Here is a 72,089-nt window from a genome sequence, read left to right on the forward strand (position 1 = left end):
ATGTCGAAATTAAATGTTGATATACAAAACTGTATGGCTTTGTTCATTGTGCGTATACCATACAGTATAAACAGCGACTTGAGATACTTGATTCTCAGAGATTTCAATCCTTCACATATAAACATAAAATGTGACAGCTCCACAAATTGGACAGCATGTGCCTGGCATATTCGCACAATGGCTCGTAAATGTCTGTGGGCCTCATTACGACCCTGGCGGAGAACCATGGTGCAATTTGCACCATGGTCCATGGCGCTAAGCTGCCAACTCCGCCATGGTGGTTGGCGGACTTACCGCCCCATTCCGACCTTGGCGGGGCGGTAAGTCCCCAATCCCCATTTACCCTTCCCCATTCCCATTTTTGCCCCATAGGGTATAATGGGAGTGGGGAAGGCGTTAATTACGCGACCGTAAATTACGGTGGCGTAATTAACAACAAGTCCCGTAGCGCCATGGATTTTTCCGCCTGCAAAAAGCAGGCGTAAAAATCACCATGGCGCTACAGGAACTCGTAGTCAGGTGGAAAGGGGCGCCATGGTTTACGCCGGCGTAAACCCCTTTCCGCCAGGGTCGTAATGAGGGTGTCTTTAAGCATCCAAATCAAAATTCCAAATACAAAGCATGTGCAAAATATGTAGTTATAATGTCAAGGTAACCTTAATATCCAAAGCTGCCTTTATGCATTAGATAGTTAGAACCCTGAGCTAGAGCAGAGCAAGAACGTTCCATGTTACTCCTCTTATAGAGGGAGATAGCCAGCCTCACTCTGGACCTGGTTTCCTTGGTAATCAATAGCTGGTCATCCCAAAAGGAGCTCATATTCAGGGTGAAACGACTACACCTAACATCGGTAAACCGTGGAATACTGCAACCCCCCTCTAATGACATCACGTGCACCATGGTATCGCAATATTTGGTCAGCAGTGGATTTCCCCCAAATCCTTAGCCAATAAAACCCTGACCTGAACCCTGCCTCCTCATTAATTGGGCTCAGATCACATTCTGCTCGAACTAATGCATTGGGAGCATTTTGGGGGAGAAGAAGGATACATTTCAAAAATGTGTTCTCAGCCGTGCACAACGATTTTGTGTTAGTATAGCCCCAGATAGCAGAACCATAAAGGGCTGATGCCTTTGCCTGCAGCCTGAAAAATTCAAGAATAGATATGATATGATATTTTATTTATATCGCGTCCATATACAAGTGTTTCAAGGAGCGACAAGGCAAGGGAGGGGATACAAAGAGGACAAAACAATTATTGTACTAGGCCCAGTGACATTGAGAATGTGCAAGTGCAGGGGAGAAGGGAAGGGGAACGTGCAAGGGGCAGGGGAGGAGTGGAAAGTGCACAACACAGGATCCAAATAACAAAAGGTATTACTGCCATCTGGTGACAAGTGCATTACTAAAGCACAGAAACGTGTGTCAAATAAGTGCAGGTGAGGGGACTGTCGGGTTGCAGATACAGACCCAAGTGCAAGGATTGCCAGAGGCAGTGCAGGTACGATGCACAGTGGGCAAGGGACCTGGGCCCAAAATCATTGGGTAGCCAGATGCCCAATGCAGGCACAGACAGAGGTCAGCAGGGTAGAGGAAGAGAGAAGGCTGAAGCAGAGAGGACCTTCTTGAGGTGCTTCCGGAACCGGAGATGGTTCTCCTCAAGTTTCAGAGAGGCAGGGAGGCTGTTCCAGAGGGAGGCCCCAAAGAAAGAGATCTACCGCCAACTCGTTGCCTGATGAAGCCACTGACCCTGAGGGAGTTGAAGGTGGAGGAGCGAAGAGCTTGAGTAGGAAGGTATTACAAAGAGAGAGTTGGAGGTATTGAGGACCCTGGCCCCAGAACGCCTTGTGGACAATGCATAGGGTCTTGAACTTAATCCTTGCAGCCACTGGGAGCAATGCAGAGATTTTAGTGCTGGAGACATACGATCCCTGGGCTTGAGGCTGAGAAAAAGTCTTGCAGTCCTGGTCTGGATGAGTTGCAGAGGTCGGAGAATAGAAGCAAGCAGATTTAGAAATAGGCTGTTGCAGTAGTCCAGTCTAGAGACCACCACAGCTCTGGAGACGGTGAGCTTCTGGGGGCAGGAGAGGAAAGAAAGAATACATCTGAGGAGGTGCAATTGGTAGTTTTACTTCTTAGATACCTCAGAGTTGTGAGGAGAAAAGGAGAGTGTGGAGTCAGAGATGACCCCGAGGTTCTCAGCCTCACACGTGGGAGCAGAAAGATGGCCAAAGGGGGCTGGCCAGTTAGTGACAGGAAAAGAACGTGCAGGTCTGCCAATTAAGTTAATCTCTGTCTTACTGGCATTAAGGCAGATATCGTTGACGTCACACCACACCTGGATAGCAGACAGACAGTCAGAGATGAGATAAGAAAAGGAGGTGGCATTTGAATATATGGTTCATTCTATCATATTATTATGATTAGTAAAATGATCAAACAAAAAACGTTTGTATTGTTTATTTGTATGTTGTTGGACAGTTTTTGAACAAATGAAAACTGTTGACAAATAAAACATTGAGAAATAGGAACACATTTGTATAGACTTTCCTTATATCAAACACAAACAGTATAATAGACCAAGTAGATTAAAAGTGTACAATATTTTGCCAATGATGCATGATCCTAAAATATATTTAATAAAGTGCAATGCAGCAAGAGTTAAGGGAGTGTGGTTTCCTGAAATGATTCTGCTCCAATAAGATATAGTTGATAGCATAAAAGTGGTGTGTAAGATTTGTGCAAAGACATATTGATGCTGTACCTGGAGCATGGGACAATTGACGAATAGAGGTTCTAATGACTTTGATGTGGTTTCGGCAGTATCTGCATAAGCTGTGCTCTCTAGGAATTTGATATCTTGCACCGAGAGCTTCATTAGACAGCAGTGGGATGAATTGTAATCTCATGAAATATTGTTTCCACTGGTGGTGTGGGAATTGAATTAGATATTTCACATGGCAATTTAAAGGTTTGGGTCCTTTATTGAATAAGAGAAACGTGTATGATTACTCATGCAATCCAATCAGCCAACAACCTTTCTTTTGTGCCAAATAAGGATTGGGGATGCGATCCTTTACATCCAAATTTAGCTAGGTTAAAAGTTCCTTTGTAAGATTCAGCTAGTCACTTAAGACAGAGCATGAATGATTGAGTATTAATTCTTGGAGCATTGTAAATGAAGAATGGGCAAGTGGATGTAGAATATTCCCAGAAGAGTTAGATATTGCAATGAGCTAAGACCAAATTTGTATCTGATTACAGGCAATGGGACACCGTTTGATAGAATTAGACAGAACAATTTGCCTTCGATCCTAGACCAGTCAATCTGGGTGTTGTGAAATTCAGATCCGTATAGTAAGCATGGAATGTTTTTGCTTTTTAATATCTGATCAAAGGTATGATGGAGTAACACAGAAATTTCATTTTTTTTCAATTGAGCTGAATATGTCACGATGGCCAAGTCTAAGAGCTTACATGCATTCAGGCAAATATTGTTTTGTCGAAATACTGAGCCCGGATGTTTCCAACTAGCCACAATTTCCAAAATAATATTATCATTGAAACTTCATTTTGTTAGCTTTTATTGCATTAACAATGAATACATTAGTTGTAGGAACATGGACACAGGATCTGAAAACAAGGAAAAATACAGTGGGGATGAGATGGGGGAGCAGTACCGATCACAGTCCATGGGAATGGGGAAAGACAAGCGGGTGTCATGGGAGTTCAGGACACATACACAGGGAGAAGATGGAGGTGGCGCAGAAGAGCAGAAACAACAGATGGATGACTTTTGCACCTCACACAGCACCTATGTTAACAGACTAAAGGATCACCCAGGATGAAGGAGGGGGGAGACAGCCAGAGCTTGCTCGAGAGGACGGGTGTCTAGAGTATATGACAACAACAGGAGAGTGCCTATATTGGAACCAGTAGATGTATGCACAGACATTGAGGATGAGAGAGGGCCTCGACAAATTAGTCTGACCAGAAAGACAACTGAGGAACATGGAGCATACACACACATCCTTTATTGGAGAGAGGAGGGGTGAGACTTCAGTACGTGCCATGAAAGCACACAGACAAGGAGAATACAAAATGTAGGTTACCATCATTGAGCGTGGAGCGTGGGAGCGTGGGAGTGGGAAAATAGATTTATGAGATGGAAAAGTTGACAGCTGGCCAGAGGATAGCAGTGGGTGACGTAAAAGGACTGTTAGTATCCATATTAGGAGATGCAGCTGATGACCTATGGAAGAGAGTGGAGTCCCAGGGGTGACGACACAGAACACAGAACATGACGGGGTCCCATTTGCAAATTGCAGGGCAGCAGTATGGCAAGCATTAAGGACACAATACCCAGATACGTCAGACATTGGGGCAATTACGTCATGAAGGAAGACGCAGATCCTGTGCAGTACAGTCAGGAGATTCAAGAGCTTTGGCGCCTCCAAACTCGTGAGCCTTGGTACAAAACATTAGCAATATTTTATCATATATTAGTGCAGGGGCAATCAGAGCCAGTACAAAGAGTTTGAAGAAATTGGTGGGGATGGAATCGAAAGGATGTCCAGAGATACAGCTCACAATAGTGTATTATTGTAGACTGTGGCAGGAGAAGGTTGAGCAAAAAGCATAAGACACAAAGGCATGTGAGGCGAAGTTAGTGCAGAGAAAGCTATCAAAGTAATCAATGGAAAGGGCCGTTGTAACCAGCCCCACCCCACAGACACAGCAGCAGATGCAGTATCAAGAGCCTGTGGGATGTTTTAACCCACTTTTGCTCTGCTTTGTAGCATCACTGTGTTATGATGGTGCCAGACACATCAAAATGGCCGCAAAACCCTTGTTCACGCCAAAACCCCTCAAAATTGCGCTTTGCAACACACAAAAGGAGGGTTGCCCAATCTGCAACGCATGTTGTCAGTGGTGGAACACGGATCTCACTCCTGGAATATGTCACTGGGCTCCACAACCTGTGAAAATGGAGTACAGAAGGAAAAAGCTGTGTTTTGCTAATGAAACCCCTAAATCTTGCTTTAAATCCCTTTTTTTTTTGTTGATGAAACTGCAAAATGCCGGTACAGAACATCCTCAAACATCCAAAATTCTTGCTGGGTGCTACAATTTACTTAGTCTAAGAAATCATTGTGACTTTCAAGGTCCTGAAAAGCGGAAAGCATAAAGAAATTTCCACAGCAAAGTGGCCTGTCTGTGGAAGTAAATAAATCTCTGTGCAGCAGTGGACTGCAGGGATGACAGCTGTCAGGAGCCTGCCTGATTAAACTTTAAACATGTATAAACTGAAATCAAACGTTTGCAATCTAAGAGGCCTGTACTGATGGTAACCTATGTTGTAATTGTTTTGATCCCATGGTTTAAAATCTTGGATCAGAATTCTGCTATTTGAAATCACAAGTTTATTTTAAGCTAAGGAAAAATGCAACAGAATTAACAATTAAATCAAGCCTGGCTAAAAGCTACCAAACTGGAATATCATGTTTCTCCACAGAAGGATGGCCTTTCCTTCCAGCAGGAAATCACACCAAAGCGATAATTATAGGGTTTGGAAAGAACCTGGTCTACAGAGGCAAAAGGGAACAATGAACAGCTGCTGATAAGGAAATACGAGGTGTGAGGGCAGTCGTAAATGGCCTCTGCGAAGAGCAAACATGGGGGATGGCTCCTGGGCTTCCATGGAGAGACCAAGGGGTAGAGCTAAAACAACCATTTGTTGCTTAACAAGGACAAAGAACACATCTTAAAAAGACGGATAACTTACTGTTTAAAATTGTGAAAAATAGGAAAATAACAGATTTGTGAATCTAAATTTTGGCTTTCAAGAGGCGGAAAAATCGTGTGACATGTTCTGGGGAGAAAGGGCAAGTAATGTGATTTTACACAAAGTGTATTTCTGCTAGAAGTATGAAACTGTATACACCTATGCACATGTTAAACACGCACACTTGTAGAGATTTGCTTATAAATTGGACATTGTGTTCCTGATGAAAAGGGCAGAATTCTATGAAAAGCCAAGACAAGATCCCACATTTACAGGGTTTTGAGGGATAGCTGCTATTTGAAATATGTAATCTGTATATGTGATTCTTATAGAGGTTGCACATGTGGAAATATGTATGGTTCCAAAAGTAGATTTTGTGTTCAAGATGCTAGGGGTGGATTCTCAGCCTCATAAAATCCCACCATAAAGGTGACACACTGTTTCTCTCCTCCTATCAAGGCAGAGGGGAGACTCTGACCCAATCACCTGTCGAAGGGGTGAGCTTAGGATAAACTGGCCCACACACCCCTTTATCATAGCATAAATAGAGACAGCTCACCACTCAAAAGACAGACAGATTCACTCACTATCTGATGCTGGCGGAGCACCCTGCTGCTGAACTCTACATCTTCCTTGCTCCAGACTCCAGAAACTTGGCAAAGCAGAAACCCATTGCATAGTGTTGTGGTTAACTTTGCATGCATCTGGTGCAAGTGACTAGAATCTTGAGATGGAATGCAGAGCTTAGAATGTTTATCTATGAGTGTGTTCCAGGTTTCTCAGTTGCAAGGATGTAAGCCCTGAGAGAGGATGCCAGTGGGTGTCCTGTGTCCCCTTTTACTTACCTGACTCTAAGAACTGTATTTGATGTACCTGAACTTAAGTAAATGAGTTAACAATTCACTGGAGTGTCAGTCATTTATGGCCAGACGCTGAATTCAACACATAGCTTGACCATTTTCAGCTAGGACTCAAATTCCAGAACCAGAACCCCACAAACCTAAGGGGAAGCATAAAAATACAGCCAGCCTGTGCTGTACTGCTTACCTGCCAAAAGAATTATCATCAGAACCAAAAAGGGCAGATCCAATCCAGTCCTTTGCTGTGCTGTGAACAGAGTGCATTGCAGATCCAGTCCAGTCCTGTGCTGTGCTGTGACCAGAGCGCATTGCTGATTGCAGATCCAATCCGATGTGCCCAGCTGTCTGACCTAGAACCAGGTCCACTTCCCTGACCTGAATCTTGACGGACCAGAATCCTAACGGTTCCGTTTAAAAACATATCTAGTGAGTATCTGTAGAAAGAACTGTGTCACTAGCATATGTACCTTGCTTAGTTAATCCCTATCTTGAAACCAGTGTATCAGGTAGTCAGAACCTGTGTTGTTAGGAGTAGTTTGAATTGTCTGAACCCTCTATCCAATCCCTCCTATCTTCATCTATACTAGTATTCCTAAAACTATCTTTACGCTGATCTTTTCTCATCTGAAGAAAGTGAGTCCTTAGCAGTCATTCTGATCAAGTGGCTGTGTTCCTGTCGGGCATTCATTTTGTTCATAGTCATCCTCTAGTGTAAGAAATCCATTTGTCATTTTAAAAGTGCATTCCTGTTTTCCATTCTTGCGCCTGTCTCGAAAAAAGACCTCCACTAAAACGTCCATAACTCCCTCAGTTTTTGGGCTAGAAACAAAATTCCAGCTTCTGCTTGTAGCTAACATCCACAGCTTTAAATCGCCTTCCAAATTCACACGGTTCTCCCGTTATCGCGGTTATCACGCAGTGAACAGTTTGCCGCAAATTTTCGCTTAGGGAAATTCTTAAACGTGTAAAATAGCTTTTAATTGCTTATGACTTGAATTTTAAGATTTCAAATTGTTTCTTGGTATTAAATCATTGCTTGTGTTTGTGTGCAACTATCCAAAGTGGCTCCTATAAGAATCTATAGTAATTTCAGCAATTTTGACCATATTTAGGGGCTGATTCATGGAACAAACGTGCGCCGAAAATCTTGGCGCAAGCAGGCACAAGCATGAAAAAACAGGCGCACGAGCACGCGTGTGATTCATGGAAGTCCCTGTGCATGTTTTCCTTGGGATGTGCGCCAAACCCGAGTGTGGCGCACACGGGCGCACACGTCATTGCAACAGCTCAAACGGTGTGCGTGACACGCACAGGGAAAGCGCACAACATCCGCGCACACACCAAAAAGGGGGCAGGACACAGGGCATAACATGTGAAATGGGGAACAACGCGTGAAAAAGAAGGCGTAACTGGGGAAGTACTGCTGGGAAGTACACGGGACGCCCACATGCACGCGAACCACACGTATTCATGGAATCAAATAGGGCAAACCCGCACACGGGCAAAGACACGCACAGGCCTAAACACGTCCGCCACACGAAGGCAGGCAGTAGCGTCCCTGCGCATTACAAAGTGTGGCACGTATATACAGCTATGATGAATGTCCCATACTGTGGCCCTCTAGGATAAATGACGTGCATGCAACACACAAGTACCCCATAAAAAGAAGAAAAAGAGACAAGCGCCCCCCAGTAGCCCACGTGTGTGCAAAAATGACACACGTAGTACGGTGTGGCAGCCAGGAGCCCAAAAAAAACGTACGCGATCAAAAGGCAGGCCAGTATGGCCGTAAAAAAAAGGGGTACACGACAAACACGGACACCCGTGTGTGTGTGTATTTCGGGGGTGCACGGGAAGTTTTACATGCGAAAGGGCCCTGTGCGAGTGGGGTACGTGTATTACTGGGGTTTGTGGGAAGTTTTACATGCGAAAGGGCCCTGTGCGAGTGGGGTACGTGTATTACTGGGGTTTGCGGGAAGTTTTACATGCGATTGGCCCTGTGCGAGTGGGGTACATGTATTACTGGGGTGCGTGGGAAGTTTTACACGCGATTGGCCCTGTGCGAGTGGGGTACGTGTATTACTGGGGTTCGCAGGAAGTTTTACACGCGATTGGCCCTGTGCGAGTGGGGTATGTGTATTACTGGGGTGCGCGGGAAGTTTTACATGCGATTGGCCCTGTGCGAGCAGGATACCACTCACCGTCTGCCTTGTGTGTAGAAGAACGCGTAGCCAACACCCACCCGCTGTGAAGTAATAGCGTGTGAACCCCAACAGCTGGAAAACACACACCCGCACCCCACGAAAAGCACGTACAGAGCAATGGAAAGCCACGTGGGATCTTCAACCCTTGCCAGGGCAACGCCCGTGCACGATATGTCACAGACGTGCTTACGCGCTAAGGGATTTTGGTCCAATGAAATCGCGTACGTGTGCTGACGCGTTTACGCGCTAAGGGCCTTTCCTCAGATTTCACACTGACATGCAATTTTTTCACGTGCCAATTCACTCCGTATCAAGCTGGCCACGCGTACACACATGGAAGACCACGCCCCTGCCCTGAAGGCGATTTTCCTGCCCCCCAGAGCCCCGAGCACGCTCCCACATGCCATCTGCTGCTGCCTGACTGCCTGCTGCCCACATGCCCTGCTATTTGGTGCCTGCACGTCAGCCAGGGTTCCAGTTGCTGTGTCCACCCCTGCTGGAACAGAAGACTCCCGACTGGGATACCATCTCTCCACAGCCCAGCCCCAGGACCCAGTTGCCCACCCACGCCTGCCTCCGGGGTCGCCTTGTCGGGGCAAACACCATCTGAGACCACTGGCGACCCCCAGCCAGAGAGGCAGAGGGCCACCAGCTTCAGTGTGAAGGAAGTTGGTGTCCTGGTGGAGCATGTCCTGGGGCATTATGATGCCCTCTTCGGAACATCACGCGCCAACAAGGAAGGACGGGAGAGGATCTGGGACGACGTAGTGGTTGCCATCAACACGGAGGGGGTGGCAACCCGCGACATCAAGCACGTCAAGAAGCGCTGGGAGGACTTCAGGTCCAGGACCCTCCACAAGGCCCGGTGCCTCACGGAGGGGGGTCGGGTCAGCATGAGTGACACCCAGATGAGGGTCCTGGAACACATATGCCCAGCGCTCCACGCCCAGATCCTTCAGAGGAAGACCGCCTGGAGTTGAGCGGTAAGTGGCAAAGCATTGGTGTGCGAAACAGGGCATGTTGCAGTGTGCTGGTAGTCTGATACTTGCATGTATGTGTGACATGGGCCATGTATGGATATGTGTGTGCAGGGACATCATGGTCATGCATGTGAGACCAGTAATGTGCGAACCACATGGTTGGTGCATGAGTTCCAATGCTACATGGGGAGCTGTATGGCAAATGCACACATGAAAGCATGCCAGTGTCTGTTCTTGCACATGGTGAGGGTGTGAGGGATGGGTGCTGCTGTCATGTACATGTATGGTGCACATGTGTGTGTGTCTGAGAAGTGTGTCTGTGACTTCGATACGCAATGGATTCATGACACATGTCCGTGATGATGTGTAGATTCACTCATGCAGTGCGGTCATGTTGTATGCACTGTGTCTATCCACTGTGTCTGTGGTGTACAAGGCATGATGCATGAACCTTCGGTTATGTGTGTGCATGGGATCAGTGTGAGCCAGGATGCATGTGAGTTTGAAGGTAACATTTTGATTAATAGAGGCCCCTGTACATGGATGCTGATGTTGATTGCAGGCGCCATGCCTGTTTATGCATGTGTGTTGCGAGCATTCACCCATGTGTTGTGGAGGGACAGGATGGAAGTGACGTTAGACACTGCCACTCATGTGTTATTGCTTCCTGTCTAAGGAAATATTGTACTGTACCCTGATGCTTGTGTTCTATGTCTCCCTCTACGCAGCATCAAGTAAAGAAGAGGGCGGAGATGGCGCTGTGGAGCCAAGCGGCAGGGATTCTTCCACTGGGCGGCGACGCAAGGCCCAGCCACCCTCCCAGGACTTGCCATCCTCCGGGAGCGACGGGGTTGGTGCCGCGTCTGCCACTACAGCTGTGGCGAAAGGGCTGGGGTGAGCCCCCACAGGGGCTTGCAATGGCGGAAGACGGTACGGAGACATCCAGGTTGGTGGTCTCCACAGAGGAGGAGGAGCCCGCTACTGAGCCGCACATGGGGCATGGTGGGGGTAGTACTGGTGCAAGTGGTGCAGTCCAGGGCCAGGGTCAGGAGGCAGCACAGGTCACTGCGGAGGGGCCTGTGAATGTCCCGGTCCTTGACCCTGTGACTGCACCATCATGCACCAGCAGGGAGGCCCTGTCCCAGGCCCGTCCGCAGTTAGGGGAGAGTGCCATGTCATCTGCCTCTCCACTACCTCCAGACGAGGGGTCCCATGAACGTATGGGCTCCGTCCTGATTGGTGTCGCGTTGCGCACGCGTGACATTTGTGATGACGTGCGTTCTTCCTGGGCAGAGAACGCATGCCAGCACGAAGAGCAGCGTCGCAACATGGCACTTTTGGGAGGGGCCCTGGTTGGTGGGTTCCTACATGTGACACGCACTCTGGCGGACCTCTCCTCCTCTGTGCAGACTATGCGCCAGTCGTTCTCCCTGCCGTCTTCCGGCCCAGATTGCATCAGGGCCCCTTGTGGACCTGGCCTGACCAACACAGCCAGCTTGGTGGAGATCCCATCCCTGCCACAGTCGGGAGTCGGCAGTCCAGCAGGGCTGGACACCGCAAATGGAGACCAGCTTATGGAGGATGTGCAGGCATCATCGGACAGGGCACATGGACAGCAGCAGGAGCAGGCTCTAGGTGGGAGCAATGTTGGCTCGGGCCATCGACATCAGGGGGGCAGGCATCGGCCAGAGGGCAGGAGGACCCTGGAATGGATGTGTCTTCCGTGTGGCTGCGGTTGGGCCAGCGTATAGGTGCGGAGCAGCGGCGGGCGGAAGATGCGCGGCTCACCATGGTCAGGGCAGAGTTCTCCATGCGTCGGGAGTTGAGGCGGGCAGAGTGCCTCGAGGCGACTCGCAGGGAGTTGGAACAGACCATGAGTGCCTCCCTGCGAGACCTCGGGGCCAGGGCAGAGGCCCGCCACCGGGACATCAACATGGAGTTCGGTGATGCCCTGGCCCGGGACACCACAGAGTGAGCCGCAGGACTTGCCATTGTTTATAGTTAGATAGTGTTAGGTTTCCTTTGCTTTTTTTTTATTTTGGTTGTGCTTGGACAATGCACCACGTTTTTGTATCTAGTTTTTTTATTAGGTAGTATTTTTGGTAGGTTTCATTTCATCAGTTGGGCTCATAGACCCTGGATTGTTCATTTGTACATAGTTCACCATTGGATTATTCTCATTTTTTTAATTTTCACCATGGAGCAATGGATTTCACTTTCTTTTTTCCCTTGGATTTGCTTTGTTGGACTGTGACTTTGGACACCATTTCTTTTGGATTTCTTTGGATTATGATTTCTTGTTTTTGTTCTTTTACGGACATGCAGCATTTCTTTAATTATTCCCATTGTTGTGTGTTTTCTTGCAATTACATTCATGTTGTGTTTAATACATTTTTTTCTTCATACTTCGATGTGTGCTATTATTTCATTGGTTTCATGCATGTCATGATATGGGTTTTCACATTCACTTGCATCCATTGTGTGTGTGTGACGGACATGTGTTAATTTACATACTTGCCTTTGGGGTTGTATCATGTAATTGGCTTTTCTTTGTGGGTGTATGCAATACTCGGTTGGGTCTTTGGGCTGGGATCGTCATGATGTGGGGGCAGGGGGACATGAGTGGGACATGAGTGGGGGCCTGCTGGCAGGTGCCCTGCACTGCTGGGGGGTGGGAGTGCAGGGGTACATGAGTGGGACATGAGTGGGGGCCTGCTGGCAGGTGCCCTGCACTGCTGGGGGGTGGGAGTGCAGGGGTACATGAGTGGGACATGAGTGGGGGCCTGCTGGCAGGTGCCCCGCACTGCTGGGGGGTGGGGGTGCTGGGGGACATGAGTGGGGGCCTGCTGGCAGGTGCCCCCACTGCTGGGGTGTGGGGGTGGTGGGGGACATGAGTGGCGCCTGCTTGCAGGTGCCCTGCACTGCTGGGAGGTGGGGGTGCAGGGGGACATGAGTGGGACATGAGTGGGGGCCTGCTGGCAGGTGCCCTGCACTGCTGGGGGGTGGGGGTGCAGGGGGACATGAGTGGGGCATGAGTGGCGGCCTGCTGGCAGGTGCCCTGCACTGCTGGAGGGTGGGGGTGCAGGGGGACATGAGTGGAGGCCTGCTGGCAGGTGCCCCGCACTGCTGGGGGGTGGGGGTGCTGGGGGACATGAGTGGGGGCCTACTGGCAGGTGCCCTGCACTGCTGGGGGTGCAGGGGGACATGAGGGGAGGCCTGCTGGCAGGTGCCCCGCACTGCTGGGGGATGGAGGTGCTGGGGGACATGAATGAGGGCCTGCTGGCGGGAGCCCCGCACTGCTGGGGTGTGGGGGTGCTGGGGGACATGAGTTGGTGAGCAGTAGTGCAAGCTGACATGTGGCTTGGCTGGGGGGCATGCCCATGGTGGATGGGCTGCCTGCGGGACATGACCAGGGGTGCAGGGTAGTCCCCTGTGGTGTGGGCTGCCTACAGGGGCCGTGGAGGGTGTAGAGGGAACACCTGGGAGGACCCTCACTGCCAATTCATGTGTAGGACTCCCCGCGCACCCCCGAAATACACGTACTCTGCTCAAATTGCGTGTGAGACTTCACGCAAACCCCAGTTATACACGTACCCCGCTCGCACAGGGCCAATCGCGTGTGAAACTTCCCGTGCACCCCCCGAAATACACACACCCTGCTCAAATCGCGTGTGAGACTTCACACGAACCCCAGTTATACACGTACCCAGCTCGCACAGGGCCAATCGTGTGTGAAACTTCCCACGCACCCCAGTAATACACTTACCCCACTCGCACAGGGCCTATCACGTGCAAAACTTCCCGCGCACCCCCCGGAATACACGTACCCTGCTCAGATCGCGTGTGAGACTTCACACAAACTCCAGTTATACACGTACCCCTCTCGCACAGGGCCAATCGTGTGTGAAACGTCCCGCGAACGCGAGTAATACACGTTCCCCGCTTGCCGTGTGCTGTGTGGCGGCCATGTATACTGGTACAGGGTTAGCACAGCCCTTTGCGCTGGATTGGGGATTTTGATGGCTTTTTCCTGCGCAAGGGGCGTTCTTGGGGGCGTAACTGTCACTGCTGCAGGGTCGCTGCGCCACTGTGCACCACTGCTGGTTTTGGTAGCTAAAATCCATTAATACGCTGTGCACGGAAATGGATTTTAGCGCACGCGGCTGGCACAGATATTCGCACGTGCACACTTTGCGCCAGCCGTGTGCGCCACTTGTGCGCTAAATTCTATGAATTACCCAATTACCCAATTAGTGTTTTTGCCCAGTCCATTCTAAGGATAACTTTAAACGCCATTCTGACAGCTTGATAGTCAATTCTGTTTTTCTCTTGTGTTTGCTGGGGGAAAGTGGAATTGATACATTATTGAATTTTGCCATTCCTGAAACCTGTTCTCTCCTCCTATCTTTTTATATTGCCTATTGGGGGGTTGAGGGGTGTGCAGGGGGAACCTTTAACCACAGTGCTATCTGATCTGAACACACACACAAAAGCATAATTTCTGTGCTGAATTGTAGTAAAGAGATTATTCAGTGTTACATCACCCCATTGGTCATTATTGTGTACCCATTAACACATAGTGTGATTAAATTGTAAATACATAAATAAATATTTTAACTTTGCAAACCAGCCTGATTCCTGGTTCAGTGTGACCGGGGGGGTTCCAGGAGAGGGGCGTGATGTGAGTGGTATATCGTTCAGAATAAAGAACTTTTACACAAATATAAATAAGGATTTCAGTTGTGCATTACACGCTAGGCTTTGACTTGGGTGTGTGCCGGATTGAAATCACTTACAGCTTGGGGGCTCATCACGAGATCCTGAATTAGACATTCCACTTGTGATAGTCTAACACAGCGTGCTAACTGATGGGGAACATACACCTTGTTGGGCTACCACACTGTGCTACACTGTAAAAGCACCCTTCAATACAAATACTCAAAGGAGTCGGGCCTGTTGTGCAAAAGTAAAATAACCCTGAGATAAGTCAGAAGGAAATTAATATTTCCGGAATGGCGACCCCAGTGGAAATAAATATGGCGAAAGAACACCTACTGCACAAATTGTTTGTCAGGGCTGAATGGGTAGAGCAGGATGAGAATGTCTGGCTGCAGAAAATCAAACAACAAATCAGTGCCATCGAATTAGATATATGGCTGGACCAGGGTCCATTACACCAGGCACTTAGTGAACTGTATATGGCCCCAAGAGTAAAAGAAGAGCAAATTAGCAAATTAGCGGCTTATCTATACCTCCACATTGGAGTAATACAGGAAAAGTATTTCCCGCAAACCTAGCTCTGGAAAAGAGGCAAGTACAATCCCTAGATAAAACCCAAACTGACTTGGACTCTGCGGAGCAAAGGGTACGAAAGATCCAGGATTTAGAGAGAGAAACCAGACAGTACCTGACAAAAGTAAAGTAAGATCTAGATCTCCTGCAGCAAGAGAAGGTAGAGCAGGATACCAAATTACTGACACTGCAAAAAGAGTGCAAGAAAGGTTGGATTCTCTGCAACAGAGCGAACAAAATCTAGAGTAGCTATTAAGCTATAATAGAGTCTGCGCAGGGCAGATAGTTGCCCTAGAAAAGCAGATTGATGAAATGAAGGAGGAAAATAATGAATTAATAGTGAAGGATCTCCACACTCAAACAGATTTTGATGAGGAGTGCCAGAAATTATGTGCCTTTAGAAAACAAAGGGACGACCTGGCTGCACATAGGGGTACTCTAATTCAGGAAAGGGACGCCTTAGGCCAGGAAGTCAGCCACTTAAAAACCAAGGTGGAAGAAAATCACCTGGCACTCCAGGGACTGGGTGAACATAAAATGGACTATGAAAAGCTGGAAGAGCACACCACGAGGGTGGAAGATGCTCTGGCAAAGAATAATCAGGCCAATCAGGATCAGACTCAAGAGGTGAGTCTCCTGCAGCAAAAGTTGGCCCAATACTCGCCAAAGCAGGCAGGAAGTACAGAGAGACAATGAGGCACTCTGTGAAAAAAATGACATCTCCATAAACAGATAGCAATGCAGGAACAACTAATAGAGACCAGTAAGGCCTTAATAAAAGAACAAAAATGTAAGATTCGTGCATGCCATCAGGGAGTAGGGGCTGAGAGAGACGAGGTCAGATGGGAGAGGGATACCCCTGAGCATAACCTCAGGAACTCTGTTCTTGCCAGAGACTTTAATCCCTTCAATTCCATGGACTCTGCCACCCCCATGTCCACTGGCTCACATGAACCAAGGGCCACAGGGATGGTAAACTTCAACCCAATGGGAAATATGGGGCTAATAGGTCAGCGCCTCCCAGAAATGGATGGGCGGGCATCTATGTACAGGTTCCCAAGTGCTAGGGCCATCTTCTCTGATCAGGGAGACTCCAGTGAGGGTAGAATCAGAGAAATGGATCCTCAGAAATATAACCTACCAAGAGATCAGTCGGTAAAGTTTGGTGGGGAATTCCATGAGACTAGGCCCACTAAGAGCATACTAAAAACCTCTTCCCAGCTAGGACAGTGGTGGGGCTACTCAACCAATCCTGTGAGCAAGGAAGAGTCAGAAGACTCTTTTGAGTGCCAAAGGTTCCAAGAGACTATGCCCCCACATTCTGCTAGCCATTCCCAAGCTCTCCGAATCTGGGAGAGTCTAGAAGACCAGACAGCCACCTCTGGTAGCAGTGCCTCTGAGTCAGAGGATAAGTGGACCAGGGTGACAAGAACTAAAAAGGCCAACAAAGTCAAGAGGGCTTTACTCAAGGATCCCCTGAAGCAAATAAAAGCTATTAGGAGCGTCATCACGCCCTACCACAAAAATGCCAAATATTCGATTTGGGAGCACCTTGAATTATTTGAGCAGATGATGGAGACTTTCCATCTGAAGGACAGCTAAAGCTGTATTCAGTATGTAAAGTGGACGTTTTCCCCTGAGTACTCCAGCTTCTTTGCGTGGCTGGAGGATCAGAACCATTCCAAATGGTCCACCTATAGGGCGGCCATCCTGAAACATTTTTCCATCCATGGGAACCCTCAAGAGGCTCGCAAGGCAGCCTACAAATTACAATGTGGGGAAGACCAGGCCCCGCAAGAATTTGTTCAGGAATTGAAATGCGCAGACCACTAGAAGGGTGTGCACTGACAGTAAGGAATTTGTGAACACCTTCTTTCATGCTCTCCCTAAGTACATTATGACCCAGCTAGTGAGGGACTTTCATGAGAAAAGATCACTAGACTGGGACATTGAACAAGCATCACGCATCTATGAAGTACAGAAGCCGTTGGAAAGTAAACATCTTAGTAAAAGCCCCAAACCAACAAACACCCCTGCTGCTGCTAAGGTGGCGGAGGTGAAGGTTGCCCCCATTTTAGATCTGGAGATGGGGGGGGCCTAAATCCTTGCCGTGCAGAATCTGACCAACCCCAAACCCAGAAGACCCTCGGGACAATCCCAAACGGGGAGCCAGAGAGGTAACCCTACAAATGGGACCCCTAACTCCCCTGACTACATCAGCCCACGCTAGAAGGGAAATAGACCCATCCTGGGCTATGTGTGGACTCCCCCAGCCCAAGGGGGGGATCCAACCAGACAGCCGGAAACCCAGGAAACTTCCCTCCTCACTTTCCACAGGAGGGCAGTAATCCCCAAATGCTGGTCCAAATTTCTTTCCCCGGTACCCGCCAAACTTGAACACCCAAAACAACCCATCCTTCTTTCCCCACTTTCCTGAGCCTAGACAGCCTAATCCAGGAGAGGCAAGGCCAAGGGTGGAGGGGTACCCAAACTTTCCTAACCAGGGATATTAAGCGAGGAGGGATAGTTACCCTTCCCGGGATCAACCCAGGGTAGACCCGAGGACCCTGTACCAGCCATTGCGGCTGTCCCAACTAGAGCGTCAGATCCAGAACATGGCACAGGATCTGGGTTGCATGCTGAGGGCTCAACAGAACCCTCAGAGGAGCATGGCGGCTCAGAATTCCTCAAATCCAGGATCTGGTGCTCCAGAACAATGACGGGGGAAGAACCCCGAAAACCCACCGGTTCCCAGGGAGGAGGCACAAGGGGAAGGGGGGTTTAAAGCCTTAGAGGAAGCTTCCATCCCCACTTGTGAAAAGCCCCTGGAAACCCAGGAACCGGAACCAAAATCTCCTGCCCCCGAAAGTCTGCAACCCAAGGAGCAGAGTGTGGGTAGGAGAAATAAAGAGCCTAAAAAGGCCCATTTTGTGGAGGAGGTGCAAATCTTCCAGTTTGAAGTAGAGGGGACCTCAGAGGAGTCTGGAAAAAGGATATTCTTCTTCAGGGATGGGGGAACTCCTCCCAAAGAAAAATGGGTCCCAAATGATCCAAATCCAGACTTGGTAGATGAGGGGACTGAGTTAAAACCGCCCATCATCAAACCCCAGAGTGACCAGCACAATAATCCCCTTGCTCAAACTCATTCTGGGGACTGCCTCCAAAAAGGGGGGGCAGCCAGAATCAGCACCAGGGGAGCCCAAATCTCCCCCCTTATTCAACATCATGTTTTGTTTATAGATCCAGATCCCCAAGATCCCACACAGGATCATGCCCAAACCTATTCTGGGGACTGCCTCCAAAAAGGGGGGCAGCTTAGAACCAGAGGAAGAAGAGTCGCTAACTCCCCAAAACCCTTCTAAGGACTGTCTCCAACAAGGGAGGGACAGCCCTGAATCAGAAAGGGAGGAGCCTGAGACTCCTCAAATCACTGAGTATGATACTGGGTGCTCAGATATCCAAATTATCCCACTCCATTCTGGGGACCGCCTCCTAGAAGGGGGGGGCAACCCAGAACCAGCCCAAGAGGAACCCCAAACCTCTCCAACCACTTCCATTGACTGCCTCCAGAAAGGGGGGGCAGCCCAGTAACAGAACAACGGGGGTCCGAGACTCCCCAAATAGCAGTGTGTCAAAGTTCTTTGCCAGATTCTGCAACTACGACATCGTCTCTTGACCCAACCACCCCGGTGTCAGAGTCAGAAATAAGCAAATTGACCATCAGGCTTGCCCAGAGCACCCATTCCCTTTGCCCCTTGAAGGAGAAGGAAGGTAGATTCTACGCCGCCATCCAGGTGCAAGGGCAATGTGCGATTCCAGCACTGGTGGACACTGGATCCCAAGCCACCTTGCTGTCCAAAAGGGTCTTTGAGCAGCTAAATTTGGGAAGGGGGGTAAAATACCAAACTCCTCTTACCCCTCTCCCTGGACAGCTCCAGAACTTTGACGGGAAGGAAATTCCTGTTGAAGGGTCTGCAGAGCTGGAAATTAAAATTGGGTGACACAAAGTGAAGCACCCGGTCATAGTTGTGACTCCAGAGGGCACACCATGTCTATAAGGGAATTACATCCTCCGCAGGCTGTCTCCCCTCACAGATTGTGTTAACAAGGTCCCCTGGACCCAGCCTCACAGGCCAATTAAATTAAAACAAAGCGTTAACCATGTGAGTCTAAATGGCACATGCCACATTGTTGAGAAAAAACCGGACCTAGTTAGGTTCTACTTTCAGAATAATGATACACCTCACGTGACTGTCATAGCTATGGGACCACCCAACGGTGAGGTGAACTCTTCTCCATTTCTGCAAATTAGCCTCCCTTTCAGTCTCAAGTGGCATTCCACCCTGGAGCGAGATACATTGAAATTTGACACTAATGTACCATCTGAAATTCCCAAGTTCATAGCCAAAATCAACATCAAACCAGCACAGAACTTAGCTGGCATTCTGAAAAAGGGTGAACAGCGCTTCCTCCCGATTCAGTTAAATGACGGGAAGGAGTCTGTCCTCGCCCGAGTTGACTTGAATAACGAAGAAAGATTCATTAGCGAAGCACTATTCAACAAACTCCCAAAAGACCAGACCCTACCCGCTATAGAGTCAGTGCAGCAATGGGTACGGAATCTTTAATCACCCCACTCCAAACATCCTCTGCTTAGCAGTTGCATGATTAAAATTTCTAGGAATAACAAAAGCATAATAGATACTTGTTGGGTTGTGCAAGGTGTTCCTTCTGCCTTTTATATGAGCCGGGACCTCCTCAACCAACTTGATATTAATTTGGAACCTAGTGATTAATGGAATTTCAGAAATGGAGGAGAGGTGACCATCCCAGGACCCACTTACAAAATACGCATCCCCAAGGGCAGTTTGGCAGAGGGGGAAGACAAGTGGGTCCACATAAACCAACTGAAGAGTTGCCATTCCAGGCATACTTTGTGGCAAATAGAGGAGTCAACCGCAAACCCAGAGGGGGACATTACGGATACCTTGAAGAATCCACCTGTTAAAACCCTTAGTAATATTGTAAATTGTATTCAATGTATGCATCTGCCCCACTGCATGAGTAGTAGTGGGGAAATTTCCATAACCATGCTCTGTTCTGTCTCATAGCATTGGAACCAAGAATTTCTAATTACCAAGGAGGACCACTCGGGGACCGGGAGGAAAGACCCAAGGAGCCCGGAGTATCGCTCCATACTCCCATCCAGAACCGGCGAGGAGAGCATGTCAATCCAGCATTGATGGGAGAAGCAGATGACTTTCTCCACCTGGACCGAAAGAAAGAAAGAACATCCAAATCTCCCGACTGCCCCTTGATGGGCGGTAAAACTCAAGTCAGGAGGGGGGCTCTGTGGGATGTTTTAAACCACTTTTGCCCTGCTATGCGGCTTCACTGTGTAATGATGGTGGCAGACACATCAAAATGGCCGCAAAATCCTTGTGCACGCCAAAACCCCAAATCACACTTTTCAACACACAAAAAGAGGGTTGCCCAATCTGCAACACATGTTGTCAGTGGTGCACAGAGATCTCACTCCTCACATATGTCACTGGGCTCCACAACATGTGAAAATGGAGTACAGAAGGAAAAGGCAGTGTTTTGCTAATGAAACCTCAAAATCTTGCTTTAATTCCCTTTTTTCTTTGTTGCTGAAACTGAAGAAAGCCGGTACAGAACACCCTCAAACATCCACAATTCTTGCTTAATGCTACAATTCACTTAGTCTAAGAAATCTTTGTGAACTTGCAAGGTCCTGAAAAGCTGAAAGCATAAAGGAATTTCCACAGCAAAATTGGCCTGTCTGTGGATGTAAAAAAGTCTCTGGGCCTCATTACACGGATGGCGGAGAACCATAGCGCTATTAGCGCCATAGTTCATGCCGGTAAAATACCGGCACCGCCTTGGCGGAAAGGGGAATTACCGCCCCATTCCAAGGTTGCCGGGGCGGTAATTCCCCCTTCCACCATTGCCCTTCCCCATTCCCATTTTTGCCCCATAGGGCATAATAGGAATGGGGAAGGTGCTAATTACGGTATCGCAAATTGCGGTACCGTAATTACCTCCCTGGGTCCCTTTGCGGGTTGGTTTTTAACGCCTGCAAAAAGCAGGCGTTAAATCCCCCAACCCGCAAAGGGACCTCGTAGTAAGGCGGTAAGGATTTACCGGTACCGGTATTTTACCGGTACCGGTAAGTCCTTACCGCCATCCGTGTAATGAGGCTCTCTGTCCAGCAGAGGACTGCAGGGATGACAGCTGTCAGGAGCCTGCCTGATTAAACTTTAAACATGTATAAACTGAAATCAAATATTTGCAATCTAAGAGGCCTGTACTGATGGTAACCTATGTTCTAATTGTTTTGATCCCATGGTTTAAAATCTTGAATCAGAATTCTAGCTGCTATTTGAAATCACAAGTTTATTTTAGGCTAAGGAAACATGCAACAGAATTAAAAGTTAAATCAAGCCTGGGTAAAATCTACCAAACTGGAATATCAGGTTTCTCCACAGAAGAATGGCCTTTCCTTGCAGCAGGAAATCACACCAAAGCGATAATTATAGGGTTTGGAAAGAACCTGGTCTACAGAGGCAAAAGGGAACAATGAACAGCTGCTGCTACGGAAATACGAGGTGTGAGGACAGTCGTAAATGGCCTCTGCCAAGAGCAAACATGGGGGATGGCTCCTGGGCATCCAGGGAGAGACCTTGGGGTGGAGCTAAAACAACCATTTGTTGCTTAACAAGGACAAAGAACACATCTTAAAAAGACAGATAACTTACTGTTTAAAATTGTGAAAAATTGGAAAATAACTGATTTGTGAATCTAAATGTTGGCTGCATGTTTCAAGGGGTGGAAAAATCATGTGACATGTTCTGGAGAGAAAGGGCAAGAAATGTGATTTTACACAAAATGTATTTCTGCTAGAAGTATGAAACTTTATACACTTATGACCATTTGAAACGCCCACACTTGTCGAAATTTGCTTATAAATTGGACATTGTGTTGCTGATGAAAAGGGCACAATTCTGGGAAAAGCTGAGACAAGATCCCACAGCTACGGCATTTTGAGGGATAGCTGATATATAAAATATGTAATCTGTATATGTGATTCTTATAGAGGTTGCACCTGTGGAAATATGTATGGTGCCAAAAGTAGATTTTGTGTTCAAGGTGCTAGGGGTGGATTCTCAGCCTCATAAAATCCCACCATAAAGGTGACACACTGTTTCTCTCCTCCTATCAAGGCAGAGGGGAGACTCTGACCCAATCACCTGTCAAAGGGGCGAGTTTAGGATAAACCAGCCCACTCACCCCTTTATCATAGCATAAATAGAGAGATCTCACCACTCAAAAAACAGACAGATTCACTCACTATCTGATGCTGGCGGAGCACCCTGCTGCTGAACTCTACATCTTCCTTGCTCCAGACTCCAGAAACTTGGCAAAGCAGAAACTCATTGCATAGCTGAACCATTTTCAGCTACGCCTCAAATTCCAGAACCAGAACCCCACAAACCTAAGGGGAAGCATCAAAATACAGCCGGGCTGCGCTGTGCTGCTTGCCTGCCAAAAGAATTATCATCAGAACCAAAAAGGGCAGATCCAATCCAGTCCTGTGCCGTGCTGTGACCAGAGTGCATTGCAGATCCAGTCCAGTCCTATGCCATGCTGTGACCAGAGCACCTTGCTGATTGCAGATCCAATCCGATGTGCCCAGCTGTCTGTCCTAGAATCAGATCCACTTCCCTGACCAGAATCTTGATGGACCAGAATCGTGACGGTTCCGTTTAAAAACATATCTAGTGAGTATCATAGAAAGAACTGAGTCACTAGCATATGCAACTTGTTTAGTTAATCCCTATCTTAAAACCATCCTATCTGGTAGTCAGAACCTGTGTTGTTAGGAGTAGTTTGAATTGTCTGAACCCTCTATCCAATCCCTCCTATCTTCCTCTATACTAGTATTCCTAAAACTATCTTTGCGCTGATCTTTTCTCATCTGAAGAAGGTGAGTCCTTAGCAGGCAGTCATTCTGATCAAGTGCCTGTGTTCCTGTGCGGTATTCTATTTTGTTCATAGTCATCCTCTAGTGTAAGAAATCCATTTGTCATTTTAAAAGTGCATTCCTGTTTTACATTATTCCGCCTGTCTCGAAAAACGATCTCCACTAAAATGTCCATAACTCCCTCAGTTTTTGTACTAGAAACAATATTTCAACTTCTGCTTGTAGCTAACACCCACAGCTGTAAATCACATAACAAATCCATATGGTTCTCCCGTTATCGCGATTATCGCACAGTGAAAAGTTTACCGCAAATTTTCACTTAGGGAAATTCATACACGTGTAAAATAGCTTTTAATTGCTTACGACTTGAATTTTAAGATTTCAAATTGTTTCTTGGTATTAAATCATTGATTGTGTTTGTGTGCAACTATCCAAGGTGGCTCGCATAAGAATGTATGGAAATTTAAGCAATTTTGACCATATTTAGTGGTTTTGCCCATTCCATTCTAAGGATAACTTTAAAAGCCATTTTGACAGCTTGATAGTCGATTCCGTTTTTCTCTTGTGTTTGCTTGGGGAAAGTGGGATTGAAATATTATTGAATTCTGCCATTCCTGAAAACCTGTTCTCTCCTCCTATCTCTTTACATTGCCTATTGGGGGGTTGAGAGGTGTGCAGGGGGAAATTTTAACCACAGTGCTATGTGATCTGAACACACACACAAAAGCATTCTTTCTGTGCTGAATTGTTTTGCTCACTATTACTCCTAATGTATTAAAGAGATTATTCAGTGTTACATCACCCCATTGGTGATTATTGTGTACCCATTAAAACAGTGTGATTAAATTGCAAATACATAAATAAATATTTTAACTTTGCAAACCAGCCTGATTCCTGGTTCAGTGTGACCGCAGGGGTTCCAGGAGAGGGGCGTGATATGAGTGGTATAACGTTCAGAATAAAGAACTGTTAGATAAAAATAAATGAGGATTTCAGCTGTGCATTACACGCTAGGCGTTGACTTGGGGTGTGTGCCGGATAGAAATCACTTACAAGCCAAAACCATTCACACTGCCCATGGTGGAGGGTACATGGGGCAGGGCAGCCCACAGAAGGGATTTCAAGGAAGGGGAGGATTACAAAAGGGGCATGGCTTTGGGCCACAGATACATCAAAGTCAATGGCGGTTTCCAGGAGGGTTTCGGGGGGTTTATGGACAACAGATGCAGCAGAACCCAGTGGACTTTTTCGAGGGGTTTTCTAGGGCAAGGGAGGGAGCCACCACAGTGCTGGATCTGCGGGCAACTAGGCCACATCGCAAGGGTATGTCGGTTTAGAGGTACACAGCAGAATTGGAGAGAGCAGGGCCTACAGCCATATCAATGAGGCCAAGAAGATTATTATGAACAGGATCAACAGCTAAAAGGACAGATGCAGGGTGCATGTCGACAGATGCCACAAGCACAAACACACACACAAGCACAAGTACCACAAGCACAGACGGAGGTACCACATATGTCTGCACCAATAATACAGTGTTTACAAGCACCACAGTTTAGAGGTGTCACACAGCAACTAGCACAGATACAGAATGATAACGCACCGGCACACGTGGACATAGTACTGATAGTACCCATTCGACGACTAGGGGGAGTTACCATGGTAGGGAACAACCCCTTTACAGGAAATGGATTGTCTGTGTACTCACAATTGGACCGTCCCATCCTGTCGATCATATATAACCCTGCGGAGGAAACTCATATAGGGGTAGCGATAGTTGACAAAACGTTTTCCTTTCTTGTTGACACTGGGGTGACTAGGTCATGCATTAGGGAAGGAACATTTACATTGTTAGGCGATGCCATGACAACTCACAGATTTTCCGGGGCTCGAGAAGTGGTTCCTATTACTGATATTATCTCACTATGTATAGGAGATCACGACTTATCACGACTTATCAACTTTACTCTCCACAGACACCTGTAAACATATTGGGATGAGACATCATGAGCAGGCTAAACATGACCATTTAATTCATGGACAAAGGCATAGTGTGCTCAACACCAGCCATACACATGTTAAATGTAAAGCATATCGTTCAAGCATATTTTGGACGTACGGTACAGAGGGGGGTGCCAGTGGGCCCAGAGTTGTTTCAATATGGGACTGATATTGCCATTGCATGGATGCCAGGCATCGCAGGAAAGGTGTGGCGCGTTCCAAATGAAAACCTGTACAGGCCAGAAACACCATTAAATGAGCCAGAAGTGTCCATAGAAATAGAGGCAAAGTTGGCAAGTGAGGATTGTATTGCAGTACACAGAGTGGATGCCACTGGGTTGGCATGGAGAGCAATAATTGCTGTTGCTAAGTGATGTTGATTAAGGCTACAGGCGATAATTTGGGAGGCCCACCAGCTAACCTGGTGGTTCTCAGAGGAAGCACCTACATAGTCCTCTGTCTGGAGCAGGGTCCTGTCCATCACTGTCATGCTTGCCCCAGTGTCCCTCTGTAAGGCAGAATCACCTGCAGTACCCTTGGGAAACACTACAGTCATTTAAGACTACAAGTGTCAGTACAATTTCACCTTTGGTACAACCCTGTACTACACAGTTATTTGGTAGCAGTGGCTGAGCAGCCAGACTTATCTCAAGAGTTGAGTGAGCAGTAGAACAAGTTACACAATGGACCAACTAATACAGTGATTCAAATATACATTTACTCAAGGTTTCTTGGTAAAATAATATACATTTATTTACTCAGTCAGTTAGAAAACATTACACTAGCATAAGCAGCTCAATATCACACACTAATAAACCACAAAAATCCAACCGGTAAGTAAATGAACATGTTTGAAGTGGGGGCAAAATGGCACTATGGATAATTAATAAAGGAGGGAAAAGACAAGGTTATAAGAATAGACAGCCCAAATACATTCATAGGCAGGGCAAAGGGTTTCAGTTAAATACAACCAACAATTCTTCTCAATACGCCTGGGCCAAAGTCAATGGTTCAGAGTATTTTGTATAGGATAGCACAGTTCTGGTATATAACGGTTAAGTCTTTGCCACATATTCTTAAAGGATTTGGCTAGGCAAAAAGTTTGACGAATGTTTAGGGAAGGATAAGCCTTCATAGTTGAGGAAAGTTTCACACACTTTCTAGATGTCTGAAAATATTTCTGGACCGCGTTTTCACAGAACCTTGTCAATGAAGAAAGCTGTAGCTGAGGCAGTTGTTCCTGGCAGTTCGAGTAGATCTCGCTGTTCCTGAGCTCCAGTGGTGGGGACAAGAAGGAGGATGTCGGGAGGTTCCTGCACTGCCCAGGGAAGAGGCCAAAAGCTGTAGCAAGGCGTTGGGTTAAGATGTGAGTGCCTTAAGGCCCACAAGCTGGTTTCCTTCCCTCTGGCTATCCGGTTTTCAACAGCACTCTGATGAAAATTCGACCAGATGGGGACGGTGTCCAGGTGGCTTGCAAGTTGGTTGTTCCCAACCAACTCAAGGGGAGAAGTTAACCTTGAAGGGCTTCTCTGTAGTCAGAGTTTCAGGCAATTCGGACCTACAGCAGGGCTTCACCAGACGTCCAGGAGTTGCAGCAGTCCTCTTCCTTCCTCTCCTCTTCGGTTGTTTCATTCCAGTGGTCGACTCTGCTTTCCAAGTCCCAGAGACCTGCTTTTAAACAGTTTTCCCCCATTCATTCCAGCCTGGCTGTCACTCACACAGCAGGCTGGCTGTCCTTGCCAGACAGCCAGCTGGCCAATCATACCAGAGTGCATTCAGGTCTCCTACGAGACTAAGCACAGGGAGTTTTGGGCACCTCTCTCAAATCCTGTCCACCCCAGACACCCTGGCGCCAGAGGAGGGCTTCAGCACTTAAGCCCACCAAAGGCAAACAAACAAAGGGACCAAACCTGGTTTGGCGCGCAGAGACAAACACAAGAAGGACCTTTCCTAAAAGAAATGCCAAAAAAAGATGACTGTAGTCTGTTTTTACAGATAGATCTTGTGCGCCATATTGAAAAACATGGCTGACCCGATTTTTAGCTACCATTGTTAGCGGTCGGGAAGAATCATGGTAGTTTGATCCAAACCACTGTCAGCAGACATTTAAAGTAGGAAACTGTAACATTTTACTGTTACATGAGTGTTTTGACTGAGGGGAAGCTAGGCAACCCCTCCAGCACTCTATAGGAGGATAGTGTGTGCCGGGGCAGTACATTTAAAGAGACTAGTAAAGTCAATTTAACTTTACATGCTGTGGGAGACAGAAGTCAGTCCCAGAGAAGGTATTTAAACCTTAGTGATCCTGAAAGACACCCCTGTGCCACTGCACTGAATGCCATGGAGTGTGTTTAAAACACAATAACCAAAGAACATAAAAGTAAAACACACATCAAAATACACGAAAGAGTGGGAAAAAAGGCTCACACTCTTTCCAGGTAAAAAAAATCAAATTCCAGAAATCCAGCAAAATTGCTAGGGGTCTCAAAAGGTAAGGGAAGTGAGCACATATTGATAATTCTCCCTAACACCCTCAAGTCAGTAAAAAGCTGGCCATTCAAGAGGACACTTCTCAAAAACCTCCGGGTGTTCTGTGGGATTGTTACCAGTACTTCTGCTTATTGGTCCCGGGCCCCAAGGGACACTAGGGAAATCTCTACAGAAGCACCGAATGTGATCCCGGTAGAGGAGGGGAGGACAGTGGCCGGCACCTCAGGGATTGGGTAAGGGTAGGTCAGGCTGAAAACCTGGCCTCCAAGTGCCTTACTTTTATATTTGGGGTCACTCTTCTTTTGATCCAGAACCCCACTGTCCCATCAAGTGCCAGGAATGTGGGGTACGGTACTAGGACCACAGGGTGCCTGCTTTGCAGCAGGTGGACCACTACTCTTACTCCCACCCACAGAGGACTTATCCCCACTAGATTTTTGGGTCTTATGAGAGGAAGGTTTTGGTTTACTCGACTCTGATTGCTTCTGGGACTCCTTAGCTTTCTGAGAGGGCCCATTTTCTTTGTTCTTGTCCTTCCCACCGGAGTCCTTAGGGGACACCCGGGCGGAGACCTGCTTGTCAGCCAGCCTGGCCAGCTTAATGGGATCCAAAATGTTCTGGTGAACAACATACTGATGCAGCTCTGGTGAACAAGCTTCCGAAAAAATGCTCAAAAAATAAAAGGTGTGACAATTCAACAAACGTCTTCACTTTGTAACCATCAATCCACCCCATCATGTTTATATGTGCAGCACTCATCCAGTCAATCGAAGGCACATTCTCTCATTTCTTAAAATCCCTGAACCTTTTAAGGTATTGGGTAGGTGTCTTGTGAAACTTGGCAATCAAAGCAGGATTCATGCACTCATACTGACCCCTTTCTTCCACACTCAATTTCAGAATGCAGTCATATACTGTCTGAGACACTCTGCTTAACAAACACTTAGCCCAATCTCTTTTATCAACATCATGGATTCTACAAACCATCTCAAATGCTTCAATCCATTGGAGGATATCAGAACCCTCTGCATACACACCAACCAAATCTTTCATAAACTTGGTGGCTGGGGACTACTCTCATCTGGTTTCACTGAAGTCTCCACTCTAGCTTTCTCTAGCTGGATTCCCTGACATTCAGTGTCCTTGTCTTTGAGTTCAAGATCCCTATTTTTGAGTTCCACTTGCTGTGCCAACTCCTCTTTCTTAAGTTCAGCTTCTTTTTCCAACTTTCGGTATTCAAAGGCCAGTTTCATCCTTAATAACTCAAGTTCCAAGGCATTCCCTGAAGAAATAGGTGACTCGGAACAGAGGCAGCAGGAATGGTGGCATTCTCAGAATCAGATTCAACAAAACCCCCAGTCCATGTATTGTCTATTTGATTCTTATCTTCTTCTATAGATCTGCAACCAAAATGTACCTTGTGTTGGAGAGTTCTTCGTCTGGGAATCAATGGGCTCTTATTGAGTGCACTCTCTTTCAGGCTGGAGCCACGGGTCATCGAACTTACGAGATGAAGAAAAGGTGAACGTTGTCATTGAGGCAGCAGCTTCAGTCCATGCTCGTTGATGAGTGGTTGAAAACCTCCTGCAACAGGGGAGGCATGCCGTGCACCTCGACGATGATGGTTCGTTGCCGCTAAGAGTCAGTGAAGAACTTTGGCAGAGCAAGGGTTTCGGGTCATCAGCGTCTGCAAACAGGACGTGACCACGGCTGGCTTCAATAGCTTCATCGGCGTCTCTTAGGTCTTCGGGTGGCAGAAAGCCCACCGGCCGATTCTCCTCGGCTGTTGACGCCTTGACTTTCTCCAGCAGGGCGAAAGCAGTCGACGGTGATGAACAAGGGAGTCCTTGGATCAAAATGTTCTTAGGCAAAGGGAGCACTGCAGCTCCGGTCGGCGACAGCGGTCGTCTATGATGGACGGCTGTCCAGGGCTTCTCTTCATTCTCCTCGGCTGTCCCCTTCTCCAGTTGGCAGCCTTTCATAGGTCTGTCTATCAGGGAGATTTGGTAAAGATCAGCTGGTGCATGATGGTCCCTCGTAGCTCGGGGAGAGGTATCCTAGCCAGGTCCTCCCTTGGATCAGTTCTTGAAGACACAGCAGCTTTCAGATTGCAATGAAGGGAACAGCAGTTCACCTTCTTCTGGCTCGGCTTCGAGAGTAAGCATCAGTTTCAACTTCAGCTTCTGAATGATTTCTAGCAGTGAGAGGCCCCCAGATATATTGTTGATCTCCCATTCACTCTGCTGGGTCACACTCAGGCAACCAATCACTTAGAAGGGCATTCAGGCAGTCAGGCAGCCAATCAGGCGCACGGTGCATTCAGGCCTGTGGGATGTTCTGACCCACTTTGCTCTGCCCTTCAACATTACTGTGTACTGCTTTCAACAGAAACAACAGAATGGCCGCCAAAAAGCCTGATGTGTGCTAAAAATCTCTGAGAAGTGCGCAGGGGAACCAGAAAAATAGGCCACCATCTATTTGCCTATGTCAGTGGTAAAACAGGACACCACACTGCCAAAACCTGTCATTGGGCTGCCCACAGAGTGAAATGGAACTACTTGAAAAGGCAGTGCAGCCTTGCCAGGAAAACCCAGAAGTGCTCTAAAATCAGTTTTTTCTTGGCTGTTAAATTTGCAAAATAATGATTCTCAAACAGCAGAGAAGATCCAACATCCTTATGCGGTGTTCACCATCACCTTTTTTAAGGAATCCCCATAAGCACAATGTCAGGAGAAGCAACTTTCATCACAAAAATATCCCCATTCAAAAGGGTGCTTGCCTGGAAAAACCTGTCAGATATGGGCGCAGTACCGCCGCTCGCCTCTGTCAAAGCAGTCATTTACTTACCCTGTAGGTTAAACTTGTACATTAAGATCAAATTGTGGAAAAGAAGAGACTTGCCATCAAAAGCAATATAGGTTGCTACAATTAAATTTCTATGTTTTAAAAAGACTGGAATTAAGAGATGTGTGTGTATATTTATTGAAAATGTAAGATTTATTTTAGCAAAAGACAATTTTAACAAAGTGTTTTACAGTGAACTGAGGCCAGCCACACTGGACTTTAAAGGCACATTCCATAGTTTGTCCCAAATAAAGGTGCCTTCCCTTTTGCTCTCTGCCCAGGAAATCTCAGTTGGATGCTAATTAAAAAAGGAGGAGATTTTGCTCTGCTTCTCTGGGAAGAGACAATAGGCTTCCTGGACTGAAAGGGAATGCAAATTCAGGTGTCAACAGAAACCAACTGCCAGCAGGAAGAGAGCCCTGAACTGCTCTGAGCCCAGCAAAACCATGGAGGTGGGACCAGACAGATTTGTGTATCTGAAACTGTAGAAAATACTGAACATTTTTGAAAAAGACTCATAGAGAACTGTGCAAAACTTGTAAAAATCTGTAATTTATAGGTTGTTAATATGAAAATGCTGATCACCATTTGAAACTACTCTGAATTCTGTGCGATGTTCAGAGACAGGACTACCGAAATCTTGATGTTGTAGCAATTGTAATAATGCTGGGAATATGAAATTTCACAGGATTATGCCCAGATGTCATGCGCATGTATGGAGAAAAATGTGGACAGATCTGACACTCGGTAACCAACCAAAAGTACAAAAAACTGTCAATTTTGAACCGAAGCACTCACTGAGTTGGGCCGCCGACGAATACGTGCTCTATTAAATCTGTGATGTGAATATGTAGCATTAGCAAGTTGGTGATATTGTAAATATGATTTATGTGAACAATAGATTTACTGTACTGAAACAAAGGGGAGGTACTCCCTGGATTGTATAACACTGCATCATCATGAAACCATGTGTTCCTTCTCAAATCAAGAGAGAGGACAGACCCTAACTCATAGGATTCCTAGAAGGTGTGCCTAGTATAAATTAGCCTACCCACCTCTTAGGGAAATACATAAATAGGGACAGTTTAGGATCTAGAGACACACACAGATTCACCCATCAACTGATTTACTGGCAAAGCGTTCTGCAGGAAAAACCCAGATCCAATACTACAGAATTCTGAAAGCAGAAGGCCCAATTCCAAAGCTGAACCCTTCTCAGCTGGCCTTAAAATCTTGAAACATGATTTTACCACCAGACTTCCAAGGGGCACACCAAAAATTGAACAGCCTAGCTGTGCTGATTCTGCTTTCTTGCCAAGAACTCTTTCCAGAACCCAGAGATCCAAACCAGTAGGTCAGATCTGTAACCTGATTGCTGCAATCCAGAACCAACCCATCAGATATAGTCCAAAGGCCATGCAGTGTACAGAGTCCCATGCTGAGTGGAGAACCGGGCCCCTGAATCCTGTCCATTGGGCTAGCAGAATTCCAGTCCAGAACCCTTTGACCAGATCCTGACGGGCCTATTCCAAAACATAGTTGTGAGTATCTAGCATAGAATTGTCCATAGCCAATCTCTTATCCTTAAATAATCCAATCCAAAACCATTCTATCATATCCAGAACTGCATTGTAGAATCTCTTTTGTCTTGTCTGAATCTTTCCCTTACCCATATAGTCCTTTGTTAATTATAGTGATAATATTGTCTTTGCACTAATATTTTTGCTGAAGAAAGACAAGCGTCTCGGCAGGTAGAAAACATCCAGGAGCATCACTGGCTGTGCTGTCATGTAGCTTGTGGCTTCATAGACTCCTTAGTGTAAAGAAATCCCGGTTTGTAATTTCAAAAGCGTATCTTTCATTTGTAAATCTTGACTCTTTCTGAGAAAAATCAACCTCTACTAAAACCTCATAACTTCCGTACCGTGCATGCTAGAACGCATTCCAACTCCTTGTAGTTTTTCTGTAATCGCGTTTCTCGCGTGCTGAAAAGTTTGCCGTGGATTTTTCGTTTGGCTCAATTTCATCATGTGTAAAACAGCTATTCTTTGCATCCGACCTCAGAATTCAGTTTCCAATCTGCTAGTTGTCCAATCATCATTGCTAGTTGTTAAGATGGATTTCTGAACTCTGACCTGGAGGAGCAGAGGTTCAAAAGGCCAGCCTAGTTTCTTGGAAGAGGGTAACCTCTGGACAAGCCAGACCAATCAGGGTAGCGATGGTGGCGGTCAAGACTAAGTCTCAAGAGGGGTGAGGGTGACGGAAAGACCTCAATGAGCACACAAAGCAAGGACCCTTACAAATTACTCCAGACAGGTGTTATATTAAAAATATAGACACATTTATTACAAGGACTTTGTAACATCGACCATAGCAAAGAATCACAATAATACTAAAGTAAACCAACACATCACAATCAATACAATATATATACAAGACCGAGGGGTCTAAGGAGTTAGGAGCACGCAATATGTAGACCACCTAGATGGGGAGGAAAACAGGCAGTGCAAGTAATCATTAGACCCAGTTCGACATCTGAAATACACCTAACTAGGAGGAAGTCCGAGCCCTAAGAAGAGAGGAGCCTTATGCTCAAAAGTACCTGCACGCGCTGGTGCCAATGGACACAAGAGGGCCTCTTCGAGGATATCAGGCAGTTTAGGAAGGTGAATGAAGCGATGCAGAATCAGTCCCCACTACTCAAGCAAGGCCTCCACTTGTGGGCAGAGGCAGGGTGAGAGTGCGGGATAGAATCGCTATTTCGTAACAGCGGTAGAAAAGAAACGGGCTCCTGCGCGAGGGGCCACCGGTTGGGGTATGGACTACTCACCGGTCCCCGACGCAGGCAGATCCAGACTTCTCCAGTTCAGTTCACGTTGCTGGCAGGTTCAGCAGCGATGATCAGGACGTCTCAACACTGTGTAGATTATATGTAGCAGGATGCAGGGTAGAGGGTGCCCCAAATGCAGTGGACGTGCACAGGTGGTTACCACAGCAGGGCAACACGGCAACTTCATTTACTCTGGTCCGGGCGCACTCGTCTCACTTCAGACCTGGGAATGCCAAGTGTACGAATTCGGTGTGAGGGTGCTGTGGATGCAGAGCAAGCAGTAGACCAAGTTTTGAGGGCTTCCCCCAAACGGCAGCGCTGACAGAGCAAAGCATCCTGCGTAAGCAGGTCAGCCCACTGGTTGGCCCAGGGACACTTCAGAAGAGGCTTACTTGCAGGGTTTGATGAAGGTGCCGGGAATAGTTGATCCCACTATTCCAATGGGTCGAATCGCCTTTGCAGACCTTCTAGGATGATCAGATGCAGAGGGGTCTCGCAGGACGACAGCGGCTCAGGGTGCCAAACCTTCAGCGGGTCACCAGCGGTTCCTCAACTCAGCTTCTTGTTGCAGGATACTTGGCTCCTTATCCCTTGTTCGGTGTGAACTCAGGAGATCGACATGGTAGTGGTGTTTTCAGCCTCCTCTTATCCAAAGTTCCCTTTGCGCCAAAACGGAGAGGGCCCAATGGGAGATCTGCTCACAAACACTCACACCATACGTGGACCTATCACAGACCACGGACCAGGCATTCAGGACACTCTTATGGTTTGAATTATGAACATAAAATGGCTTACTGGTTATATAAAAAGTTAAATTATTGCCAAATTACGAAAATAGAGTGCAAGACTTTTTGAAAATGCATCAAAATTCTTGACCATTATCATGTTTCAGTATATTATTATAATGTTTTATGCTGAAATCTTTTGATGACGAGCACAAAGATGTATTTAATTTCTTGATGGTAAAATTATAGAATGTATTGTGAAAAGGTTTTTCTTATTTAGACTGCTCGATCTATCCTTCACTTCTGATACGTTTCTTTGTTCGTTATCCTTTACTTCATTATATTGCACCCATTTGGTATTATACAAATAAGGCCCCAAAGGAAGGACACACTCTAACCCGGTACGCAGTAATTTAAAATTATCTCAAAGAAATGAGAAAATTCTTCTAAAAAACGAATGTCTGTAAAATAACGGCAAAATTGTAAAACCAAAATGGCCACCGGACGTTGTAGCGTGACGTGTGACGTCATCACGTAATGTGACGCGTTGACATCATAGGTCACACGATCGAGGCCTGTATAAAAGTAAAAGAATCACACAGAGAGATAGCGTGGATCCTGGCAGACTGAAGGCAATCGTACCGAGATGAACAAAAAAGGTAATTTCTTTCTTTTTTAAATAAGGAAAGCGAGGAATACACTCTGGGCTTCAAAGTATATAGCTTGGGATACAATGGAGAGATTAATGGTGACTCCAATTTTGTAAGGATTTCCACTATTTCAAAAAAGGTTTCCTAAATAAGGTTTGCGAAAATAAAAATTTTGGGTTAAAAATGTATATCCTTTCTCTTTGTTACGTACAGAAACCTGTGAAAAAATATTAAAGTTATAGTTAAAGTTATAGGTTAAAAACGTATACTTTTTCTCTTTGTTACTTACAGAAACCAGCTGAAATATACCTATATAATAAATGAAAAAGATAAAAATGAAAAAGGAATAATAAATTAGAAATATGGATAGATGACTAAGAAATTTAGGTGAGTACAACTTACAAGCAATGTAATCATAGTTGCTCACTGCATCTCACCACCACCAGAATATGAACAGTATAACTAAAAAATAATTCTCATTTTCTCTTATGTCTTTTCCTAAATTTCCTTCTCTATTTAGCATCTTTCCTGATGAACCACGTGCATAAAACGTGGGAAACACGTGTTGAGAGAAAAAATATACTACTATGCGAATCAATGTATGAAGAGTAAAAATATACTAGGATGCAAACTAATGTATGAAGAAGGAAAGTGCATGACATTAATGCAAAAAAGAGGAAACAAATATGAATATGAATATGCAAACTAATGTATGAAGGAGGAAAGTGCATGATACTAATGCAAAAAATAAATACTATTTAAGAAGTAATCTTGTTGGTCTGACGATACTGTTTCTTGCCAGAAGCGCACTCTATATAAGTGGTTTCTTAAAAAAGATAATTTGAATAAAATATTGCAGCAGGGGGAAAGAGCGACATTGCATTTGATTGAACCCATATCAAGTATTATTCTACATTGCATTGTTTTCCTATCCTTATCAAGTATTATTCTCTTATCCATACTTCTACTGATTAAAGAGATTGTTGATTGTTGTGACATCACCCGAATTTAATTCATAAAAATATATCTTTTAACTTTGCAAAACAGCCTGCTTCCTGGTTCAGTGAGACCAGGGGGGTTTCAAAGAGAGGGGCGTGATATAAGCGTACATCATTCCGAAATAAAAGAACTTATAGACAAAAATATATAATTAAGGGTTCCAACTGTGCATCACACGCTAGGCATTGACTTAGGTGGAGTGCCGGGTTGAAATCACTTACAGGCCATTCTTCTCCACCCAGACACTCACAACACAGAATGTGGATTCGGGCAAGCACTCTGCCGTTCAGCACTACACAATGCATTCATACCAGTTTCAGGCTTGGCCGTCTCACCCATTGTGTCAAACACCAGATACTAGACACCCATAACACAGAATACGTATTCGTCACACACTCAATTCACCCAGGTCCCATCCCACGGCGTACCCACAACATATAGTAATTGGGAAGGCTCCAGCCAGTCTAGCCTGGACTTCCACACGACACCATATATGGAACTTCCACCCAACAGCCAGTCAGGGGGAATGGACAGAGTCAGGGCTTCTCGGGACTTTGGGAAAAGTAAGGTAACAGGCTATAGAAAGCAAGAGGCCACAAGGGCCATCTTGTTTCCTATCAGTAATCCACTGATTCCAATGACAGGGCCTGGGCATCCCAAAATGGAGGACATGCGGGAAATCTGTCAATTCAGCACAGAGCTGCAACCAGCCTGTACCCTACTATGTGGGCCACACACATGTGCTCAAAAACATACACTAGGACTACAGGGTCGTTCTCCCACCCATGGGTGCCATAAGGGTATCCCAAGGGTCTGTTCACCAAACCAAATACAGGAAGAGCTGCGCCACCAGGAGTCCCATGTGAACTCCTGCATGGAAAACAAGACGGAACACACATGATAAGGCAAATAAGGACAAGGATACGGAGGCTCTGTCCCTCCAATGCATTTCCAGCATCACAAGGGCTACTAGGAGTTCGCAGCCCAACTCCTTCCCTTTCCCAAAAGGAACACAGGCCCAGAAAGACAGCAAGTTCAACTGTGATTTATTACAATCGAAATCAACAGAGATCAGAGCACGGATAATGTATTTATTTATTTATTTGTTTATTTAATACACATGTGACATGAAATACCTTGTATATAAAAAATTAATACAATTCACAAATAAAAAACACACACCCTTCAAATCAACAGATTGCTAAAACTCACAATCGCATCTTTACAATTATCCCAGATGCATTCATCACATATCATCACTTAAAATTAATGTTACTGGTAATAGCAATACAATTATCAAAAACATTAACTCAATATGTGTAGAATTTCAACACATTTCCAATAAAATTTTACAATATAGAAAATCAAATTAATATCACAGCCTTTAAGCAATACTGGCCATATCAATGCGATATCTGTCATGTTTATACTATTGTTGTATGCCTTAAATTATTGCCAGCGTAGCTCCCACAGACTTTCACATTCCAGCAGTAAATGTTCTAAACTCTCAACAGTGTCAGCTCCACTCAACCGACAGTAGGGCATATTACGCGGAATCAGGCACTGAGCACCCTGGGTCAATAAGGCTGCACTTATGTTGAATTTAAGCCTTACATGTTTCTTCGCAATTGCGCTGTTAGGAAAGGCCTTTCTATATGATGGCGTGATATCTCTTTTTTCAATGTAATCACAGAATGAGGTATAATTGTTTCCAGAGAACAGATTAATTAAATAATGTTCTCGACTGTGGTCAATCATTTTTTTTTTAAGACCGTATTTTCTGATGTAAACAGCACCATCTTGTCTCGTACCACAGCATCCTGCTTGCCATTTCATGCATGTGCAGAACATCTTCCCCACAGTGCTCATTGTCAGATTATTATCTATATCACAGAAAACCGACAATTTGTCACAGAATAAAATTGTTTTTTTGTTGCATCATACTCAATGCCAGATAGCTCAATAATTCAATTGGAGTTGTGGGTGTTAGCCCAAACAGCTTGCGTAATACTTTCACTTCATATTTTCTTAAGGCATCTAGATAATGTCCACCCCATATTTCCATGCTGTAAAACAAAATTGATATAACAGCAACACTGTCTGAAACGAAATCCCACATTGTTTCATTACAAAACGATTTATCATATTAACCACTGCATTGCATTAACATTTTATCACTTCCCAGTGCCTATCCCATCTTAAATTGCTTTGTATATGTAGGCCTAAATATTTATAACTATCTACATTTTCTAGTCTCTGAGCAGTTAGGATGCATGGGTATTTTCTTCTGCTGCAGAGTTTCGGGTGAAGACCATCGTCTTTCTCTTTTCGATGTTTATTACCAGGCCAGTTAGACTCGCGTATTTCCGAAGCGACTCACCAAGACTCTGAAGTCCCCTTGGAGTATGGTCAACCAACACCAAATTGTCGGCGTAGGCTAGCCAATTTAGGGAATAGCGACCAACTTTGACTGGACATAAGAAAGAGCTAAGGAATTCCTGGCCCATATCAGATAGATATAAATTGAAAAGGGTGGCCGCAACCACACACCCTTGCTTAACTCCACAGTGGGTTCTAAAAGGGGCAGATAAGTTACCTTTGTCATCCAATCTTATTCTTACTGTGGTATCGGTATAAAGGAGCATTAACCTCTTTATTAGCGCAGCCGCTTTTTCCCATGCACTACGTTTTTTCCATAACCTTCCCCGATTCACTGTGTCAAACGCGGCTGAGAATATCTATAAAATCCTTGTAGACTTTAACATTCCTTCGCATCCATGCGTACTCAATCGATTTTAATATGAATAGGTTATATGCCGTATTGGAGTGCTTAACAAACCCCATCTGATTAGGCGGCAAAATCCTGTTTGTGTCGATCCAAGTATTCAATTCAATCAGCGACACTTTTGCTAGTATCTTAGAGGGTACATCTAGCATCGCCAGCATAGGATAGTTGGCTGCCAGATTCCCAGGGACTTTTTTGTATACAGGAAGTATTTCACTTTCCCTCCAAGTCGGCGGTATGACACCCTCAATGCCGATATGGATGAATAGCAAATATAACCCGTGGGCCCATAAGTCAGGATTGTGTTTAATGACATCATTTCAAAGCCCATCAGGCCCAGATGCTCAGGATATGTTTAAGTGTCTAATGATGTTATCCCTATCATGAGGGGATGATTGGCATGTCCATCTTTCAGTTCCAAGAGGAGCAGATACATCACTATTACTCGCACCCAAGGTGATTCCCACTCTGGTTCATTAACACCAATAGTGGGAAGTCCGCGTGTTTGAGCACCACCCATAAGTTCACAGAAACGATGAGTGCTCTTTTCAAATGCAAGCTGCGCAATGTCCTTCCATTTATTCTTATTCTGAATTTTTTTACATTCAAACACCCATTTACAGTCTTGCTGTTTAATAGATCTAATATAATGGGCAACTTCACAGGCAGTATAAGGTCTGAATTGTTGGTAGATAACATTGTTGATTGCCTTCCTGAGCCCACGTTTAGCCTCTGCTATTTTTGGGTGATAATCAATTTGAGAATTATATTTCTTATTGCTCATCTCAGCTATGCTTTTGTAATTACGTGTCTCCAAGGATGCTTCTTTATTATTAGCAACCATTTTTACAAAAACAGAGATAATATCTATTCTCTTATGCTCACTATTAGGGTCATCATAGATACCATTAAATGAAGTGATGAGCGAGTGTGATAAGTTGGCCGCTTTTTCGATCTTCATATCATTCCATTGAATTCGATTCCCCTGTTAATTTGGGGAGATATTTCCCTTTGAGGCAGTTGAAAGTAACTGATTACTTTTACCTATTGAGGTAAGCAACACACATAGCGGGAAATGACCACTTTCACTATGGTGCAGTATCGCCGTGTCCTTAATGTGTTTAATCCCGATTTTATTTACAAGTATGTAATCAAGGGTTGCAGCCGATTTACCACAAACAGGCATATAGCCCATCGGAAGGTCACCTGTAAAGTGCCCATTTGGTCTCATCATGGTGTATTCTTCCATTAATGAAACCCATTTCTTTCCGCGCCTAATGGCAGCATTTGTTTTGGTTACAGATTCCGAGTGGAGATTATCACACTGATTGAATCTTGCTACTTCAATAAAGGCATTAAAATCGCCTACCAATAGTATTGGGACTGATTTATTGTGTTTTTTTCAGAATGTTTCCCACCATTTCTACGTTCACATCTGTGGCACTGTTCATCGGTGGATCATGTACATTTATTAGTATCAAATGGGTGGATCCAAGGGACAGTTCTGCTGCTAGTACTATTGAAACAGTACTCTGAAGTTCTTCCATTTTCCATGGCGTGGAAGCATAAATCATTAAACCGCCCTTTGGTCTCCCCTTAGGCCCTTTAGATGCAATTTTAACAATACTTGTGCGTCCATCAAAATCAACGCTCTCACAGAGCCATGTCTCCTGTAAAGCAACCAAGGAATAGTTGCTTATGTGAGATATACGCCCTCCATCACTAAATATGTTGGCGAATCTCCTGGTGTTCCACGTCATTGAGACATTTGTCCAAAATGTGTTTTAAAGATTGACCAGTACCCGCTTTCTACATCTTCGGTATCTGGAGGGACTATAGGTTTCCGTCGTTGTCCCACAGATAGTTCTTTTTTACTGGCGATAATGTCACCATGGTGAGTGGTGTGTTGTCTCTATGTCAACATTGATGTTTGCAGCATGGGTTAACAGAAGGGACCTTCTCATTAATACTATTAATATATTTAGAATTATGCACGGTTTTCATTGATGATGTACCTATCTTTTGTGCAATTTTTCCTTTTGCCACTAATAACTTAGTCACAGGAATGTGCGTCACAATACATACGTAGCCCATTTTAAATAACGCATCCTGATATAAGAGCAGTGGATGAAGTGTACGAAAATAATTAGTGGTACTATGTTCCCTACAGGCCTGCACCCACTCCCCACAAACCCCATTGCCACGCCCACCTCCCATGCACCATACAAACCCCCAGACACATGTGCATGGTGTTTAAGGGAACGCCAAGTGCAGTGCACTGAAAGTGCAAGTTTCAACATCTTCCTACACTTTTATTTTAAAACGAAACCATTCCAGAACGGTTTCTTTTTAAAATAAAAGTATAAGAATGGTAAAACTTAATTAAAAGAAGTAGAGGAGCACCTCTCCCGACCGCTCCCGCCCACTTCGCCCACTGTACAAGAGGACAAACTCCAATAGTTAATTTGCCTTGAAGCAGACATTTGTGATATTTTGATGGCTATAGTCGACTTGATCAACAAGAGCAATGTCATCCAACTTTATTACACGTAAAGGTGCAATATTATGGAATAAGCGAAGAATTGCTTGCCTATTCAGTGGGAGAAGATAGCCATTTGATGGCAAGGCTTGTATCTGCAGTGCCTTTCGGGAATTGGCCTTACATAATGCGCCCTTCCCATTTTGGGAGTTAGTGCTAGTTACTGGAGTTTGCCTATTTATGGGTGCCCATAATTCAGTGATTGATTTCAATGCAGGGTGTCTATCATTATTTGTGTCCACACTTCCATTGTCGTCAGGCATGACCTGAAAGCTTAATGCAGCTTCATCAATTATTACACTGTTATTTTTTGTACGGGCAGTGTTTCCAGCTCGTTGCTACTAAGAGCACATGTGTCACTCAATGTGATGCCAAATGTCACAGGCAGAGTAGCTGCGACGGTTGTATTTGCTTTGACCTTCTGTTTATCACGTGGCCGTTTCGCACACAGTACTGCTTGCGAAACGACTTTTCTTTTCTTTTGTTGGTTTGTGAATGATTTTATACTTGAGATTGACCCGGGGATTAGGGTATTTTTTAAAACGCCTAGTTTAGCAGTAAATATATGGGGTACAGGATATGCCTTATCACTTAGATTAATTGCAGTAAAATCTGTATTTGTGGATTGATCATGCAGAATTTTGCTTCAACGATTTATACTTTTGTGCAAAAGTGAGGATTGCAAGTCTAACTTCATTTCAATTTTCTCACATTTATCTATAAGTGTTTTAAGTAATGGTTCGAATGCCTGGAACCTGTCATTGTCCTAGCTGTTATACCACAGGATGTATCATTCGGAGCAATACTATTGCTTATGTTCTCAACAGATACAGAAGGGACATCCTCATCAGTAATGTAATTAGTTGCAAAATGTGTAACTTGTGATGGTAATGATAGCATATTGTTCTTAGCCTAGTTCAGGTTTGCACGGCATATCATTGATATCCAAGGTATTATAAAGATCATTCTTGCAATAATCTATTGTATCCTCTAGTCCAGCCTCTAATTTTAATAAACATTGTTGGATATCAACTGCGTCAGATAATGGTGGTAAAGAGTGATCTAATGAAGGACCCAGGAACTCCAGTTCCATTTCATCCATACTAGTGTTGATATCAATTTGATGATGATTAGGGCCTGAAAGATCAATGGTGCTCATTGTGGGTGAATGTATTTGAGCATCTATATTGAGTGTAATATGAGTGGTAGGAATGGTTAGAGTAGCAATTGTGGAGCCAGTGGGGCCCATGCAGCCACCAGAATTACTAATTTCCAACCGACACAGCTCATGTGCTTGTTTATTAGCTAAAGGAGGATATGTATGACCTATATCCGAGTTGGATGTATGATCTATATCTGTACATGTGTTCCGAGCACCATGTGAGCCTGACTGTATACTATCTAGTTCCGTCAGGCATCCTAATTCTACATTAGTTTCCAGGCCAGATTCTACACAAGATTGGCACCGTTTTCTGGTTCTGATTCAGTGGTAGACCTGAGCTCAGGCATGTGTGCGCTATTGCTCAGCAGCACAAGTAAGTCATTGACCAGTTTCGAGCCAAGTCAGCTAAGTGAGTCTTGAAGCTCACTGGTTACATCCAATGAAGCATGTAATGCATCAGCAGAATCAAGCTTACTCACCTTAAAGTAATATGTGCACCTTTTTCGGGTGCACGTTTGCCTTTCAGGTTGAGAGATTATCTGTGTTGCGCAGACTCTCTGAGTATGCTGTTTTGTGTTAGGTCAACTTTGTAATCAATTTGACTCAAGTTATTCACAATCACATTTATATTCGTAGCAACACAACTGTGACAAAATCCTTTAAATGGGCTGCGTAAGGGTCAGTCAGATGCTGAGTGCAAGTGTGTGGTTAATCCATAGGTTTCTGCAGCTGTCCAGCAATACTACATATAATCATGCACTCGTATGCTCAGGCAGCCAAGTTCCCTGTTAATATGACTACTTCGTTTTTATTTTAGCATAAGCGTCCAGACACAAGCACCTTGAAAAAATAGTGTGCTATCTCGCAAAGCGCTCGTAATCCTGGCAAGGCATGTGTTAGTGGCCCGCCTCCGGTCACTGGGGCAGGCCGCGTATCTTGTCAGGAGCACCTGACTCCGCTAAGTAAGACTGCGTCCTCGCAGTGTGTGGACGGCTGGGAGCACCCAGCAGCACCTGGATCACCGGGGTATGGCCTCTGAGGGTGCGGAAGACCCCAGAGACGGTGTTTCTTGCACTGGGGGCACCCAGGCAAGGCCGCCGGATAGGCCGCGATCACGCGGCATCCAGGTCACCAAGTAAATCACGCAGACACGAGTTGCCGTTTCCTGGGGCTCTGCTGCACAGCCCTGTGCGTGCCAGCAGAGCCCCTTTTATTACAGAGGCGTCATGACGAGGGCATGACGCTCTATGACAAAAAGAACTAGACCCACACATAACATCCCTCCTTTATTATAAACAAACAAAAGTCAACCTCACTGCAAATGGGAACCCCCTACTGGGTTACACTTGGTGCATTCTAGTCCGCACACCCACTGTGCTTCTACATCATCACAGCAAACATTGGGTGCATTCCAGTCCGGGCACCACCTAATAGCTACTGAAAACTTAAACGTTTAGCACTGCACACAAACAGGTGCGTTCCAGTCCGCACACCACGGGGTCCAACGGCGGGCCGCCTGAGCTCAGAAGATCCCGGGATCAAACTGGCCACTGTCGCTGCTGCAGGACAGGAAGAATACATTTTCTTCATCTTCCTCCTCTCCGACATCATAATGTATTCCTCTGGGACCCTCTGCCACTTGGACCGCCGCCACTCTGGGGTCTTTCTCCCCTTCGACTCACAGCCTCCCAATGACCCCGCTATGCTGGCTGGAGTGGGGGCGAGGCACACCCGTGCAAAGTGATCTACTTTCCTGCACCTTCCACAGATGTGTCCTTTCGCAGGGCAGTCCTGTGGGTGTGGCAGATCCCACCCGCACTGATGGCATACCGTGGCACTGGGGTCTCTCCGTGGCCAGTCCTCCCTCCTCATCGGCTTCCCTCCTAGCCACTTACTGACAGCTGCCACCTCCTCGAGCTTTACTCGCTGCATGGGGGCCTCCAACTTGAGGTGGTGTCTGGAGGAATCCATGACTGAGGCCCGCACCTCTGCCAGTTCCTGGGCTCGGCCGAGGTCTAGTAATCGATCGAGGGTAAGCATCAAGTCCCTCAGGACTTGTTTGCATAGCTTCAAGGAGCTGCAGCCGTAGATGATCTGTGCTCTGATCTCATCCCCCTCGAAGTTTCCCAGGTCGCAGGACAGTGAATGCTACACAGCTTCCCATGGAACGCAACAAGGCTCTCCCCTTCCTCATGCCTTGCACATCTCATCCTGAACCGTTCATAGTCCCTGTTCACCATGGGTCGGAAGTACTCGTTCAGGGCTGCGATGGCTGCATTGTATGACTTGTCTCTGGGCCTTAATGTCTGGAATAGCCTCTGACCGGCCAGTCCGGAGGAGTACAGGAGTGTTGGACGTTTTGCTGCATCGTTGATCTCCATTGCCTCAAAGTATAGCTCTAGGTTTTCTACCCAGGCTGTCCACCGGGGTCCCAAACTGGCGGGGGAGCCCATCACGTCAAAGTGGTGCAGTGGCACGAGCTGTCCTCGACATATGTCCTCATTCTGCCATGGTGACCACTGGGCACTATACTTGGTGTGGCTCTGCCGCAGATGGTAACCCCACCTGAGCAAGTGGAGGTCGAAGAGCATTGGCAACGGGTGCCCGATGTCAGATGTGCTTCCACCAGAGGGGGCCTGGTCGCAGACCGTGACCGCACATGTAGCTTCTTGACTCCACCCCATTTTTCCGCAATTCCGACAGAGGAATACCGATCCATCAGGCGCTTCCCTCTGCGGGCATGCGAGGGGGCGAAACTCCCTCGTTGCCAATGTTAGTGGCCTGCCTCCGGTCAATGGAGCGGGCCGCGTATCGTGTCGGCAGCACCCGACTCCGCTAAGTAACACTGCGTCCTCGCAGAGTGTGGACGGCTAGGAGCACCCAGCAGCACCTGGATCACTGGGTATGGCCTCCAAGCCTGGGGAACACCCCAGCGACAGTGTCTCTTTCACTGGGGGCACCCAGGCAAGGCCGCCGGATAGGCCGCTATCACGCAGCACCCAGGTCACCCAGTAAATCACACAGACACGAGCTGCCATTTCCTGGGGCTCTGCTGCACTGCCCTGTGCGTGCCAGCAGAGTCCCTTTTATTACCGAGGCATCATTACAAGGTCATGACGCTCTCTGACAAAAATAAAAAGACCCACACATAACAGCGTGTATATATTACTGAAGAACCACAAGGGGGAACAACCAATCCAGCAACCACGCCAACAGCTTTTTGCATTCAGCTACAAACCGAAACTCAAACTCACAAGGCGCTGAATGGGCAGAGTGCACAGCCTGCAGCACGGCACAAGTCACTTGACTCAGTTCGAATCAATATTAACAACCAAATGTGCTGAAATCAACATGGAGTTAAGATATAAACAATCACAATAGTATTTGAGTTAAAAAACTATAAAGGACTAACCGCCAACGGCCCGGCCTGACCACGGAAACAGACACTTCTGGTGCACTTCCATAGTGCACGCCCAAGATATAGGAAGTGTTAGGGTCATGACGGAGCCTAAACAAAAAAACATAAAAATAAGTGTTCTAAAGACAATAAAAGCACTAGAAAGGCACACCAGTAAGTCCAATACGTATCAGCTTGTGATCACTGTCCACAAGTATGCTCGTACCAATAATTAGCTAATCCACGTGTTTGGGCAGTAACCCATGCAGCCAGACAGAAGAAGTCCTTCCAGCCACACAGACACTTCTGGTGCACTTCCGCAGAGTGCACTCGCTAGTGCGCATGCACTCCCAAGATATAGGAAGTGTTGTGGTCAAGGCGGAGCCTAAACAAAAAACATAAACATGTGCGTTCTAAAGACACTAAAAGCACTTAAAAGCACTAGAAAGGCACCCAAGTAAGTCCAAAATGTATCAGCTTGTGATCACTGACCATGTCTTCATGCTCGTACCAATAATCAGCTAGTCCACGAGTTTGGGCAGTAACCCATGCAGGACGCCAGTAGAATTCCTTCCAGCCACACAGACACTTCTGGTGCACTTCCGCAGTGCACGCTAGTTAGTGCGCGTGCATGCCAAAGATATAGGAAGTGATAGGGTAATGGCGGAGCCTAAACAAAAAACATAAAAATAAGCGTTCTAAAGACAATAAAAGCACTAGAAAGGCACACAAGTAAGTCCAATATGTCAGCTTGTGATCACTGTCCTTGTCTTCATGCTCGTACCAATAATCAGCTAGTCCACGTGTTGGGCAGTAACCCATGCAGGAAGCCAGTAGAATTCCTTCCAGCCACACAGACACTTCTGGTGCACTTCCGCAGTGCACGCGAGCTAGTGCGCATGCACGCCCAAGATATAGGAAGTGTTAGGGTCAGGGTGGTGCCTGAACCAAAAACATAAAAATGTGCATTCTAAAGAAACTAAAAGGACTTAAAAGCACTAGAAAGGCACACCAGTAAGTCCAATATGTATCAGCTTGTGATCACTGTCCATGGGGGTCATTCAGAGTATGGAGGCTGCCCCCATATCGGGTACCGGGTCTGGGTTCCCTGAATGGGGAAATACCTGGCCATTTCGACCTTGGAGGGCCCGGTATTTCCCCATTCAGGGAACACAGATCCTGTGCATCCCCATTCCCATTAGAGCCCCCATAGGGCTCAATGAGAATGGGGAGCATGCTGACAACGGGCCCATTAATGATGGGCCCGTTGTCAGCATGCTGTATCGCTCGCAGGACCCGCTAAGGACGCCTGGTTTTACACTTCTATTGACAGCCTTGACTAAAAGCGCCAAGAAGACGTACTCAATGTCGTAAGTGTACTTAACTTAGAGGCTCCTCATTTATTCTGGGTAATGTTTGTTCTGATACTGGGCTATAGAGATGGCTAAGTGGGTACCTTTTGACATTTTTGTCTATCATAGGAACACTGGAAATTGGTCTGAAATGGCATGGGTGATCATGGTTCCTGCGGTTCTTCTTCTGACTCACATATCTCATGGGAGGAAGAGCAGGGTTAGGATTCGACCACCCCTCTTCAGTCCCCCCTCTGACATCTCAAAATGTCAAATTCTTCTCTCTGGGTCTCCATATCTTAGTTACTCCTCTGAGGTGTCCATAGTAGTTTGTGTGCTCATCGAAGGACGAGTACATGTAACAGCATACTCCTTCTGGGTTGCACCAGACGGTCTTCCCTTCATAGGCTCTCGGATCTCTGGAGTTGTTCACCTTTTTTCCCTGCCGGAAATAAGTCACACAGTGTGATTCTCTCCCTCAGTCGGTCTCTCTCTCACAATGTCATCCGTCATTCCTCCTAAGTTCACATCCATTTGTATCTGCATTCGGATAGCCTCTTCTGCTGTTTTCATACACCTTCCATTGCATATCTTGATCCCACATAGAGATGCTGCTCCAAGCACGAGGGATCCTGTTATCACTTTCAGTTCATCTGACAGCCATGATGACATCTACAACCACAGGTATGCCAACCAACTCTTGTCTTTCCCTGCCCCACGTGCTTCATCTTCCATCTTTACATGCATTTGTGCTAATTGTGTGACTGCATCTGAGAGTGTTCCATTATCTTCATTGTTAGCTGGTAGGAATGTGCAACATGGCCTCCCAATCTTTGCGCAAACTCCTCCTTCCATTGGTGTGAGGAGATCCAAAATGTATCTATTCTGTTATGCCACCAACCTTACTGCTCTGAGCTCCTCTTTTATGGCATTGAACCCATTCACTGTTGAATTAATCATTACCATCAGCTCCCAGCGAATGATTTGCAACCATTTGGCATTTGTACATGTCTGTATTCCTGGTACTAGCGAGGCAAAGAATGTTTGCATGCTGCTGAACAGCCTGTGTTCTGCTGGTACTTTGTCCAATGCTGCTTCTGATTTGCCTGAGAAGTCATTCCCCCCTCTCTTCATCCTGCTCAATCCTCCTTTCTTATTAGTCTTCTTGATTTGGACAGGTGGTGATACCTCTAGTGCCCTTATCGTCCACTTGTTGTTTTACATCTTCGGAAAGTCATCAAGCTTCACGTATTTCTTGGGTACCACCAATGAAGGCATGTTGATGTGTGCCAGGGAGCATACCCCACCCCAGTAAGGTGGCAGTTTCATGTATGCTTTTTAACCACATGCCCAATAGTGATCCATCAACACTGCCGTTCCCGCTCCCATTGTGTAACGCTCACCTGGCTCCCACGGAGGCGCTTACCTGGTCTGGATTGCTGTGACCTCTTCAAGCGTGATGCGCAGGATTCGAAACACTGACTGAACTGGACCCCCAAATCTGGCTTGTCTGGCCCGTAGAAAAATCTTTCTGTAGGTGGAGAAAGGGGATCTGCAGAGTATTGTGATTGCTTCCCACCTCCCCTTTGCTCTTCTCTGACCACCTCCGAAATCCCCAATCAAGGCTCACCTTAATGTTTGAATGGATGAGCTCTCCATCCTGCTTCTGGTGCAGGGGCGCGTATATGACCAGTTACTTCACTGGTTTCGGAAGGCGAAATGCCGTAAGTATGCAGTTTAAAAAGTTCCAGAGTAGAGTCTTCTCTTTGTTTGCTTTTCTTAACCTGCGATCTGTCCTTATTTTCAGGTGCAGAGTGGAAGTGATGCTTCGAGGGATATTGCCGGAGATAAACTCAGGTGAGTTCGTGATAAAATGATCCCTTTAAATGTCTTTGAATCCCTCTAGTAATGTCTTTCTTTTTTCCCCTTAGGGGCCGGGGTGCGGTACCAGGCCAAGAAGTGGCGCTGACCCGAAATGAGGAGTGGTTCCGTCAAATATGGCCAGGTAAGTCTTGTGACGGAAAATCAGGCTTTCCTCATTTGTTCCTCCTGCTCACCTTTTGTCTCTTCTTCTCCCCTGCAGGTGCAGAGATGTGGCGGAATGCCCAGAAGGTCGCGGTGGATAGTGAAGAGCCCACGAGGCAGGTGAGTGATGCGCGGCGCTGCATCAAGTAGCGCAATGCTTTTAAAGAATGTCTATCACTGGCGTGATGGTTCCGGACACAGGTAGGAAGTTAGATTAAGTTCTTGGTTTTCACCTTTTCTCTTCCCTTCCTTCCTTTCAGGTATCCCAAGATCGAGGCGGGCGTGGCTGGAGGCAAGATGCAGGAGCAGGCACGGTGAGCGTTCAGCTGCTAGATGCAGAGCAGCGCGAAGCACGTGTGGCAGTCCGGGCGTGGTTTAAATAGCCTTGGAAGAAGTTCCAGGTAAGTATTCTTCCATGGTCCCCACCCAAGTAAAATAGTTCCTTTGATAAAATAGTCCCTCCTAAGCCTCATTTAGCTTGAGGCTTCATGCAGCATGGTCTGCGTCAGGTAAGTGCACCAAACACCCTCTTTTATGAGCCTGGCGCCTATGGCACCAGGACTGATGTCCAACATGAGCCTGGCGCCAAAGGCGCCAGGACAAAGTCCAAAGAGCCCCTATTGGGGGCCGCTGGGCTTTTACCCGAGGGCATGATGCCTGCTCCCGGGGGTGCTGGGCCTGTCCTGGTGCTCCGGGGGTAGGCATCATGACACATTGCCGGGGTATTCTCAATCGTCTTGCATCCCACGTCCTCACCAACTTCCACATCGCCACTGTGCTGGCAACACACCGCTGGTGTCTTCAGGGGAATTATTGGCATTGGCCAGGTTCATTCTCTACCCATGTCAGAAAGTTTCCACTCATGTCCCATTCCTTCAGGCACTTGTCATTCTCTTATTGCACCTTGATCACATCCCTTAAAGGTACCGTGTATGTGCGTCAGTAGCGATTGCTGCCCGTCACTGGAGAAACTGCTGCAAGGCGGCCATGACTTTGTTAATTTGCCTTCTGTGTTTTTGGACCACTCTATACTGTACTTAACAATCTCGCCTTTATAAGGTGGCAATGTCTTGCACAAATGTTGAAGAGGGTGACTCCCCCGCTATTTCCCTGATACATTTTGTCACCTTTTACCTGACCTTAAATCAAGGTTTAATCTGCTGTTCAGGGGTTAAAAGTCACAATGCAATAATAGTACTTTTCAATTTCTACAAGCCACTTTGGCTCTGAACCTTAAGTGACAAGCTTTGTGCACAGCCCCTCCTTCACAGGTTTTGCCTTCTCAGACACACAACCACAATTCTGCACATGGCCCTTCCGCGCACCGCCACTGGTTCACCTCATCCACCAATCCCAAGTTGTCAACACTAGCTCCTCACCGTCAAACTCACCGTCCTATGCACCAATCTAAAGGTGACATCACCAAACTAAGTCACAAGACAGATAGATGGAGGATCATGCACACACACAACAATGAACCGTTACTCCAACCTCACACAAACCCCACAGCTGTCTTCCTGCTTCTTCAGGACAGAGTATACCTCGATTTTCTTGTGATCGAATTGCACCCGTTGTATCACCTAACATGTGAAACGCCTCTCTCCAGGAGACTTAACCTGTCGACTCAAATTCCGCAATTTAGGATAGCTCTAGCTAACTCTCATGGGAATACCATCATCTATGACCCAAGCTAAAAGGCTCAACCCACAGGAATACTTTGTCATAAAACTCTTGTCATCCAATCCTCTCGGCTACGTAATCGCGCTGTTCAACAAACACTACAAATATCAGTGTAGCAAGAGTGTTCCCTGGTGTTAGTGTTGTGGGAACCCTCTGCAGAAAGTCTGTTTACTCTCCATTGAAGGCAGCGGCAGCACCATCAAAACACCCTCCGGACTTTAGCAAAGGATACGCTTATTGACCTGTCATCGACCCAAGCACTCACCCTTTGAAACAGAGATTTTGGTAAACACTACATAACCGCACATGGAATTCAAGTCGGCAAAACCCTGAACGAGGCGTAAAGCCTGCCTGATGGCTGACACAATACTTGAAACCTAGCCAGCCAAAACAATACCATCTGCCCCGTTACGGGAAAGGGAATTACCAGTAAAGGAAGCAGCCAGCTGGCAGGGAGACTCAGACAAAGGCATGGAATGAGAAAACAACCTAAGCAAAATCCTCAAAGCAAAAACAAATGGACTCTGCAAATGCACTGGAGAATTTTGCTTTTCCCCAGACTTCTAACTCATACTTTTATCGCATCCTAGAACAATGTAACGGCTTGGATAGAACAGTCATCACGGCCCAAATGCCGGGTTGTAAACACAAAGAAGAGGCAACATTTTATGAGGCAAACCATCTGACGGATGCAGAAATCTTGGCTCTCGAACTCCCAATAGCTGAAGGGAAAAATGACCAAGATGAGCCTGTAGATGCCAGCAAGAAAAAAGAATGAATGAACCCCCAGGAGCGGGTTGAAGGAACCCAGTGGGAAAATATATCATCTTGTCCCAGACAAAAACACACCAAGGGAAAAGAGAGCAATCCAGAAGATAGTGCCTTGGTGCAAGTCACAAATCCAAAAAACCCAGAACGAAACCATTGGACAACAAGAAATCAATAAGGAGAAGCTGGAAACAGCAAAAATGACAGGAAACCCCACTGCAGCACTAGTAAAATTGGTTTGAAGCCCAGAAACAAAATTAAGTTTTTACTAGCAACACCAGCAAATATGGATCTAAGTTGAGTCCAACTAAAGAAATATTGAAGGACCTATTAAATCCAAAGACATTGCAAGACTGCATGGAATTGCCTGGGAGAAAACAGAAAACAATGAGCAACAGCCCTATTGATGCCCAAAATCCAAAAAGTACTCACACAGTGTGGAAAAGTAGCCGGCTCAAGAACAACTAAACAAAGGCCCTGTAACATTCAATTACGGAAGGAATAATAAGAACTTGGTTTCCATTTCATTGCCATCTTCACTTGACGACTCAATTTTTTCTCCAGAAATCCAAACCACAGCCAATACCTCTTAAATTCAACTCTTTTCCAAACACACTGTAACATGATGACAGCCTTAATCATATCTTTGGCTCCATTCTCAAAGCTGTACAAGGCAATTAATGAGAACTACAAAGACCAGGCAACCTTACTGGCAATGATTCACTCAAAGCTAATATTTGTGGAGACCTTCATATCCTCATTGCAATCAAGAGTTGACCAGGAAGTGGCTAGCTCAGCAAAATTACAAAACAAGTTAAAAGAAACTCTCAATGCAGAGAGAGCTGACAAAAAACTTCTATTGAGCTCACTGTAGGAAATAATAAAGGAACGAGAAAAATCAACCTGCAAAAAGGGAAAGAAAACAACCAACAGACAAATTTCACATCTATGGAAAACACAAACCCAATTGGGGCAGCGCCAGACAGTATCATACAAACACAAGGACCAAATATAACCACAAAGCCCAGTCCGTTTATTATCATTGACAAGAACATGAAAACCTTGAAAGATCCTCCTGGCTTTGAAAGTACAAATATGATAAATGAGGTGGACCCTAGCCCAGACCAGAAAAAATGTAAAAATCAAAACAAACAACTGTCTATAGCAACAAATAGGGGTGATGAGCATGTAAAAATTAAATACAGAAAACCCCTATCCTGTGTTTCAGGAGAGAGAGAAGAAGAAACCAAATGATTTGACTAAGGAAATTAAACAGATGAAGAAAATTCCCAACCTCACACATACTAGAAAGCCAAATTCTAATGGGGCACAAGATTTTTTCCGAAACATTTTATATCCATCAAAGGACACAAACTCCGGACTAAGATCCAGGAATAAATAAAACCTTAACAAACTCGTACTTCAGCATTCTTAGGATAAGGGGTGCCTCTCTATTGAGAACCCACAGAGAAGGAAAACACAGGAGGATCAAAATGACAATGAAGAAGTGGATTTAACATATCTTTCAACTTATTCGATAGAAGATGGAGAGGATGGAACAGAGAACAATCTTACCTTCTATGAGAGAAGGTATGAAGGAGAAATAATCGAGAGCAGGGAACACTCACATGAATATGAAATAAAGCCTGTGGACCCACTAACATCTTTCTTGACAAAAGCAGAAAAAACGGATTGTAGTGGACAAAATATACAAGCAGAAGGTGAAAGAAGTAAGGCAACGCAATTAGAACACCGGCCAAAACAAAGCGAGGAAGGAGTTGGCGGCTGGGTGGAGAAATAATGAGGAGAAATCAAGTTTCAAATCAAACAGTTCGGAAAATGGAAAGAACAAAAGAGTCACCAAACTGAGGATGACAAGCATAGATGGAGGAAAGATAGGGGAGCAAAAAAGACCCAAGAACTGGAAATGAAACATTGCAAAGGGCAGAGAAACAACTTTTTTTCTAGCATGAAGGTCTTACATTTAGCCTTTCCTCATTCATTTTCTCGAATACACTTTTAATATCTGGAATTAGTGAATCATGCTTGATTTTTTTCTCTAGAGCATCAAGTCCTTCTTGTTGTTTTTTCCCCTCTTCCTCCGCCGTCCCAATTATAAGGATAACCCAATCCCGGGAACATTTGTCCCCACTCCACTAAACCCTTTCATGAACTTTGGGTTTTCTAAGAACACTCTTGGGATATTCTTGATCTGAAGCCCTTCAGGCATAACCCGGCCTACAGATCCTCAATCATCATTTGACCGTGAGATTGAGTCGAATACGTTTTTTTGTTTTTTGTGTAAGGAGTTCTACATCACTTGTTATCGTAGGAGGAGTGGGTCCAGGTCCCGCTTTAGGGGTCCCAAGAATTGATGGCATGCCTAAACATTTTTTGTAGATGTCTTTGGTAAAAGAGACTATATTTACACTTTCCATTATTTCTTTTGGCAGTGCTCTCTGACCATACGGGTTGTCCTAAATAATATATACTCAAAATGAGCACACAAAAGGGACCTCTTTTTTAGGAAAGGTGGCTTGTTTGTGAGAGGACATTCAAATGTACAGCAAAACAGAAAATCCACAAACAGCTACCCTTGTATGTTGCACAGTTTTGTTGAAGACAAAAAAATCAACTAGAGAGGGTTTTTTCATCTTCATGAACACATAACAGAAGATGGCTGCCCAGCATTTATGTAAACGTAAAGAAAGGACCGGAACTAACAGAACGGGAAAAGTCATGCACGCAAGCATCCATTCTGCGTGCTTTTTTTAAAACAACCCCTACCTGATGCAGCCAAAGGTATGTTTTTGACCAGAACCTATTTGGATCAAGGGAAACAATGGAACAAGATTTAACACCACAAAAAGATGAAAACTGGGTCATACCCTTTGATGAGGCAGACTTGGAAGATTTAATAAAAAGAGCAAATGGAGCAACGGCCCGGGGCCAGGTGATGTGACCTATAGATCCATCAAATCTGATTGGCAGCTTGGATACCATTAATTTTGTAACTGTTCAAGTTTTTTTGACGAGGGGAAATATACCAGAGTCTTGGAAAAATGCCATTGTAGTACCAATCTACAAGAAAGGTATCAAAATGGACCCAAACAACTACCAACCGATCGCCTTGCTGGATGTTCTGGGAAGAATGTGCAGCCATACTATTGAAACACCTGCGGACATGGACAATAAAGGAGAAAAGATCAGGCTTTATTAAGGGAGTAGGAACAGACTTAAACTTGTTTTTGAACAATCTTCTAAAATTGAAGGCAATATAAAATGAGACTGAAATATATTTGGCCTTAATAAAGTATTTCATAGCGTCAAAAGGCAACTACTATGGAAACAATTGGTTAGCCGGAATCGCCCTTCACACCTATTGGGAATAATAAAAGCACTCTATACAAACACCAAAGTCCAGATAAGATTGAATTTGGATGGTCTGTTATCAAGAGAATTACTGGATTACCCTTAGCATGGTCCCTCAATGCCAATGATTTAGGATTGATGGACCAGACATCGATCGGCCTACAGACAACACTGGTCATTCTTCAGAAATATGTTCTCAAAAAAGGACTGCAAATGAATGCAGGGAACTAAAACATCATGATTTTAAGGAAAATGAGGTGTAGACACAAGACACCTTTTAAATGGACTGTGAATCATGTTGAACTCCCTCTAGTAAAGGAGATGGCCTGCCTGTGAGTTTCTATAAGCTCAAGTTTGTAAGACAAGCCCAGACAGCAGGAATTGAGGACACATGTAAAAATCCTTGCAGTGCAGGCTATAGTAATACACAACAAATATTGCAAGTATACATTTCGCCCCGATCCTGGATTTTTACAAGATAAAAATTGTGCCACTACTTACATTGGCATTGCTATTAATCCCATGGAGAATGTGGAACACATTAGAAGGCATATTGTGGAGACAGGTTTTAAAGCTACCAGGAAGGGTTTCACCCACAGTAAGGCATGAAATGGCCTTACTTTCCATCCATGGAATGGCAGCATGGAAAACTTTGTCCCTGTATAGAAAATGCATCATGCCTGAAAACTCCAGACCCATACTCGATATTAAAGGACAATTTTTTATTTTTATTTGTTTGTTTGGCTGAAGAATTCAACCTTTCAAAATGTCTTTATTACAACATAACTACAACATAATTAAACAATTAATTAGCAACAAAACATCATATTTTTCTTCCACAATTTTACAATAGTAACCACTATTATATACAATTCTGGAAAAACAACGCAAATGTGTTCAAGAGTTCATTTACATATAATAACACACAAGTTTTTAGTAAAAAGGAAAACTCCCAGTTTCATAGATTAAGCCACGTCTTGGCAGGATCTGATTCGTCGGGCAAAGATTCAGGCGTAACCTTAGCATTTCAGCACGCACAAAATGTGATGGACACTTTATGAGATAATGACCCATTTGTTTAAATTTCTTGTGTGGGAACAAGTTTAAATCAAAATCTACATAGTTTGTGCAAATTTGTTGTGTCAGAATCCAATCATGCCAATACATTTGTTTCTTAGCTTTTTCAGGGTTAGTAAGTAATAAATCAATTGTGATATCAGCATCAACAAGCGTCATCAAAATAACTTTGACCCACTTCTTAGGAAACGCATCTTTAGAAGAGTAGATGCACATCGCTACTGAGCCTAAGATGTTCGGAGTATTTCGTCCCAATAGACATTTACGATAAAAGTTACACAGTTTCCAGAGAATCCGTCCAAACAATGAAATTAGGCCCGATTCGTATCTAAGAAAGCAAATAGGAGTACAGGAGGGTAAACGAAAAACAGCTTTCCAAAATTTCCCTTCTAAGCAATCCCAAAATGTTCTTATTTTCGGTAAAGTAGTATCCGCTCCATAGGAGAGAATAGGTGCTGCTTTATGATTAAAGAAGGTAACAACATGAGTTGAAGTAAATTTGACATACTTATGCAAAATTATTTTTGCTTGGGATATTAAAGTCGTAATTTTGGCCTTCAGAGTGTCATCATAGATCTGATTTTTCACAGAGCCTGAGAAGGGAAGCCCTAGGTATTTATAGTTGGAAACAACCTGTAATGGCGTAGTCTGCAGACACCACTGGTAGTTTACCATTTTTGTTTTCGTCGTTTTTGACAAATTACTATTTGCGTCTTAGCCACATTGATGGTCAAATTGTTGTTGCAGACGTACTCGTCCAATTTGTTTAGCAGACCTTGCAAGCCTTTAGGGGTTTGGGAGAGTAATACAAGATCATTGGCATATAAAAGCCATATGATCTTTTGTAGTCCCAACTTTGGTGAATCAGAGTCTATGGGCCTCATTACACGGATGGCGGAGAACCATGGCGCTATTAGCGCCATGGTTCATGCCGGTAAAATACCGGCACCGCCTTGGCGGAAAGGGGAATTACCGCCCCATTCCAAGGTTGGCCGGGCGGTAATTCCCCCTTCCACCATTGCCCTTCCCCATTCCCATTTTTGCCCCATAGGGCATAATGGGAATGGGGAAGGCGCTAATTGCGGTACCGCAAATTGCAGTACCATAATTAGCTCCCTGGGTCCTTTGCGGGTTGGTTTTTAACGCCTGCAAAAAGCAGTATTTTACCGCTACCGGTAAATCCTTACCACCATCCATGTAATGAGGCCCTATATCTCCAAAAGAAACTCCTATATCCAACAGAAAGAGGTTAAACAATGTTGATGCTAAAATGCACTCTTGCTTTAACCCCCTTCAGGGTCTCAATATTTGCAGATAATAAGCCATCAAGTGAAAGTCTAACTTGCATGATAGTGTTTGTGTGCAGTTTTTTAATCACAGTTAGTAGGGAAGATGGACAACCATAGTTTTGTAATTTATGAAATAGGAACATTCGATCAACCGAGTCAAACGCTAAGCGGAAATCCACAAATGCCATGTAGATCGGTTGATTGAGTTCAGCATATTTAGACTTTAGCATGTTTGAAGTGATTAGATTCACAGAGGTCCCTAATCCGGCAACAAAGCCAGTTTGAAACGGATCTCTTTTGCACTCTTTATTGGTCCACATATTCAGTTCTTGTAAAATAATGCGCTAAAGATATCCCTATAATTCTCTGGGAGACATTGATCGCCTTTTTTATGAATGGGAACAATTAAGAAGTGTCCCCAAGAAGCAGGTATATTTTGCGTGATGTTAATGTGTTCAAAAATTTGGTAGAGAATTGATGACCACATTTCAGGATGTTGTTTAAAGATTTTATTAGACAGGCCATCAGGGCCCGGAGCTCTTGACTGACTTATTTTGTTGATGAAATACAATATGTCAGACTTAGAGATAGTAATATGAAACGGGGTGTGAGAGATCGTTCTAGAGTCCAACCCTAAATTGGGGGGAAGCGCATAGATTTTAGGAAAATAACTAATCCAGCTCGCTTCTGGAACACTGTGAATTTAAGACATAGTCTGCGCAGGAGATAGGGCATCATTCAATACTTTCCAGATTTGAGCTGTATTCTGTTCACGAGAAACTCGTAGCAATAGCTCACCTTCCTGTTAAAATAATTTACTACGTTGACATCGCTGCCAATTTCTATATGAGGTTTTGACTTTAATTAGGGCTTTGAATCTGACACTCGAGGGTAACTTCATGGCTTCCCATTTTTGGAAGCGAAATTCTGCTTTCCTATTTTTTGTTTCCATATCAAACATATGGGTACCTCTAAAAGTCCGAGACATACGTGCCTTTTTGTCCACAAAGCGTTGCATAAGATCATAATAGGGAGTGTCAGTAGATGATATGTTTTCTCAAGAGTGACAAAAGGCAACTTGCAAAGATTTGTCAAAATCATTCAGGTTTGTTTCATTCCATGGTATACGATTTAACTGGTTGGAAACATACAATATACCTGTGGTAACTATTGGATACAGATTGATCGGGGCCACAGTGACCAACCATTCTACAATAAGCATTCGATGATCACTGTTTAGTTTTGATTCTATGTGGAAAGATTTGATTTTAGAAAATAATTTGTCGTCCACATAAATATGATCAATAGTGGCTTTTAAAGTTCCCTGTTTCCAAGTGTGTTTAAAGTCACTATTGTCAAGTCTGCTCCCATTTAACATACAAAAACCTCTCGCAAACATAAGTTGTTCCCACATCGTACGTCTCGAGTCTTCTATCGCATTTCTTTGAGTAAGACAATGAAGATTAAGATCGCCAGCCACAATTGTGTGTTAAATTCTCGGCACAAGTACAATGTAATCCAGCATAGTAGAAAGATCAACTAAAAACCTCCGATTGTCAATGCCTTTGGGGTTCCAATATAAGTTCACTATGGCGTACAAGATTGCTTCAATTGAGATAACAGTTAATTGGGCAAAGGAATTTGGAGCATAAGTAAAAATTATGCTAGTTTAACTCAATTTGGAACCAGTCAGGAGACCTGACATAGGCCGACCTTTGTTTCCCTTCAATGCTGGCAAAAAATGGAGCGCATGGTTATCCCAAGAAGGTACGGTCGTTAGGCAAGTTTCCTGTAATAAAATCACATCGAGGTTATTAAGAGCGTCTTGCTTGTTATTAAGCAAATGACGAAAACCCTGAGTATTCCAAGATGCAAGCGTTATAAGACGTTCATTATCAACCTTGTGCTGTAGTTAACTTCTGGAATCACAATTACAACAGCATTTGGAGGACACTTCAACTACTGAGTTAACTTCTGAAATCACAAGAGCATGACTAAATTCTTTTGTAGCTGATTCAATCCAAGCCTCTACCTTTGGGAGTCCATTTGGGGTGCTTGTTGGTCCCAATAATAGGATAAAGCCCATGGCTAGGAGCTGATCTTTAGCCTCCCAAATGAGATTCCGGACAACTCGAGACGTGAGCCACAGACATGCCGTACTCACAGAGTTGTCATTAAAAAAACTCTACCTGGGCAATATCTGCAGACCCGATATCCTGCAGTGACGGGATGTCTGAAAACAATTCTAAGATGCTATGCCGATTAAGAACATATTGCGGATGTGGCGGTGGACAACATCCCAATACTAAAACAATGTTATGCTCCTTTTGCACTTTTGTTTTCAGTATTGACTTTACAGGAGGGTTTTTAGTCGGAGGGGTTGGCACAACAGAGGGAACAGGTTTGTTTAGCAATGGACACAGTGATTGCAACAATTTTGCTATTTCTGCATCGTGCATACAGAAAGTTCGACTTCTGCGTTTTTGTTACACTTGAATGTGACCGTGGGCTTGGATGTAAAATGCTGATTTATTTCAGTATTAGGATTCACTGGCCCAAGCAAAGGAGCTTGGAGTGTCGATATGGACGAAAATCTTCTCATATAGGAATCAACTTCTTTTCGAATTTCGAATAGCTAGAGCAGCTTGTTCATTTTCAGAGGGTGAACTAGACTTGGGAGGCAAAACTTGGCTTGCTTTTTTCTCCTTGGAAGTCAGTGCATCAGTGCTTTTCAAGGAAGCTTGCTCTGGATTAACACCAATCACCTGAGTGGAATGCAGGGCTTCTGACCTAGCTTTCTGATTGTCGTGATTCTGGACCGCTTGAACTAAGTTATCCAGTGGAGCATAGGGCACTATGGATGTTGGATTATTACTTGAGATGGCAAGCTTTGATTTACGAACTTGACTCAATTGCATGTACTTTTTTGTTATCGCTGAGGAAGCCAGCTGGCTGTGATTACTGGGAAGAGTGAGCATATTAATAAAATGCTTCGAACTCGCTGAGGTGCCTATTGTAGTACTTTTAACATTTTTTTTTTCCCAACAGCTGGAGTCCGTTTTTTTTTTCAGTGGAGGCGGGTTTTTAGTGCAAATCGTGTACGGCTCCTGAGCTGGGACAATAACAGTCGCAATCGGAGGGCCAGTCGCAAAATTTTCATTATCAAGATTTTTTTTTTCTCTGATAATTTGGCCAATATAAGGAAGGGAACACAGTATTCCAGAGTTGTCTACGGTGATAGGTGACATTTGACTCACCGAATTTACGTGGAAATCCTACTTATCCATCGGTTTCTGCAGCAAACTTGAGAAAGATGTATTAAATGCCATGGCTGATGATTAAAGGACTATGTCATCTTCGAAGAATTTCCACTGCAGGTTTGGAAAAAAAGATGCAAGGACATCATGGCACAAACAGGAATCATGGAAGAAACCTTGATAGCCAATCCGGACGTAGCCAAAAGAAAGCTGTGGCAGGAGGACTGGATCAAGACTGAACAAGCAGGAAGCAAACACGAGCTGCAACAAAGCCTCTGGTCCAAACAAAAGCACACAACGATGGTCCAAAGTACTTCATAAAATTTCCGAGCATACAACATCAAAATGTCTTCCTGAAATTTGGTTTGAATATTTTACCTGAATCATTGAAAATATTTGCTATGCCATCAGCGGACATTACCTGCAGAACTTGCAAAGAGAAGGACCATCCAGAGACTTTGAAACATCTAGTTACAAGCTGCACAGGGTTCACAGACCAAAGAACTAATAACCTAGGCAGGATTAAAATGGCAAAAAAAACACACTCTATTGATGACTGTTGGAGAACCAACTGCATGGGAGAAGATTTTAGACCCAGATTCAAAAACATTTTTAAAATTAAATTAAATGTCTCCACAGAAGTCCACAGAAGTGTTATGTTGAAGTAGCGAAGTAGAGGCCCTTCCTGCAGATTACTGCACTCAGCAAATGCACCCCTATATTTGACTATATGTGCTAATATACTTCCCAAGTAGGAGACTGAACACCCCCTTGTAGACTTGTAGGCAGGTAGTCAGGGGTATTGGGATAATAGTTTAGCAAAGCATATTCTAGGATTAAAACAGAATGTTTATGAATCACATATTTGAAGCTTCCGGTGTTTTAGAATGTTGTGAGATTAGGAAGTCGGATGATGTGTTGCTACTGCCTGGATGTATATAGTAACTGTTGTATGTATCTCTGTTGTGTTAATATAGCTGTATAAACTGAGGGGTAATTATCGCTGAATAATGAGCCACCAGCAAGTTATGGCCCGCCAACAAGTTTTGGCCTGACGCGATCTTGAGAGCCATACATTTGGGAAGGGTCATTATCCCAAGCACCATTGGCCCTTCCCAAGGTCTGTAAAGCTATTAGCGGATGGTGGGAACAGTAGTACATGTTTTGGAGTTTTGGTGGTGAAGTAAAAAAAAATACTTAACTAGTGAGCAAAGTAAATAGGCAAACTGAGTTAGTAAATTAAATGTGGTTTCTGTTCTAACATTTCAATAACAAGGTTGTCTTCATAGATTAAGCATTATAATAGTAAACTGGGTAAAATGGAGCGGATTTAACATGAGCACGCATATTGAGTCACATCAAATTAAACGATTTCTCTATAAAAAAGTTAAAGCATTTTCTCATATTTTAGTTTACCTTTTCTTTAGTGAGATAAACAGAATGTTTCAGCAACAAAAATAAAAAAGTTCTCCCAAAGAAGAAATGTCTTGATGGAAGAACTCTTGACTGTAGATTGCATTGTTGTTTCAGTGTCTGCTTTTGAAGTCAGAATGTTCAGAATGTAGTCAATACCAGTAGTTATTGACTGCACTCTGAACATTCGCATTGGCTGAGTGGATATAAATAACAATATCCATGTGCTAATACACAATGGAATGTGTAACACATTTGTCTATAGCTGCTTTGTGACTGTTGCTGTGATTAAACTTTAATGGTTTAAGAATTGCTTTTCATTCGCAATATACAAAAATACGTGTTCTCCGTGATGTTTATTCAAAATGAAAACTGCAGGAACATTACTATTGTCACAGCAGTACATTTCAACTTACTGTTCTGTAGGGGTATTTAACTGGTGTAAAACCCATCCACAGGGAAGTCATAAACGGTCAATGTGACTCTATGTTAAACTACAAAATCATCAGGGCTCAAGTCGAGGGTAAACGCAGGGGACAGAGTTCATCCACTTTATTCAGAGGGTGGACTCAGTCTACCCAGGTCCCCCCAGTGGCCTCCCCAGCTACAAAGAGAAACAGTGAATGTCCTCTTTGAATTTATAAAGTAAAGCCGACCTCGTGGATCAAACCGGACACTTCACCACTGCACTTTGTAACCTGATGAAGAATAACAAACAACTAAAGGTGAAATGTCACATTTCGATACTGCAAGTCCCAGTGAAAACATTTGTATTGGTTCTGGGAGTTTAAAATATGCACACCTTTTCACGTTTTCAAAAACACTATTAGAAGAAAATATTCTCTCTTGGTTTTGTGCGTGTTTATTATATGAAAGGCAATGCTTTTCGTCCTGTGCAATTTGTGTGGTTATCTCTATATTTCACCTTGATATGATAATTTCTGGTGACATCACATCTCATTCGTTTGTTGATGAGTCCCCCCACTTTAATTTTTAGGATTTGACTCCTGAAAATGATGATGTCATCTGTTTAGATGGTCAGGGTTTCGAGATTGTCAGTGTTTGCAGCATAGGTGCATTAACACTAGAAGTTGCCACCAGGTGAATTTAACTCAATAAAACAAATAAGTAGACCAGACAATATAATTTAAACTAACACGGATAATGAATGCATGCCGCACTCGCGTAGTACAAGCAGTAATTGGAGAATCTTTCATCTGCTGCCTTGTGGTGTGGTGGGGATTAGGGACAAATAGAGGCTATCATCTCACTCATTTCCTGACTCAGACAAAAGGCGAAAGGTGCCTGTCTGCACTGGAAGGTGTCTGATCAAAGGGCCCCAGGCTGTCAGCAGCCAGACAGACTGTGCACGCTGATTGCCCTCCAGTGGAGCTGCGTCTTTGATGTGCAATGAAGCCTCACCGTGGCTTGCGTTTAAGTGAAAAAGAATCCTCGCTAGGGAAAGAGCTGGTGAAAAGATGGCGTTCCATGCCGCGTCACAGCTATTATAAGATTTTGCAAGCATGGGGTTTCTGTAGGCCTGCCTGGCTGATCATGGTTTCTGGGTGGGACATTTAGAATCGACGTGCGGAGGAAACGGATTGAAACATGACAAATTAGACTTCGTCAATGCAAAGGGACAAAATGCAGACGTGAAGCTGGCAAAACCGAAAGTAATCATTGCTAAACTTGACAAAGACTAAACGGATTATTCTAGTTGTCGAGAGTCAACTTGTTCGCATTTTATTATCAAAACATGCACGTAAGATTTGTCTATTGAAAAGCACCGACTCATACTAAACACGCAAAACCATACCGAACTAAAGTCATATTTAATACATTGAAACCAATCGTTACAGATAGAACATTGCACAGATACGGGGCATTATGCCAAACCTTTAATAACAATGTTTGTCTTACACAAGTTCCAAATGCGTCGATTACTTCCACATGTATATTGTATAGTGTATTTTTTTTCATTGAATTTAGCTGAAATTGATCAACTTTTTCAATTTTTACATAAATTCATCAATACATTCATATAAAAAGAAAAGCAACAAGTAATACACATAATAATCAATTAAAAAGAACACATAACAGAGAACAAGCTGTTACAAATATACACAATATCTTAACATATTTAAACAAAGAAATAAAAAAACACTCTTAAAACATCAGCAAAGTGAATATCAAAGGTAGAAGACAATAAAATAAGCTTAAAATGATATACTTTAAGCATCTCACATAAAATATCTCTTGATATTTCCTTCAATATACAATCTTACTATAACAGCTACGTCTGTAACTCCTGTTATTACTCTTAGTTTATCAGACTCAAGTTCAAAGCTTCTACTCCAGTTTCAAAGCACTCAAACAATGAACTGTGGCTATTCTAATACTCATAATATCAGTAGCGACTATTGCCAACCACCTATTTTCTGGCTTCATGTGTGCAAAATATTCCATATGCTTGATAAAGTGTATTTGTCTCAGGCCCATAAGCGCTGGGCAGTCGACTATCACATGTTCTAAAGTTTCTTTGACCATGTGATTATCACAAAAACGACAACAATTTTCTTCAACCTTGATTAATTTTCTGCGAGCTTGAACATCACGTGTTGGCCATAAATTAAAACGAAAACGTAATATTGCACTTCTCAGAAAGGGAGTTGGTGCTCTACAGAGATAAGGCTCTATCTCTCTGTATCTCTTTGGGCCAAACAGTAGATTATTAAAGTCTTTATATTTCAGACATGAGGCTCTTGTGTCTATCCAGCCCACCATGTACAATTTTTTATTAGCACGGTCTGGATTGAAGACAAGAGTATCAATAGTGATATCAGCATTTGCCATTACAGACATAATATTTTTAGACCACAATTTAGGAAACTCATGATGGGACGACAACATATAGCTCGATACAATCGCTAATGTGGAATCATTCAAGGCTGAAAGCAAACATTTCCGAAATAGGCTACACAGGTGCCAGTTATACATGGCCGTCAATTAGGTTAACCCCAGCTCATATCGCATCCAAGGACCCAGGGTACCCTGTGGTAAATGAAGGGTTGACCGCCAAAATTCTGCTCCAATTGATTCAAAAAGGCATATGGAATTACTCTTTGTGTTTCTAGACCATATAATAAAGTAGATGTTACATTTTGAGTCCAAAACATTATGGCTGACTTGATTGAAAATCTGCCATATTTAAACAAAATTAATCTTGTCTGGGATATGGCAGAGGCTCATTTCTGTTCAATTTTATGCAATTGAGAGTGGGCAGAGGGAAGGCCATCAAAGATAAGACCCAAATATATATAGTTTGGGACCACCTCAATGATGGTATTCTCGTTTTTCCACTCCAACTTGTTTCTGCGAGATACTCTGGGTGCATACAGAACAATTTGGGATTTTTAAATGTTAACAACCAACTCATTGATGTTAAAATAGTTACAAAGTGCTGTTAACAGGTTCTGTAGTCCAGTAGGTGTTTTGGACACTGAAACTAGATTGTCTTCATACCAGAGTTCTTTTACTTCAACGCCATTAATTTTTGGGGTGTCCACCCTTACCTTCTCAAAAATCCATTTGACATCGTTAATGAAAACATTGAAAAGGGGGGAAGTAAGATACATCCTGCTTTAGCCCTCTGTCTGTCTCTATCGCAGCTGATAGCAAGCCCCTAGAAGCCAGCCTTTTCTGTACCCAGGTACTTGAATGTAGTGCATGAATGATATCACACAACGATGCTGGACATTCCGCTTCGATAAGTTTGTTCATAAGTTTAGATCTAGAAACTGAATCGAAAGCGGAATGCAGATCCACAAAGGCGAAGTAGATTGGTTGTTTAGTTACTTGGGCTTGAATTTTAATGGCATTAAAAGTGATCAAATTTACAGCAGTCCCCAATCCAGCAACGAAACCCGTTTGTTTTGGACCCCGCTGATTTGCCTGGATGGTCCAAGTGTTAAACTCCCTTAGCACCAATTGTGAGAATATTTTGCCAGGCGCATCAAGCAGTGCGATAGCCCGATAACTTTTAGGGTCCTTGAGGTCTCCTTTTTTGTATATAGGGACAATCAGTGAGGAGCGCCAGGACATGTGTAGGTTTCTGGATAACAAAATATGTTTGAAGGTGTTATTGAGAATAACCACCCATTGTCACAGGCTTTGTTTAAACATATAATTAGTTAACCCATCCGGGCCTACTGCACGTGATGATGATGATTTATTTATACCTTCTCTGAACATGGGCCTCATTCCGAGGTTGGAGATAGTCATGGCGCTAATACCGGTACCGAGTCCGCACTCGTTCAATGGGGACTTACCGGTCTATTCCGACCTTTGCGGGACCGATAAATCCCCATTGAAAAAGCCATTTCCCATCCCCATTCAGCCCCCAAATTGTGGTACTGTTATTAGCTCTGAAGTCCCTTAACGGGCCCCGTTCATAACGCCTGGTAAAAGCAGGCGTAAAGGATGGGACCCGCTCAGGGACCTCGGAATATGGCACAAAGGGGTTACTGGCACCGATGTCCTTAACGGTGCCGGTATCCCTTTGCGCCCACCTCGTAATGAGGCCTAATGTCTTCAGAACAATCTAGATGTCAACAAGGGGAAGATCTATTTGTGTAAATAAAATCACCCATGTGCTCATCAGCATAAAGTTTGGTAAAGTGTGTAAGCCACTGTACTTCAGTGACCCCATTGATTTGATGATCAACTTGGGTCTGAGTGTTACATTTATTTAACAGTTCCCAAACCTGTGCTGAGTTTTTGTTATAACAGGCTGCCATGAAAAGTTCACCATCGGCTTGAAAAAGTTTGGCTTGTCTAGAGCGTACCCAATTACGGTAAGAGCATTTGGCCGATTTAAGAGCCTTCTCTCTCGCTACCAGAGATAATATACGTGATTTCAGAAGTTCTCCTCCATAAGCAGCTTTCCTCTGTTGGAGTAGAGGATCAAACCCATGAATATGAGTGTTGGTTTGTTTACTAGAACATGTTAGAATATTCCCAAATGTGTCTAGAACGTCTACATAAGACTCAAACTCATTCAACCTCTGGCCTGTCATGATAGCAGCATTCAATGTAGTTAGGTTATCTTTTGACCATCCAAACCGGTTTTAGCATTTTTAACCGTTACCATTTGTTTTGACCATTCCTGTAATTTGACGGGTTTGTGGTCTAATATAGTCCAATACAATGATCGCAAATGGTGATCACTTTTGATTTGTTTGACAACTGCAAATTTACTGGCAGTTACAAGTATCACTCATGAAAATATAATCAATCGTGGACATTGACTCACCTCTTTCCCAAGTATGATTTGACGGGATGTCACCTTGAATGGATCCGTTGGCCATTCTAAGATTTATTTCATCCATAAACGTAATCCATCTCTGACTTTCTCGGCTTAGCTTTTTATTTTCAACTGCATACACGTGAGATTTAAATTAACCACCACGAAGGTGGCAGAGATATTATGGTCCTTAGCAATTTCTACAAGGAGGGTAGACAAGGCTTTGTAAAAGGCGTCACCTGTGATCCCGGCGGGGTTATGATATAGTTTGATTAAGGCATAGGTTTGTTTTACATACGTGATTCTGACTAACTGCATAAAATTATTTGGTGATGCCCAAGCAGACATTTGAAACCCCCTACTAGATTTCACTGCCACCATCAGGCCCGAAGTTGGTCTGCCTTTGCCTTTTGTGACGGCTGGTAACAAGATGAGGTCATGATCATCCCATACAGCAACTTTCAACATCCATGTTTCCTGTAGTGCCACAATGTCAAAACAATTCAACTCATCATCCTCCGTCGACTGTAAATGCAAAAAACCTCTCGTATTCCAACCTCCTAGAGAGAGTTCCTCTCTTTTCTCTCTAATTAGTGGTTTCGATTGAGCATTAGTTGTAGAAACTTGCTGCGAGCTATTTCCTCTGACACAGAATGGACATAAGCAATCTGGCTCTGGCAACGAACTAGATTTAGCCGAGCTTGCATCAACCAAATTCAGATCCTGACGACCTGGATCTAGGGCTAGTAAAAAGCCCATATTAAAAAGATCCATTTTTGCCATCCATAATGTGTTACGAACCAACTGTGATTTAATCCAAAGCCGGACTATTGAAAGATTTTTTTCACATAAAAATTCAACTTGATCGAAGTCACTCGAGGTCAGATCTTCTAGAGCCTGAATATCTCCAAAGATATTTAAAACACTCGAGCGACATAGATCATATTTCTCGAATGGGCCATCCCGGCACTTCAGGATCAATGTATGAAAAGAGTCAAAACTGTTTTTGTTTTTCTTCTTCTGCTCATTAGTTTTGACTTTGAAATTTAAATCACTTTCAGATCTTCTCATTGGATTCTCTTTGAAAGAGGAACCACAGATGTTATTATTGTTGTTAGATCCAGTGCAATTTTTGAATGTGCAGTCAAGGCCTCATTACTTACACATTCTGCATAAAATACTCGCTTGCCATCTGTCTGCACAGGGCGCAAATTTTCAGATGCGTTAACAGGAATAGCACAAGGCAATGCTTCTGCTATGCATTGGCGCAGGTAGGCATCCACAGCAGTTATAATTGCTGCCATGCGGTCCTCAGATCCTAAATTGCATACAGGTACAGAGGTAGAGTTACTGTTTATATTAGGTGTACCTATTTGAGCCGGGTTGTTCGAAATAGCGACAGCGAAAGAAGGTTTTTGAGGCTGTTTAGACGCAGATGTTTTGTTTTCAAGTAGTTCTACAAGCGCATTTACGGGTTCATAACCAGAGGGGAGGGGATGAGCAGGATGCTCATGTATTTTTTCAAGACTACTTGATTTTGTCACCTTCGACGGCTCCTTAACCACATTTGGAGCTTTGTAAGTCACATTTGAAGTTCCCACTGCTTCTGTCTGAGGAACCACATGTGTAGATATTCCTACTTGGATTATCTCAGAAGGTGGCATAGCTCATTCTTGAGTACTCTTTTTATTAGGTTTATTGACCTTCACCACAGACATTGGCTTATGCAGTATTGCTTTTGTTTTTTTTCACTAATAGTGTTTTTTATATTTCTTGTGTACCTGTTGGGAGAACACTTCAAAATGGCTATCATCTGCGGGATGTCCAACATCAATGGGCACATTTCCCACTGACCCAAGAATCATTATTCTTGCCATTCATATTTTCCACACACTCCACAGGTCGAATCACCTTAGGGAACATGGGCAGAGCCGATGTCAAAGGCTCATGGAGATGCAACTCAATGTGTTCTAGATTTTTTTCCAAGGCTGTGATTCTCTCAATCATATTCTTATTCATGTCTAGCTTCGAGGGGTCAAGGGAAACACATCTCATCCATTCTGTAATTTGATCTTTTTTCACAGATTGTTGTGTAATCTTCCTGTCTAAGGCTTCAAAGAGTGTGTAAAGGCTTGCTACAGTTGTGTTAATCGCCCCTAAAGTGATTTCTATTAGTGCCAAGTTGCCAACAGAATCACCAACTTTACCACCTGATAAACATCGCAGAGGGGTGGGCTGAATGTAAGAATCATCCACTTCCTGCCTAGTAGAGTCCATAGCGCATGGAAGATGGTAATCAATTACATTAGTCATCCTAGAACTTTCAAGATCCCCAATACTAGCATGCAATGAAATAGCACCCATGGGAGTACCACCCAAGGGAGTACCACTCACACTTTCATCAGATACTTCCACAACACACTCAGAATCAGCCATTGTTTCAATACCAGTAATGGCTTCTTCGTGTACTATAGAAAAAGTTATCATGCGCTGATTAGTTTTCAAAGGAGTCTGCAGAATAGTCAAAATAGTTTGATCAGAAATGACAACACTAGGAATTCCCACTTTAATATTGGAGTTAATCACTGTTGGGTCCCCAGGTGGTTTTGTGTTAGAGTGTAACGAGTCAAAAAGCTCTGTTTGCAGAGAGTCTTGACAAGTTGCCGGCAATTGGCATTTTTTTTTTACAAAAGATTTGAATATCCCTGTTAGTTGGCAGAGTTTGTATCACAGGGGTGAGGGTGATATTTTTCCTTGAAGTCCGTGTGGCACGTTTAATTTTTTCACCAGTTTTTAACAGTGCACCACTAGCAGGAGTCTCACAAGCACTGTGTTCTGAACCAAGTTTGTCCGGCGTGATAGGCATACCGGATTTTAGGGTGTATAATACGCGGGACATTATAAATTATAAAACTGCGTTTCCGAACCTCCACGACAAAGAATAAACTCCGTAACCTTGGATAATGACCCGTGTAAGAGTAGAACTTTTACTCACTCAGGTTTGTCAGCAAAGAAAGAAAAAACAAAAAAGTAATACACCACCGATTGAAACAATAAAATTCGCACTTTAAACTGCCACATACGAATAAGAGAAAGAAAAGCCTAAAACCGTCAAATTCGGATTGTTAACACCGAGTCACCGAGTCACCGTGTTGCTGCGTCTAAGCGGCCAAGCGGGTCTTCTTCGGACTTGCTTCGATGCGCACGCGCAATCCGCGCGGGAGTCTGCTTAAGTAGGTGGTGCACGTATTACGTGCAATTAGCCTAAACAAAACAAAAAAGATATATAATAATACTGCCAAAGTAAACAGAGGTATACATCCTCAAGTCCTTAGCACAATTAGTGCTTAGTTCACCTTCTGGGCAGTGTAGTTTTAGGGTCTGATAAGTCTGATAAGCAAAACGCTGCAAGTCTTCAAAAACAAAAGAAGCAGGAACTCGGGCCAAGTGGGACTTCTTCGAACTTGCTTCGATGCACCTATGTATAATGTACTATATATATTGTATAATGTTGCATTTCAGGAGCATTTGGATATTATCATGTTCTCCTTAAATGTGCATATTTTACACAAACGAGAGAGAAGACGTATGGGATGTCTTTGTGGTCCCAATAATGAATTGCAAAACCCATTGTAACTAACACCCTCCCACCCATATTTGGGGCATTCAAACAATGAGCCGTGACTAATCTTCTTACTGCAGATCTCATGTTATTGAAATAGTCTTCATTTATAAAAGGATTGTATACCTCTGCATTCATAATAACAGAACTCCTTTTAGAAGTGTTTCCCCAATCCTGTAACCAGATACACAGTGTATCGATCTCCTTCTCAAGTTCCTCCCAAATATATCTGCCAGCTTCATGCGGAAGCGAGGGAGCTGATATAAACTCCAAGTTTCACCTTTGTCACTGTTAACCAAAAACACAGCTAGAATAGTTGCAATATTATTTGTATTAAACACGTCACCAGCTAACCTCTTGTACGTCTGTGTCCGCCCATAATCCACATGCAGGCGCGCCATTTGGCACCCCTACGCCAAAACATAGCAATGTTTTCTCCGGTACTTCAAAATCTCTTGTGTGCCCCTACATTTCTAAAGCATAAATCATAGCAGAAGACACTTCCATTCAATAAACGTCAGTGCAGGGCATAGGGCTCTATAATTAGCATACAAATAGCAGTACATCGCTTATAGAAACCATGCACTTTGTTGCAATGCCATTGTAATTGTAACTTTCTGCATATTCCACATAAACACATGAAACTTTCCCAAACATCATCCTCATTATAATTTCTTGTGTGCCCCCGGCCTGCGTATACCTGCACCTGATTTCTTGTAGTGCTTCACAGTCCAGCAAAAGATCTTTTACAGTTTCAATAAGGTTGTCACCACACATTCAACATATTCTTGCCTTCCTCAATACCTCCAAGCGTGCCCCCAGTATTTCATAGGTCAGTACTCCATTGAATTTAATGTTAGTAAGTAACACATACCTCTGCAATTGATTTACCCGCTAGTTCCACTAGATTTTGTTCTGTTCTGTCCTTCAAGAAGGGTTCACATTTTAGTCTTAAACCCTTTATATGGTAGGGTCAATGCATTACCAGTTGTCCTTTTTCGCCACAAGCTAGCACATTCAAATATTTTAGAGATATTGCTAGTTTTCGTGTAGGCATTTTTACTAGTGGATACATCTCTAAGAAAGTTTCTAGTGTGCCAATTGTGGCATTGAAAATGTTCCAGTGCATGCGTAACCTCCACTGACCAATTTTCACATTAATGCTCATGATATCATACTCAAACCAAATGTATTCTATCGGTATGTTCTTATTTAGGCACAATAACCTCTGCAGCATGCATCTTTCAAGTAAGGCTAATTTAGCTACTGTCTGTAGGCCCGAGAAATCAACCCCATAGAGTATGATGGGTTAGATCTTACTATTATACAACTTAATAATGGTTCCTACAGAATAGCCTCCTACTTTGTAGGTCAAAGATTTAA

Source organism: Ambystoma mexicanum, chromosome 4p (assembly GCF_040938575.1).
Source record: "Ambystoma mexicanum isolate Mex_15411 chromosome 4p, UKY_AmexF1_1, whole genome shotgun sequence".
NCBI classification, from domain to species: Eukaryota; Metazoa; Chordata; class Amphibia; order Caudata; family Ambystomatidae; genus Ambystoma; species Ambystoma mexicanum.